Here is a 63,831-nt window from a genome sequence, read left to right as displayed (position 1 = left end):
CTGGGGAGGTTAATCTTTTGGCACAGGCTCTGTTTTTTTTTACTGGGTAAAAATGATGCAGCACTGAGAATGATTGACAGTGACAGATGGGGATCCAGATGTTTTGGGCCTCTCCAATTGGCTCACAGCGCTCCTTGTTATTTATTTATTTTTTCGAAACAAGGCTTTAGTGTTTTTCGTTACGGTAATGTGGGTCCCAGCAGTCTGTGTATATAGTGTGACAGTCAGGCCTGGCTATTCATGACTGTTTGTTTGTTGATTGCAAGAGAACCAAACAGTTGAATAAGGTGGACACAGCCAGACTTACTAATGCTGTGTTCATCATCACAGACATCCATTCTGCATTTACCATTATATTGTGCTCCCAATATGGCATCAGTGGTGTCAAACCCCATATCATGAAATGACTGGACAATTTACAAAATTGCTTTATGGAACACTACAATTCTGTACTTTGATATGGCGTGTTACAATATGATATTTTTTTACATGTATAATAAGTATTTGTTTAATGTTTTAAATGTTTATCTATGTGAGTTGTTTACAGAAGTCCAGAGAGGACATATGAAGAAAAACAAAAGCACTTGTGTCGAGATCACAACTTATTTATTTCATGATCCCAACATAAAAAAAGTTGTTTTTTTGAGATCATGCTTTCATTTGTGTTTGGAGCTCATTATCAGTTCATAAGTTAGAATGTTAGCAAGCTAATTGTCCGTTACCTTGATCTAAGAGCTCTTGGGGAATCTAAGCCCTTGTAGGGCATTTAAGCCCTGAACATGCCTGACAGGCAACACTGTCTCCCAGGCTGTATGCCACCCCCAAGACCACAGCCAATCGCATGCAAGCAACACCGCAGCTACAGTGCCTTCAGAAAGTATTCATACCCCACCCATCGACACACAATACCCCATAATGACAAAGTGTAAACATGTTTTTAGAAATGTTTGCAAATTGATTGAAAATGAAATACAGAAATGTCATTTACATAACAAAGGGGTTGAATACTCAAGACTCAAGACATTTCTGCTTTTCATATTTTATTAATTTGTAAACATTTCCTAAAACACAATTCCACTTTGACATTATGGGTTATTGTGTGTAGGCCAGTGACAAAACAAATCTAATAATATTTACATAGTGGGTGAGCTTATCAGATTCAATTTCAGCCTCGGAGCTTGATCAGATTCAATAGCAGTCTCAGAAGCTGATAAAAATCAGGATTCTACCTTGTAGGCTGTTTCATAGGTAAAGCTCCTTGCAGGCAGATTAGCAGTCAGTGCATTATGTATATGATCAAGACTGGTGCGCTCTATTCCTGGCAGGCTCACCTGATTCAATAGTAGCCACAGGGGCTGTTAAATCAGGATGCTGCCTAGTAGGCTTCCTGCAAGGAGCTTTACCTATGAAGCAGCATCCTGACATCAGCCTCTGAGGCTGCTATTGAATCTGATCAGCCTGCCAGAAATGGAGCTCAACCCCCGGATCAGATATGCATCTGCCTATAAAGCACTTTGACAGCTAATCTGCCTGCAAGGAGCCTTACCTATAACACAGCCTCCAAGCCAGCATCCTGACTTATCAGCCTTTGAGGCTGAAATTGAATCTGATCAGCCTGTCAGGAATGGAGCTCACCCACTGTAAATTTAAATATTATCCACAAAGCATGAAGTGTCCCTTTTAATTATAGACATATCACTTATGCAAGTTAACAACCAGCATAGATAACAAGCTAGCTTGCTAGCTATCTATCTAACAAGACTACGTATCTAACTAGCTGGCTCACAAGACAAAATTAGCTGTGTTGTTCCTTACATGCGTTTGGCTGTGGTCTTGGGGGCGGCACGCAGTCTGGGAGACGGGGATGCCTGTCAGGCATCGTTCACGGCTTAAATGCCCCGCATTGTGTTACATGTTTTTTTTATGTATGTAAATTGTAAAATATTTTGTCTGTAACTTATTTGTTGTTGTGTGTCGGACCCCAGTAAGACTAGCTGTCGCCATTGGCGTTGGCTAATGGGGATCCTAATAAATTGTAAAAAAAAAAGGTTATCTACGCAGCCACACGGCTCCTTGATGAAGTGGTTATCATGCATCTAAACAAATTAATGGCTAATGCATAGTACTTTTGATTATCTTGTGATCTCGACTAAACAACTTTTGTTATGTCGTGATCATGAGTTAGTAAATTGTAATCTTGACATAATGAGGGAACCATTTATTTGTATTCATATGTCCTCTCTGGACTTCCGTAGTTGTGTCTGTTGAGTTAGAATCAGAAATGCCAGACAAAGCCCTTTACATGGCTGGGAGAAATGTGGCATTATATCTCCATCTATTGGCCAAAGTGTAATGTTATTGTGTAATGTGTAATTTACTATAATAACCTACTTGCTGATGCCTGGGCGATCCTCGATGAGAATCTCATAATTTCCCAGCTATCAAACAGACAAGCATCTCTCCCTTCCCACCATCCCTGATAATGATCACAGTCAACAGTTTAGAAAAGAAAACGAGGCAAGGAAATAGTTCAAGTCAGCTCAACAGTCAAGGTTTATTTATAACATTGTTTGAATAGGTTTTAGCTAGTTTAATAAGTTGCTTGTTTCACAGTGGTCACACGTCATTTCAATATATATCATAGAACGTATACAGCAGTTAGTGTTCAACAGTTTTTTCAGTTTGAGGAATACAAATGACAGATCCTTAATCATTGTTCCACCATCTTTTCAGTCTCTCATCAACATCTTGCATGTAACCAAAACCATCATTTGCACCAGACCTAGGTCAAATACATGCTCTATGTCCAATACTGTATTTGAAGTGCACTCAATTAACTTGGTGTTTGCACTTTTGGGACTATTTCATTGGTTCCATTGTAGGCAAGCCAAATCAAGTGCAGCTAATCTAGTTGAAAGTATTTATCTATTTGACCTAGTAGGTCTGCAGGGAACACCTACTGTATGAGGTGATTCAAAAATAACTTTTGATTGGCTCCAGGCCCTGTCTAGACTGACTGCTGCGTGGCTTGGCTGATTCTAGTGGGTCACATGAGAATGTAGCTTAAGCCCTTCAGCAATGTTCAGTCAGTCTTTAAGTGAGCAAGGAGTAGAAGTTATTTTCACATAGGTCATGGGAATAAGGCACAACGCAACACGAATCACACACCAAAATAAACTACACTTTTAATAGAAATGTGGTTTGTTCAAGTAGATTCTTGGTCAAATCAAATTGTATTGGTAACATACATGGTTAGCAGATGTTATTGCGAGTGTTGCGAAATGCTTGTGCTTCTAGTTCCGACAGTGCAGTAATATCTAACAGTAATCTAACAATTCCACAACAACTACCTAATACACATACATCTAAGTAAAGGAATGATAATATATACATATACAGTGGGGCAAAAAAGTATTTAGTCAGCCACCAATTGTGCAAGTTCTCCCACTTAAAAAGATGAGAGGCCTGTAATTTTCATCATAGGTACACTTCAACTATGACAGACAAAATGAGAAAAAAAATCAGAAAATCACATTGTAGGATTTTTAATGAATTTATTTGCAAATTATGGTGGAAAATAAGTATTTGGTCACCTACAAACAGACCTGTAACTTCTTCTTTAAGAGGCTCCTCTGTCCTCCACTCGTTACCTGTATTAATGGTATCTGTTTGAACTTGTTATCAGTAGAAAAGACACCTGAAAATATCCTGATCAAAATACATATACTATAAATCACAAGTCTGTATGTAGGCAGCAGCCTCTTTGTGTTACTGATGGCTGATTAACAGTCTGATGGCCTTGAGATAAACAGCTTCTATCAGTCTCTCAGTCCCAGCTTTGATGCACCTGATGGTAGCAGGGTGAACAGGCAATGGCTCGGGTGATTGTTGTCCTTGATGATCTTTTTGGCCTTCCTATGACATTGGGTGCTGTAGGTGTCCTGGAGGGCAGGTAGTTTTCCTACGGTGATGTGTTGTGCCGACCGCACCACCCTCTGGAGAGCCTTGCGGTTGTGGGTGGTGCAATAGCCGTACCAGCAGGTGATACAGCCCGACCCGATGCTCTCAATTGTGCATCTGTAAAAGTTTGTGAGGGTTTTAGGTGACAAGCCAAATTTCTTCAGCCTTCCTGAGGTTGCGCTGTTGCGCCTTCTTCACCACACTGTCTGTGTGGGTGGACCATTTCAGTTTGTCCGTGACGTGTACGCCAAGGAACTTAAAACTTTTAAGGACTGCTGTCCCGTCGATGTGGTTAGGGGGAGCTCTCTCTGCTGTTTCCTGAAGTCCACGATCTTCTCCTTTGTTTTGTTGACGTTGACTGAGAGGTTGTTTTCCTGGTCAGATTGGGTTCCAAGGGCTATTTTCTTAGAAACAGACCTTGAGTCTTTGTGGACGCTACAAAGCACACACTTGAAGTAATGATGGCCATCTAAAGCCATCTAAAGCTCATTTCCTGCATTTCTACGAGGGCTGTCCCCGACAAAAAAAAAATTCTTATTCAACCAAGAGTAGTCTTTTCTTTAGACCAATCAATTGGTCAAAATGTTCAAATGTGTATTTTTCCATTTATAGACCCAACCTATGTGTTTTAATTAAGTGCCATTAAGCTCCTGAAGTTGCCGGTAATAGGCTACACCAGCAATCGGCAACCGTTTCAATTTGGAGTGCCAATTTATCTGACCATTTCTACCAATCTGTGTTATGATTTTCATATGCACAGTTTAATTTAGTTTATAATAGTCTTTGTATCTCAAAATCATTGTCTGTGGTTAATCTACTTTCCAAATCTAAATGAAAATGATACAAATCAAAAAGTAACTTTTATTGCCATTGCCAGCTATGTAAAAAATGGCTATGTAAAGCCAACACATAAAAGCAGCCTGCAGGTAGAAAATATCCTGATCAAAATACATATACTATAAATCACATTGGCTACACATGGCCTGTCTGCAATGAACTTGAAACATTGTATGAACTATCAACTGGGTCAAACTTGACACATTGTATAAAATATTATTGTCCCGAGCTCCAGTGAGCCGTCTCTGCTCAGGACAGAGACAGCTCTAGGCTATTTGTACAAGAGATAAGAAACAATCACATATTTCAGGACGTTTCCACTGGATCCCCAGAGCGTTACATTTTTCCCTTTCATACCGAGTGGCTATAAGGGAGAGAAAGGGAGAGAGCTGGAAATATTGTTCAAATAATTTTGAGGATTCTAAAAACAGACTAGGTTTACTTGCTATTTGAGTTAAAGAAGAATTAAGTTGAGAAGCTCCACAGCTCATTCATTCATCAGTGATGGTGAGTTAAGAAAATCAGAAATACTGTCAGATATCCCCAACTGGGCATTTTTAAGCCTAAATTTGCACACAAGCCGGGTGAACTAGTGCTACTTCTATATTTGTAAACAGGTGTGAGTCCTGACTCAACATATAAGGCACCCAGACCTTATGAAAGTTGCACAGTATAGCCTTAATCTGGAAAATAAATCAAATCCGCCATCCATTGTGACATTGTGGGAGGATAACCAACCTTCCAATTCATGGCAATGCATTTCTTAGCCACTATAAATGCTAGGTTACACAGTTTCTTCTGAGAACAGTCTCCAGTATCAACATTTCCAAGCAAACAAAACCAGGGAGAAGGGAGAAGCTGCAGACATGCTGAGATAAAAGAACATACTCTTTGCCAGAATTCAGCCAGCCTTCACAAGACCATAACATGCAAATATGTCCCCTTTTGTGTATTACACCTCCAGCAGAGGAATGACATTTCTGAGTGCATGATATTCAGTTCCACAGCTATATTGTATGTTTGTTCTCTGGATGGTTAAACTTCAGTAATTTATGTCTGAGATTATATGACCATGAGCGGGCATTCTAACATATCTGCATCCATTCATCATCATCAATAGAGTCTTCCTCACATTTTTGCTTGACATGTTTTGTGTCATCGGGAAAAAACCATATCAACCCTTTGACACAGAATGGACTTCCCTGGTTGCTTGACCCTGCTGGGACCCCTGTCACCATCTGATCCTGCTCAGATGAGGCATGACAAATAATTATCTCCATGTAGATGTACATTTATACATGATATTATCCAAGAATAGAATCAATGGTTCAATAATTGAAAGTGCACAGATGGCGCTTTTTTTTTGCTTAGGAGGAATGACAGTGTCCTTTTTGAGTCCAACTCGCTCTATCAGTAGACTGTAGGTTGCATGGTACTGGTACTTGGAGCCGAGTTGTTACCTGTGAATGAAGCTCTGTACGGGGCAGGGATTGGGGACCTGGAGCATTGTATACAGAAAAGCCTGTCCTTCCCACATTGGTAACAGGTGGCTCTGTTCGGACACGGGGACCTGAATGTCACTCTGCCCTGGCTGGATCCCCTCCTTCCCCTCTCAGAAGCTGTTGGGGCTGGGGATGGCTATCTTGTAGGATACAGGGAGTTGTGTAAGGCTTTTCAGTTCCACCCACATCTATTTCACCCCATCCAGCATGGACTCATCTTGTTTTGGTGACATACGTGGGTCCTTGATTGTTGTTGGTAGCTCATCTGAGTCAAACCAGGACTATATGCGCCGAGCCCAGAGTTTTGCGTTACTGTCATGGCCAATGGTAGCCTTGAAGTAGGGCTCATGTACCACCACTACCTGCTGTGCTTGAGCCAGGGTTCCAGGGTCACGGTTCATCACCTCATATGCTACCCTTTGATTTTTAAGTCCCTGATTTTTAAGTCCCTTAATAAGGAAAGCATTGGTGGCAAGCTGTCCTGAAGTACCAAGCCAACACCAGTATATGCAAGAGAAACTAGGCAGTTGACATCCTAGACAAACTCAGCAGGTAGCCTAGTGGTTAGAGCATTGAGCCAGTAACCGAAAGGTTGCTGGATCAAATGCTCGAGTTGACAAGGTACAAAATCTGTTGTTCTGCCCCTGAGCAAGGTAGTTAACCAACTGTTCCCCAGGCGCCGAAGACGTGGATGTCGATTTAGGCAGGCATACTGGTCAATTCGTGGAATTATCCAGCAACTTCGCACAGCCATTGAAGAGGAGTGGCAGGGTGGCCTAGTGGTTAGAGCGTTGGACTAGTAACCGAAAGGTTGCAAGTTCAAATCCCCGAGCTGACAAGGTACAAATCTGTACTGCCCAAATCTGCCCCTGCCCCTTGAAAATAAGAGTTTGTTCTTAACTGACTTGCCTAGTAAAATAAAGGTTAAAAATAAAGAAGAAAAAAAAAGTGAGACAACATTCCACAATGTTATGATATGAAACAAACAGACAATAATAATATCAGTCCGAAAGATCAAATTCTCAGTTTATGCAATACAAACTTCATAAAAAGGTTTTAAAAACAGGTTATATTTCACTCAATGCATAATTAATATAAACCACCAATATATTTCTTAGTCAAACAGAACCTTGAGGAACACCGAAATTTACAGTTGATTTGTCAGTTGATTTCCACAGAGACAAACTGATATCTTTCCGACAGATAAGATCGAAACCTGGCTAGAACTTGTCAGTTTAGACCAATTTGGGTTTCCAATCTCTCCAAAAGAATGGTGATCGATGGTATCAAAAGCAGCACTAAGGTCTAGGAACACGAGGACAGATGCAGAGCATTGGTCTGACGCCATTAAAAAGGTAATTTACCACCTTCACGAGTACAGTCTCAGTGCTATGATGGGGTCTAAAACCAGATTGAAGCATTTCGTATACATTGTTTGTCTTCAGGAAGGCAGTGAGTTGCTGAGCAACAGTTTTTTAAATTAAATTAGAGAGGAATGGTTTAGTTTAGTTGGAATAGGGTCCAGTATACAGCTTGAAGGTTGAGACGCCAAGACTATTTTCATCAAGGTGTCAAGAGATATAGTATTAAAAAACTTGAGTGTCTCCCTTGATCCTTGGTCCTGGCAGTGTTATGCAGACTCAGGACAACTGAGCTTTGGAGAAATACGCAGATTTAAAGAGGAGTCCGTAATTTGTTTTCTAATAATCATGATCTTTTCATCAAAGAAGTTCATGAATTTATCATTGCTGAAGTGAAAGCCATCCTCTCTTGGGGAATGCTGCTTTTTAGTTAGCTTTGCGACAGTATCAAAAATACATTTTGGATTGTTCTTATTCTCCTCAATTAAGTTAGAAAAATAGAATGATCGAGCAGCAGTGAGGTCTCTTCGATACTGCACTGTACTGTCTTTCAAAGATAGTCGGAAGACTTCCAGTTTGGTGTAGCGCCATTTCCATTCCAATTTTCTGGAAGCTTGCTTCAGGGCTCAGGTATTTTCTGTATACCAGGGAGCTAGTTTCTTATGACAAATGTTTTTTGTTTTTAGGGGTGTGACTGCATCTAGGGTATTACGCAAGGTTAAATTTAGTTCCTCGGGTAGGTAGTTAACTGATTTTTGTACTCTTACATCCATGGGTAGGTGCAGGGAGTCTGGAAGGGCATCTAGGAATATTTGTGTTGTCCGAGAATTTATAGCAAGACTTTTGATGATCCTTGGTTGGGGTCTGAGCAGATTATTTGTTGCGATTGCAAACGTAATTAAATGATGGTCCGATAGTCCAGGATTATGAGGAAAAACATTAGGATCTTCAATATTTATTCCAGAGTATGACTGTGGCAGTGAGTAGGTCCAGAGACATGTTGGACAAAACCCACTGAGTCGATGATGGCTCCAAATGCCTTTTAGAGTGGGTCTGTGGACTTTTCCATGTGAATATTAAAGTCACCAAAAATTAGAATATTATCTGCCATGACTACAAGATCCGATAGGAATTCAGGGAACTCAGAGAGGAAGGCTGTACACCTCCCAGGAGGCCTGTAAACAGTAGCTATAAAAAGTGACAATTGTAGGCTGCATAGATGTTATGACTTGAAGCTCTAAAGACGAAAACATTGTTTTTTTGTTTTTTTTGTAAATTGAAATTTGCTTTCAGAAATGTTAGCAACACCTCTGCCTTCGCGGGATGCGTGGGGGATATGGTCACTAGTGTAACCAGGAGCTGAGGCCTCATTTAACAAAGTAAATTCATCAGGCTTAAGCCATGTTTCAGTCAGGCCAATCACATCAAGATTATGAACAGTAATTAGTTCATTGACTATAACTGCCTTGGAAGTGAGGGATCTAACATTAAGTTGCCCAATCTCTTTCAATAATGACAGGAATGGAGGAGGTCTTTATCCTAGTGAGATTGCTAAGGCAAACACCACCATGTTTAGTTTTGCCCAACCGAGATCGAGGCACAGACACAGTCTCAATGGGGATAGCTGAGCTGACGACACTGACTATGCTAGTGGCAGACTCCACTAAGCTGGCAGGGTGGCTAACAGCCTGCTGCCTGGCCTGCACCCTATCTCATTGTGGAGCTAGTTTGAGGCCTGTCTATGTTAAGCACCCCCGAGATGTTTTATCTATAATTTCTCTTCATTATTTTTCGTCATATGACAAAGATTAAAACGGATTTGCCAGTAGATTGTCGACTCATGATGATGACTGCTAGCTAAGACTTTGAAAGTAAAAAAAGGGAAAGGGGATACCTAGTGTGGCGGAAGAATCAGAATCAGTTCGAAAACATAGATTATTAAGATGTCTTATCTGTATAATATGCATATATGATATGCTTGTTATTGGAATGTATCCCTTTGGACTCTGGTGTTGGCAGTTGCACTTCCTCCCTCAGCTGGGGCTCAGTCACCTGGGGCTCAGTCACCTGGGGCCCAGAGAGGGGAGAAGTCAGGCGTGTCTTCCACATGTCTATGGTGCTATGCAGAATATCAGAAAGAGAAGAGGACAGGAGGGAACATTTGTCTTCATATGTGAATGTGTCTTTACCTATTCTCAACCATGTGAAGGGATGGCGTGATTGATGGGGAAGCATGTACTTGTCTCCACAATGTCTGTGAGCCAGTCACTCCCTCCTTGGGGGAGATAAGGTCTGAGAAAAGATATGGGGTAGTGTCTGGAACCATTGTATGTCATCTCTGATGTCGCACCTATCCTGTGGGAGTGTATGACCTAGAGGCTCACTCCCCTCAGTGAGCTTGTCCAGTTGTGTGGTCAGGAAGTGGTTTTACTTGAGAGGGGAGTATCTGGAGTTGACAATTGATTTATGCCATAGAATGAATTGGTGTTTCTATGCTATGAAGTACCAGGAAAGAGATCATAGCCTCATCTTAGCTGCCAGACTAAACAATAAAAACAGTCTTCATAGCAAATGCTATCTGGCGGTATACTCCTTTCTCATATATCAAGTTTCATCTTGTGACCCATTCCATACAGCTGTTATTTGTGAAGAAGACTAAAAGGGCGTATCTTTTCTATAAAATACATTTTGTATTCTTGGCATGTCAGAGCTACTCGCCACAACACTTGGAAGTGTTGAGCCGACCAGCCTCATCATCATAGAAGCAATTGCTCTATGCTTTTCTTCTTAACACGTTTTGAATAAAGTAATATCCTGATTGGTGATTGACCTTGTCTCTCCTTGTTGTTGATTAGAATTTCCACCACACCAGTCAGTTGTACAACTGAATGCCTTCAATTGAAATGTGTCTTCCTCATTTAACCCAACCCTTCTGAATCAGAGGGGTGCGGGGGGCTGCCTTAATCGTCATCCTAGTCTTCGGCGCCCGGGTAACAGTGGGTTAACTGCCTTGCTCAGGGGCAGAACGACAGCTTTTTTACCTTGTCAGCTTGGGGATTTGATCCAGCAACCTTTCGGTTACTGGCTCAATGCTCTAACCACTGGATGTTGACATGATCAGTCCAATCAAAGCTACTGTACATATAACGTGATTTGACGTCATTTTATCTGTGGCCAATGACTTTGAGCCTTCTTGGAAGGACACTTGTAATATAACTCTATGGTAGGACCCAAACGGCTGAAATTTTGGATGTCTACCCTTACTAAGGACATAAACTTCACGATGACGTACTGTCCCCATGAGTGACACAACACTGAGTCAATCACGGCGCAATGCTCCTATTTTTTGCTGGCTTGCCCCACCACCACAGAAAGCATCGAGCTAGGCTGAAACACCTGCATTTTGGAGCTGGCTTACTCAAGAAAACCGAAAAGAGTATGTGTATTATCTCAATTATATATATTATTTTTTACATCGTTTTCAAACTGATATGTGACATGTATTAATGCCAAAATAACATGCAAAGCAGGCAAGACCAAAAAAAATATATATATCTATATTATTTTGGTTTGCAAAAAATGTGGGGCTTAGCCCCACCTGCCCTGAACGACAGGTCGTCACTGCATACAAGCAATGGCAATGATCGCAAGTCTGTCATAAAGTGGCTAATAGGCTAGCGCACGTTTGTCAAACACAAGGCCCGCGGGCTGAATAGGACACACAAGGGAGTATAAATAAGTGAACAGTTGAGTCATCTACTTTATGAAATTACAGCCTGATGAGATCACATTGGTGAATTCAACAACAATTGCACTGCTTCGTGTGTCCCAGTGGAGGGAACGTGTAGACACATGCCACTGTCCTAGCCAGGCTACTGAAATGTTGCAGTCTAGCTTTGGTTTTTGAAGCTTGACATTTAATAACCCATAAAACAAAACGCCATGCAAATGAGAAACATGTAGGCCTATTACAGCAATATTTGAGCATCAGCCTTGATACTCAACAACAATACATTTTTACAGCACCATGCAACTGTACTGTTGATCCATGCAGTGCACACAAATGTTACAACAACCTATAGCTAGGTTTTTGTTATTTGGAGTTATTCAATATTTTTTAATTAGCAGCAAGAGGTCGGCAAATATTATTTAGCTTATTTTGTTTAAATATGTTAAAAGGCTACAGTTGAAGTCGGAAGTTTACATACACCTTAGCCAAATACATTCAAACTCCGTTTTTCACAATTCCTGACATTTAATCATATTAGAAATTCCCTGTCTTAGGTCAGTTAGGTTCACCACTTTATTTTAAGAATGTGAAATGCCAGAATAATAGTAGAGAGAATGATTTATTTGAGCTTTTATTTATTTCATCACATTCCCAGTGGGTCAGAAGTTTACATACACTCAATTAGAATTTGGTAGCATTGCCTTTAAATTGTTGAACTTGGGTCAAACGTTTCAGGTAGCCTTTCACAAGCTTCCCACAATAAGTTGGGTGAATTTTGGCCCATTTCTCCTGACAGAGCTGGTGTAACTGAGTCAGGTTTGTAGGTCTCCTTGCTCGCACACACTCTTTTAGTTCTACCCATAAATTTTCTATTGGATTGAGGTCAAGGCTTTGTGATGGCCACTCCAATACCTTGACTTTGTTGTCCTTAAGCCATTTTGCCACAACTTTGGAAGCATGCTTGGGGTCATTGTCTATTTGGAAGACCCATTTGCGACCAAGCTTTAACTTCCTGACTGATGTCTTGAGATGTTGCTTCAATATATCCACATAATTTTCCATCCTCATGATGCCATCTATTTTGTGAAGTGCACCAGTCCCTCCTGAAGCAAAGCAGCCCCACAACATGATGCTGTCACCCCCTTGCTTCATAGTTGGGATGGTGTTCTTCAGCTTGCAAGCCTCCCCCTTTTTCCTCCAAACATAACGATGGCCATTATGGCCAAACAGTTCTATTTTTGTTTCATCAGACCAGAGGACATTTCTCCAAAAAGTACAATCTTTGTCCCCATGTGCAGTTGCTAACCATAGACTAGTAGTAGCTGGTCCCCTTCCTCAGTGGTATGACGGCTGTGTGGTCCCATGGTGTTTATACGTGCATACTATTGTTTGTACAGATGAACGTGGTACCTTCAGGCATTTGGAAATTTCTCCCAAGGATGAACCAAACTTTCTGAGGTCTTGGCTGATTTCTTTTGATTTTCCCATGATGTCAAGCAAAGAGGCACTGAGTTTGAAGGTAGGCCTTGAAATACATCCACAGCAACACCTCCAATTGACTCAAATTATGTCAATTAACCTATCAGAAGCTTCTATAGCCATGACATAATTTTCCGGATTTTTCCAAGATGTTTAAAGGCAGAGTCAACTTTGTATGTAAACTTCTGACCCACTGGAATTGTGATACAGTGAATTATAAATTAAATAATCTGTCTGTAAACAATTGTAGGCAAAATGACTTGTGTCATGCACTAAGTAGATGCCCTAACCGACTTGCCAAAACTATGGTTTGTTAACAAGAAATGTGTGGTGGTTGAAAAACGAAAAACGTCTCCAACCTAAGTGTATGTAAACTTCCGACTTCATCTGCATATACAACCTCCTGTGTACATAAGTGGACATTATAAAGGGACATATTTTTCTTATAAAACAATGGCCAGTTTAGGTCATAGTTTCATTTGTTTTTATAACAAATAGGCTAAGTCTGGCCCATGAATTCATTGTGTTTTTTCAATATGACCTGTGCTCTGATTGAGTTTGGCACCCCTGGGCTAGAGTATCTATTTATGTAGCTAGCTATTTATTTAGCAAGCTAAAATCACAGAGCCGTTAGCTAGATAGCTGATAGAAGGATGTCATTGTAGCAGTGGGTGAGTGCTCCATCTGTTTTCGGTGGCTCCATCTCGAGGTGCAGGTGTCGTTTGGTTTACTGCCAATATGTGAATCATTTTGCTAGCTACTTATGCTGAACTTGAATGACTGTTATCCACAGTTAGTTGTCAGTCAAATGTATTTGGTATCGATCAAATGGGTGGGCGGGCAGGCAGGCTAGTTCCCATTCAGTTGTCAAAACGTGTGTTGGAACAAGCATGCATTGGAACCGGCTACTATTCACCATCGTTTATCAGTTACTATATGTCATTCCCAAACATTCTATGAATTTATCAAAATGTGAAAATTAACATATCTAAGTGCTCGCTTGTCAGAATTTATTTTTTTAAAGTGTAATATTCTTCCTGGGGAGCATATGAACAGATTTTAATACGTTTTCATGTTGCTTAAAGGCTGTCAGTTCCATTTTAAATGAACACTATGGCATTCAGTTACAACACAGTGTGCTTTTTCCGGCATGCTGGTAAGTAGCTTGCTAGTAAAAAGACACAACCCAGATGAAGAGGTTAGTTACCAGCAGAGGTGGGACCAAGTCATTGTTTTACAAGTCACAAGTCTCAAGTCTAGGCACTCAAGTCCCAAGTCCTAAACTCTTGAGTTTTGAGTCCTAAACAGGTCATAATGTGCTCTTCACCAAATGTAATACCATTTCGTATTTTTAACAAGAGTAATAGTTAGTATATTATTTACATTGATTTAAAAATATATATATTTATTACTTTCCAAATACACATAATTCCATGGAAATACATTGGAAGCCATGAGAAAGACCCCCCATAGCGATCGAGGATCGCAATCGGGCGAGGGAGGCTTGTACACCATCACCCAACGCACACACACCCCCTCTCTGTGTGTGGTTAGAGTAGGCTAGCGTATGTTAATGGTTTCAGGAACTGCAGTAACATCATGCAGGATTTAGGCTACCAACTGCCTAGCCATTTGTTGCTCAATCTTGGGTGCAATGATCACGTTCCCGCACTGACTGACTGTGTGGAGGTTCATTGATTTAACGTTACGTTAGCCTACATGCTACACAAGCAAAGTTATATATAGCTGTCGGCTATATTAGCCACGACTTATCGTTCTTTGTGCAGCTTCAAATGTCGAACAAAGTTGGAAGTTGTTGCTCCTCCGTCTGTAATTTTCTTCCCACATGTTTTGCAAGTTGCAATCCATTTTTTTGTTGACTATTTATATTTGAAAATAATAATTTGGGGTATCATCTTTCCAAAGGGTCCGACTGAATTCACCCACCGACATTCCTCTGCACTGCCACACGCAACTTTTTCTCAGCTGCCACAATTTGATTGACTGCTGCCCGATTCAAACTGTAATCTGAACTTCTTAAAGAGAGTTGATGCGCTGTACACTTTTTTTTTAATAGCATCATTTTTAACGTTTGGGCTTGGGGAGGTTATCGAGTCAAAAGTCTAGTTAAGTCCAAGTTAAGTCACGGGTCATTGGTGTCAAAGTCGACTTGCAAGTGATCATATTTGTGACTGGAGACTGACTCGCTTTCATGTTCTGCTTGACGCTATCTTTTAAGCAAAGCTGTATGATGTGCACACGCGCTGACGGTTTTAAGGCGTATTTACATATTGTAATGACCTGACTAGATCATAAATGAACAATTGTCCAGACAGAGGCTTGAGTTTGCGAATTGACGGTTTATTAAACCAACTTTACACAGGCTACTGTTTGGGCCGTAGCACACGCCAAAAAGATGACAGATAACCCACAAGCCAATCATGACCTTCTCTTGGGAAGCCCAGACGTAAGAGAGAGAGAACAAGGCTGAACCTGGTCTTAACTTCCAATGCTCCACCCCCCTGCCCAACCCCCCTCCACGCCACTCCGCCAACCACCAGGATGCCCGGCATCAGAACATTCCAGGCATTCCCGTGATTGGCAGATAGCAGGTTGATTGACATGTCGGACCCCGCGAACACCGGGTACTGGTCAGTACAACACAACCACCTCCTAGCCTAACACATAACACACAGCTGTCTGTGCGGGTCGCTACAATATTTAAATTTGTTAAGATTACAGGACACTACCATTGGTGTATAACATGTCTGGCTTTACGTGATGTTGCATAAAGCCGGATACCGCCTGCCTCCTGAATCCATGCGTTTGACATGGGGGGAGGGGACCAGTAACTCTATGATCAACTTTGTCAATGTACCAGATAGTCATTTTTCGTACTTGGGTCAACCTACTATGAACTTGTTTGATCTGAATATTTGATGAAAAACATGATTTTCACGATTCGGGACCTTTAAATAAAAGTATAAAATGAAGCACTTCCGACACCAGTGTGGTGTTGGCTCCTTGGAGTTGACCAGCTCGCCTCTTCAGTACGTTAGCTTCACAGTTAACGTCACCACAGTTATCTTAGCCAGCTACTGTACCGTACCTGATAAGTCCCGTCTTGTTTCTGTCAGCTCCTCGTTGGTTGATGTTGGCGTGGGAAGAAGGAAACCACGACATTCTCTCTTTCTGCTGTTTATTGACAGTTTGTTAACCACACAAAGACGGACTAGCTCCAGCACGATAACTATGTGTTCCATGCCGGGGCCATCTGTCAAGTCAATCTGACACTCAAACAATATAAGAAGAGAGCTTTCATCCGATTGGCCAGTAAGCATCAATCATAAATGTAACAAGATAGGTGGGCTTTCCACTCATAACAATACATTGTAATCTGTATTCATCCAATGCAGACTATGGGGAACACCCATAAATGTTGATGTTGCAGGTGGTACCCTAAGGCCCTGTCACCTTCATAAATGCAGAGTCAACTGCAGCGAAGTGATGCCTTTGTCTGTACACTGCATCTACTGTATAATGGGTCAGAGCATGCCTCGTTTTACAGTGGCGCTCCAATGGATTCAGCCTTTTTTTCTGAGATGCTGCCATGGTAACGGGCAGCTTCTGGTCTTGGGCTGCAGCCACCAAAACCCTGCAGTTCTGACAAATAACCATTGGGGGCAGCAGTCTGGGGCGTTCAAAAAAGTCCAAGATGTTTGACTCTATGATCAGAAGATCTGAGATATGGAGGGGAGAACAAAGGCCAGTTGTCTCCACGGCAACACACAAAAGGGAGCGCCGCAGCATGGGGGGAATTCAACACGTTTCTGTCGGCCTGGTGATCACCGTGGTTACAAATTACAAAAATGCCTCTGTGAATAGCGCTTGGCCCAGCTCTCAGCATGGCTCTCTTTGAACTCAGTACAGGGAGACATGGCTGATATATGTACTATGACCTGCTGCCTGGCATCTGGGGCACAGCTGTTGTCTCTAATGTAGAGCCTGGGAAATCAGGACTTCCCTACAATGGCCCTAGGGGTCCAAAGATTACTGACAAGTTGGCATTAGTATTTCAAATGGTCAGTACAAATGTAGAAAGGCTTGAGGTTCATACAGTGGTAATACAGCATGGAGGGCAGGGTTGGTTGGGATGGGGGGGGTGCAGAGGAAGAGGAGACTAGGACCCCTGAGAAGGAGACGCAGGGAGACGCTCGGAGATCCAGACGGTGACTTCCTTGAGCACTGACGCTGCAGTCTCTGGGAGTTCATGGTGCAGGGCATGGTATGCTCCGTCATATACCTGAAAGAGAGAGAACACACACGATAAGCTCCATCTGTTACCTCTCTGTGTTTCCTATTTCTCACCCTCTCTGTTCCCCCTCTCTTTAGTGTGACAAGTTATGATGATGTATGGACTTGGAACAGCCAGTTAAACAAATAGAGAATGAAAAGAAAAAGAGAAGTTCAAGAGCAGATAAGATGGTGTCCATTCTAAATATACTGGCTTGTCTATATTAGTTTGTATGACTCAGTGTCTGAGCTATTCAGGTCTGTCGACATTTCTGTTTCGGCCTGTGCAGTGCTAGTCAGAGACATACACTACCGTTCAAAAGTTTGGGGTCACTTAGAAATGTTTTTGTTTTTGAAAGAAAAGCACATATTTTGTCCATTAAAATAACATCAAATTGATCAGAAATACCGTGTAGATATTGTTAATGTTGTAAATGACTATTGTAGCTGGAAACGGCTGATTTAAAAAAAATGGAATATCTACATAGGCGTACAGAGGCCCATTATCAGCAACTATCACTCCTGTGTTCCAACACCTGTGTTAGCTAATCCAAGTTATCATTTTAAAAGGCTAATTGTTCATCGAACCCACAAATGCTGATGCTCCAGATACTCATCTAGTCTAAAGAAGGCCAATTCTATTGCTTCTTTAAGCAGTACAACAGTTTTCAGCTGTGATAACATAATTGCAAAAGGGTTTTCTAATGATCAATTAGCCTTTTAAAATGATAAACAGGGATTAGCTAACACAACGTGCCATTGGAACACAGAAGTGATGTTTGCTGATAATGGGCCTCTCAAAAACAAGGACATTTCTAAGAGACCCCAAACTTTTGAACAGTAGTGTATATTTAACCATACCTTATATTTATCTAAATATATTTGATCTAAATATATGGCTCTGGTGCTAGTCCCACCTTGATCTTCTTGTCCGTGCTCGGGGCCTTGTCAAACATCATCTGGGACCCTCCGATGTCACACAGCTTGTCGACGTCGCCATGGAGAAGCAGGAAGGGCCAGGTGATGTCGGGGATCACTCTCTCGATCCGCTCCGACGCGGCTATCATCTGCATGGCAAATGACACACGTACCCCACCGTGATAGGTCAACTCGTCAGTGTCATATGCTTCAACCTGCAGGGTAAAGGAAGTGACTGTTGAGTGACCATTTCCCTTAGATCTTCACTGATAGTAACCCATAGGGCGCTTGGCTTTCTCAATATTGACCCATGATGTGCATACTACTGTATAGGATATGGTCTGATATATCAGATATGGTGGTGGGTCGCTGCTAAATTGTTGCCGCCACACCAAAATAAAAACTTCCAACCTTTTTCTAAATACATTTTCGGGACAGAAAAACGCTTTCAGTGTAAACTTAAACGACTAAAACTAGACAGAATGTACCTTCATTAGTCACGCCCCTGGACATTTTCCACGTTTTGTTGTGTTCCAGCCTGAATTTAAAATAGATTCAATTGAGATTGTGTCACTGGCCCACACACAACACCCCGTAATGTGAAAGTGGAATTGTGTTTTTCAAATATTTCTTACAAATGAAAAGCTGAAATGTCTTAAATCAATAGGTATTCAACCCCTTTGTTATGGCAAAACTAAATAAGTTCAGGAGTAAAAAAAAAATGCATAAGTCTCATAAGTGGAATGGAATTACTCAGTGTGCAATAATAGTGTATAACATGATTTTTGAATGACTACATCATCCCTGTAACCCACACAACCAAATTATCTGTAAGGTCCCTCAGTGGAGCAGTGAATTTCAAACACAGATTCCACCACAAAGACCGGCGAGGTTTGCCAATGCCTTGCAAAGAAGGACACTTATTGGTAGATCGGTAAAAATACAGAAAACAGATATTGAAAATCCCTTTGAGCATGGTGAAGTCACTAATTAAACTTTGGATGGTGTATCAATACAACCAGTCACTACAAAGATTCAGGACACCTTCCTAACTCAGTTGCCGGAGAGGAAGGAAACAGCTCAGTGATTTCACCATAAGGCCAATGGTGACTTTAAAACGGTTACAGAGTCTAATGGCTGTGACAGTAGAAAACTGAGGACGGATCAACAACATTGTAGTTACCCCACAATACTAACCTAAAAGACAAGAGTGAAAAGGAAGCATGTACAGAATACAAATATTCCAAAATATCCATCCAGTTTGCAATAAAGTAAAGTAAAACTGCAAAATCCAACAGCACATCACTGAGTACCACTCTTCATATTTTTAAGGATGGTGGTGGCTGCATCATGTTCAGCTTGTCGTCGCCAAGGATTAGGGAGATTTTTTTTGATTACAAATAAACTGAATAGATCTAAGCACAGGCAAAATCCTAGAGGAAAACTGAATTCCGTTTGCTTTCCAACAGCCCAAGGTGATAATAACATGTATTGAATCAGGGGTGTTAATACTTATGTAAATGAGATTTCTGTATTTCATTTTACTAACATTTGCTAAAATCCATTTGGAATTCAGGCTTTAACACAACAAAATGTAGAATAAGTCAAGGGGTATGAATAGTTTCTGAAAGCACTGATTGTAGAAAATACAATTGATCTATATATTTTTGAATAATATAACCTTTGACACCTAGAAATCACAAATGAAAGCTAGACTGTCAGGGAGAATCGAAAAGTCCCAAAACGATGAATTTCGGAGTATTTTTGGCATGGTTGGATTACTGACAGGGCACGCAGGGCACCGACTGGGATCCCCATTGGTTTTGTATTAATGTTTGAGCATAAGAACACAGAAATAGCCATGGCAAAATGCGTGGAAGTGCAGCAAATTAGTTTTCACCTTGCAACATTTTATCTCAGCTCCATGGAAACAGTTCCAGAATTGCAGGAAAATAGCTGAGGGAAAAATCATAATTTTTTTCTCTCTGTCGCCAATTCCCGACCGGTTCAAAACAGAGAGCTGGACGATCTGGATCTCAGTCAAGCCTCTATTGTGGAGCTGAGGATGCACACACACATTCCATAGACCAGACTTACCTGTGTTTGGTCCCGTGAAATCCATTTAGACTTAATCAAGCCCAGAGTGAGACTGGGCACAATGTGATTTGCGACTTTAGCCAGGAACACCTGTAGAACAAAGAGGAACAACCACAGAGATTACAAAGGCATGTATGGGGAGCTAATACAGCTCAGGTCAGTGGTCGTTAAAGGGATTAATGGAGCGGTTAACATTGGTGACAGGCTAAATGTGAGGGGATTGGGTGCAGGTGAAACCCCAGAAATAGAATTCCTAGAACGGGCATCCCCGTTAAAGAATAGGTGGGTAATGAGTGGATAGGAAGAACAGTCTATTTCTATGGGCAAAACCCACCTTGAAGGGCGTGGCAGACTCTGGGTTCATCCTAACCATAGGAGCGATCAGAGCCACGCCGGCAAAGTCGCTCGGTCGTGCACACGCCGTCAGAATTGAGATGGCTCCACCCTGAAGAAAAAGGAAGAGAAACGATGACGTCTTTTGTGATTTAAAGGAAAACTCCACCCAAAAACTATCATTTGGTATTTGTTTCATTAATCCATTGCTGATATCCCAAAATGTTTTGCATGTCAGCAATTAAGTTTTCAAGATCTATAACTTTCAAAATACAGAAATACAATTCAAAAGGCACTCGCACATCTGAGCTATCTTTGTCTTTACCAGCGTCGACCCTTACACTATCTTTGTTGCAGGTGTATGGTAACAATTGAATAACATGAAAGAAAAGAGAAACCCGTGCACGGCTCATACCGGCTATACACTGTGTATACCAAACATTATGAACACCTTCCTAAAACTGAGTTTCACCCCCCCTTAAAAGTCCTTCTTTAACCCATCTCCTCCCCTTCATCTACACTGATCGACGTGGATTTAACAAGTGACATCAATAAGGGATCGTAGCTTTTAACTGGATTCACCTGGTCTATGTCATAGAAAGAGTTTTGTATACTCAATGCATTTCTGTATTTTGAAAGTAATATATCTTGAGAACTTGAGTGCTGACATGCAAAACATGTTGGGACTATATCAACAAAACAATGGACCAACAAAACAAATATCAAAAGATTAGTTTTTGGATGGAGTTTTCCTTTAAATCAAATACGCAAGGGTAAACTAATTAGGAGTTACGCAACGGCTTCCTAGAATCAATCAATTTGGCACGGATAATTGTGGAGGGCTTTTGGGAGGCAAATTTGTTTGAACAGTGTTTGTCTGCCCTCTCTTTGTCAGATGTTTGAATATTCATGAGAGTGGGGGCCTCTATCGAGTGAGCCTCTAAAGAGATGGGCTGTTGAGAAAAACATTTCCCACCAGCGAATGAAAATGAAAGTCAAATGCACTGAACATCGCAAACTCGGCTAAATCTATATAGCGATAACCATACAATTTAATTGAATAAATATGTCTCTATGTAGGTGATCTCTATGTATATCTATACTCACTAATCGAGAGACTACAAACAAGTTGTTGATTGAGTAATGCTTATTCTGTTTTGTCAAATCCCATTCAGGGTTAGTTTCAGCCTGATTCAACTGTCTGTTCAAACAATGAGTGAACTGCAGTGAATTTAGGGAATCTTCCCTGCTAGTTCTGAGCTGTTATTGGAGGGTTTGATAGTGATATCGGCACCAAACGGGCCATGTTGGGTCACGGCCTTCCCATACCAAGAAAGGCTTTCTGGGGTAACGGCTCCTGACTGAAGGAGCCAAGAATGAATGGAGAGAGAGAGAGAGAGAGAGAGAGAGAAGCCTTTGGAGGGTTGGGCAGGAAGGCTGAGCGAGGGGAACAGAGGTGCTCTTTAAGGAATTGATTATACCAAGAGAGGCCTCCACCAGAAACACACACACACAAGCTCATCCCCTCTTGCACTGAGGGAAAGAATACTTGCATTGTGTTGCGTCCCCTCACACTATGAAGACTCTGATTGTGGTTATGTAAGGCGCTAACATACTGACATTACATAAAGGCCTAGCACTGAAGAAGTGGGACATGGAAGAGGGCCAGACATACAGAGCCAGGGGAGGAGAGGTGGAAAGAGGATGGAATGGGTCAGGAAATACAGAAAGAGAGGAGGAGAAGGAGGGACGGAGGGAGGATTTGGCCAGTAAAGGAGCAAGGGTCTATATTCACTAATCAGAACCGCAGTGAACGGTCAGTAGAAGAGTGGACAGTGTGGGCAAGGTTTAGCCTCGATTAGTGGGTACACTGGTGCAGTGAGGTCAGTGAGGGTCACCAGTCAATTCTGTCACGCCCTGATCTGTTTCACCTGTTCCTTGTGATTGTCTCCACCCTCTCCAGGTGTCGCTTATTTTCCCCAGTGTATTTATCCCTGTGTTTCCTGTCTCTCTGTGCTAGTTCGTCTTGTATGTTTATGTCAAGTCAACCAACGTGTTTAATCCGTTCTCTTTTTGATCGTCTTCCCTGGTTTTGAACCCTGCCTGACTCTGGACTACTTTCCCACCTGCCTGATCATCCTGCCTGCCCTGACCTTGATTCTGCCTGCCCTCCAGTACCTTTTGAACTATGAACTGGTTTTGACCCTTTTGCCTGTCCACGACCATTCTCTTGCCTTACCCTATTGGATTATTAAATATTGTAAAACCCCAACCATCTACCTCCTGTGTCTGCAGCTGGGTCTCGCCTGGTGTCATGATACATTCATCAGCTGCCAGTGCAAGTATTGCAGTAAAGGATTATTTGGGACCACATGTATCTGGACTAGCCTGTTTCTGGATTAAGGTTCTCCTCTGTCATCTGAAACATGCCATTTGTGTTGACTGAGACCACATGCTTCCGGGCTTTAATGTCGATAATAGTGGTGGTGGAATTTGCCCCTGACACAGGAAATGCCCAATTTGACACTGCTCATACATTACAGTCTAATGGGTTCTAAGCATGGCTTGTTCATAGACAGTTGAAGTCGGAAGTTTACATACACTTTAGCCAAATACATCTAAACTCAGTTTTTCACAATTAAGAATGTGAAATGTCAGAATAATAGTAGAGTGATTAATTTAAGCTTTTATTTCTTTCATCACATTCCCTGTGGGTCAGAAGTTTACATACACTCAATTAGTATTTGGTAGCATTGCCTACATTGTTTAACTTGGGTCAAACGTTTTGGGTATTCCTCCTGACAGAGCTGGTGTAACTGAGTCAGGTTTGTAGGCCTCCTTGCTCGCACATGCTTTTTCAGATCTGCCCACACATTTTCTATAGGATTGAGGTCAGGGCTTTGTGATGGCCACTCCAATACCTTGACTTTGTTGTCCTTAAGCCATTTTGCCACAACTTTGGAAGTATGTTTGGGGTCATTGTCCATTTGGAAGACCCATTTGTGACCAAGCTTTAACTTCCTGACTGATGTCTTGAGATGTTGCTTCAATATATCCACATAATTTTACTCTCTCATGATGCCATCTATTTTGTGAAGTGCACCAGTCCCTCCTGCAGCAAAGCACCCCCACAACATGATGCTGCCACACCTGTGCTTCACGATTGGGATGATGTTCTTCGGCTTGCAAGCCTCCCCTTTTTCCTCCAAACATAATGATGGTCATTATGGCCAAACAGTTCTATTTTTGTTTCATCAGACCAGAGGACATTTCTCTAAAAAGTACAATCTTTGTCCACATCTGCAGTTGCAAACCGTAGTCTGGCTTTTTTATGGCTGTTTTGGAGCAATGGCTTCTTCCTTGCTGAGCGGCCTTCTGGTTATATCGATATAGGACTCGTTTTACTGTGGATATAGATACTTTTGTACCTGTTTCCTCCAGCATCTTCACAAGGTCCTTTGCTGTTGTTCTGGGATTGATTTGCACTTTTCGCACCAAAGCACGTTCATCTCTAGGAGACAGAACGCGTCTCCTTCCTGAGCGGTATGACGGCTGTGTGGTCCCATGGTGTTTATACTTGCATACTATTGTTTGTACAGATGAACATGGTACCTACAAGCATTTGGAAATTGCTCCCAAGAATGAACCAGACTTGTGGAGGTCAACAATTTTTGTTCTGAGGTCTTGGCTGATTTCTTTTGATTTCCCCATGATGTCAAGCAAAGAGGCACTGAGTTTGAAGGGAGGCCTTGAAATACATCCAAAGGTACACCTCCAATTGACTCAAATTACGTCAATTAGCCTATCAGAAGCTTATAAAGCCATGACATCATTTTCTGCCATTTTCCAAGCTGTTTAAGGGCACAGTCAACTTAGTGTATGTTAACTTCTGACCCACTGGAATTGTGATACAGTGAATTATAAGTTAAATAATATGTCTGTCAACAATTGTTGGAAAAATGACTTGTGTCATGCACAAAGTAGGTGTCCTAACCGACTTGCCAAAACTACAGTTTGTTAACAAGAAATTTGTGGAGTGGTTGAAAAATGTGTTTTAATGACTCCAACCTAAGTGTATGTAAACTTCTGACTTCAACTGTACATTAATGGCTGGTTTGCTGGACACAGATTGAGCCTAGTCTTGGACTTTAAATGGAGCTTCCCCATTGAGAACCTTTAGTCTTAGACTATGCTTAATCTGTGACGGGGAAACTGGCCAACATGCCTGTAAAATGCAAGGCCGTACCTCACTCCACAGGTTTTTCCATTACAATAACTTCCCAATAAAACGTCCTGTTTAAACATTTACTAAAATTGCCTTTATTCCGCTCCTATTAGAGCAAAGTTATCTAATTTGAACTGCATGTCAAACCTAAAGGAAGGCTGTCTAATTGTGCACAGCTGGTGGTGCATGAGAGAATCTAAAGGACGTTATCACAACGAGGATCTCGACGTATAGGCTATAGGTGGTTTCCATTGTTCAGGCGCTGTACAGCAGAGATCAGTCATAGAACAGCAAGAACAAGCAAACAGAGGCAGAGCAGCAGGGAAGGGAAATGAGGCCTGTAATGCTAAATACATCAAAACCCTTTTAAGGCCTGACTTGGCCCTGTTGGTATTTACATAGCTAGACTTTCAAAGGCCACCGTTTCCCATGAGCATAGACGCTGTGACAAGCTGTGATGTCAGAGCATCTGTGGTCATCTGAGTCACACCGAGTGTGTTGAACGAAGTCCTTGTATAATGTTTGTGTAATGGATATAGCCTCGAACTAACCCTGGCCCTATGACTTCTGAGAACTGTGTTGAGAGGTAAACACCATAGCTGCTGGCAATGATACAGCCTCAGTGTTTGGACAAGGAATAAACTAGAGACGGTACGGTACCATGGAGACATTTTACATTTGGGTAATTTAGCAGACGCTCTTATCCAGAGCGACTTACAGTTGGTACATTCATCTTACTACAGTGCGGTAGGACAACCACATACCACAGGCATAGTAAGGGCATTTTCCCTCAGTACAGTAGCTATCAGCAAAGTCAGAGCTAGTAAGAATAACAAACGTCTGAGTCAGTAAGGTGGCAAAGAAAAATCAAGTGCGAGTGTTAGTTCATGAATGTGACCCCAGAATTTTGACAAGGAAGATACGAGATACCTTCATTGTTTTTTTCACTTTTGTATATTATCTACCTCACTTGCTTTGGCAATGTTAACACGTTTCCCATGCCAATAAAGCCCCTTGAACTGAATGGAACTGAATGGAATACTAGAGAGGGTACCGTACCACAGAGTGGCCCCAGTCTTTGGTCAGCGAGCAGACTACAGAATGTACCGTACCATAGAGTGTCCGATGATGAAGATAGGCAGGCCGGGGTGTCGGGCCTTCATCAGATCAATGTGCTGGAGGGAGTCTCTGACAAACACCTGGAAGTCCTTAATATTCATCCGGTCTCCTTCACTCTGGCCATGGCCAACTGATTGAGGGAAAAGAGATAGATATAGAGGGAGAGAATGAAAGATTTAGAGGAAGATGTATGTATGTATGTATGTATGTATGTATGTATGTATGTATGTATGTATGTATGTATGTATGTATGTATGTATGTATGTATGTATGTATGTATGTATGTATGTATATGAGAGAGAGAGAGGGGGAGATTTAGAGGGGGGAGAGAGAGAGATTTAGAGGGAGAGAGAGATGAGGACAAGGCACCATTGTAATTGACAGAGACCATAGAGGAATACATTTCCCACTCTACCCTTCATTACTCTCTGTACAGACGAGCCAGATGAGACGGAGAGGGAGAGCCATTCTCCATCTCCGTACGTGCCAATCCATCCTATGTTATCCTGCCAGCTGTCCCTCCCTCCTCCCATTAACTTCCAACACCTTGCTCTGAACATGCCGCTGAAGCTATGTGAAAGGTGCGTTGCCATGGCACCACGGCACCAGCTACAGTTTCAACATTCAGAACATGTGCCGTTCACCCTCTCTCCCTTTCCATCCTTTCACCCCCCCCACCCCCTCTCTCTCTCACTTGTTTCTCTCCCCATAATATCTTCCACTGATAATGGTGCAATGGAAGCCCATTGGTGTCTGTGAAGTGTGTGTGTGAGTGTGTGCATGCTCATATGTGTCAAAAATCCCACTCTCACCTAGAGATTTCAATATTTCTGTGATTACTTTGAAACGCGATGGGAAACATTGAGTTTAAAAAATAATTGTTGTAGACAAAATAAAGAAAAATCTCTTAACACAACATTTATTAACATTCATTCTCGTTACTGTATAATAACTTTGGGGGGGGGGATTCCATGTTAGTAAGTCAAGTTTTACTTTGATACAATATGAATCATTAATGAAGATGACATTCCCAGAGGTCTCTGAATGCTGTACACTGACATTCTAGGATCTGTCATTCATTAGATCACAGGGAACACAGAGTTCCAACTCTCATTTGGCGTTGACTCTTAGAGCTGTTGCTCAACTCAACTGGGACCTGCTCTACTTCACTATGAGACTGGGTGACACTCACTCAGTCACCATTCCTATTCTAAACTCAAACTTACAAACTGTTCTAGCGATAACAAACATATTACGCCGTGACATCACATTTGTCTATGCTAAGATTTCCACTGGTATTTTACTAGCAGTAAATGATGTGGCTGCAATGGGTAGTAGAACTTCTCCAGAATTTTTGGTGGCAATTCCTGTACCGTAAAATTAAGTGCTACCTCTGTGACTCTACTAAGAAGCTCTGCATGACAGTGATGTAGTCAAGTCTCTAAAGCCTCGAGTTGCCAAGTTGCTTTCCAACCATTTTTAAAAAAAGTCACATTTCATTACAGTTGCACATTTGTAATGCTGAAAGGATAATACAGCTATCTAACATTTGATGTTGCAGCTAGTATGTTGAATTACGCAAAAGAGAGAGATTTTCTGACAACCAACTGGTCGAGTCCAACCGGGCGAGTCCAAGTGGTCGAGTCCAATCGCTACTTGAGTCTGAGTCAAGTCCGAGTCCTGGACTCAAGTACTACAACACCGCTGCAGCGTGCTTTGGCTCACCGTGATCGTGCGCAAAGACGAGCAGGGACTGCTCCTTCAGGGTCTGGCCGATCTCATCGTACGGCCCAGAATGCTCTCCTGCCCCATGTGCCACGAACACCAGAGCCCTGCAGGACACGAGGAAGAAGAGTGAAGTCAGTCACATTTCATGCACACCTCTTGCACGATATTCAAATTAGTTGACGAGGGCACTCCGATTATTTTTGATTTGTCGCTAATTGAGTTGGCGAGCCCTCGAGCGGAAGGACGTCGTTGGGACTTGAGTCCACTCATCCAGTGACTAGATAGGGATCATATCAACAACGCTGTGAGAACATCCTCTTGATCGCCCATCGAGGGGTTTCGTCATAATAAAACATTCCACATCTTGTCTTTCAGTGAAAGCAGTTATCTGAACCGCACCGCACCCTTGTTTGCCCACAGAGCAGCAGAGTTAACTGGAACCAGACAGAGGTTGGAATCTACAATAACAGACACATAGTCATGGGAAAGAGTGGCGAACCAACTCCGCTTGCCAGTAAGGCTTTGGTTCCTGCTTATAACCAGTCTACAAAACGGAGTGAATCTCTCAGTCAGATGCAATTAGCCTGAACGTGTTCAGAGAAGGAGAGTGAATGGAAGAGATTGAGAGAGATGGAACAGAGGGAGGGAGAGAAAGAGAGGAGCTGTTCATCAAGCTAGATTAGTGGTTTCTCTGTTCCAGTTTCTCTCTCTCTCTCTCTCTTTCATTCTTTCATTCTTATTTCAGAGCCTCCGGCTAGCTAGAGATTGCCATGCACTTGTTGGCTGAGGAGCCGCTCATAGTGCGCCTTTTGTGTGAACATAATGTTCCCAACACACATGGGACAGTAGGGCTTCTATAGAGCTTATCTCAGTGGATTGTGGCGAGTATATTCAGTGTCTTGGGAATGGGAGTGGGGAGTTGAAATGTTCTCTCCCCCTTTCACTTTCTCCCTCTCTCTTTCTCTCCCGCTCCCTCCATCTATCTCGCCCTCTTCCTTTCTCTCTCCAAGGAATTTGAAACCCACTTGTCTCACAGAATGTGGCTTCGACCCAAATGCTGCCTCCAGCCCGAAATAACATAACGTTTTTGACACAGCATTCAACAAGCCATCTTCGTGAGACGCAGACTGAACTCTGACTAGTCACCCTGTATGGCGTAACAGTCTGTACGTGTGTGGTCGAGGGAGGGAGCGAGGGAGCGAGCGGTAGAGGTAGAGGTTGTGAATTGGCCAGGGCCTGAACACTGACGGCTTAATCACGTTAAGAGTCTGAGCCGCTCAACACTTAAGGGTCAAAACCCTCATTTAACTGACTACAGCAGGACTGGGGACTGAGGACAGCACAGGTGAATACTGCTACAACCAGAAGTGCCAAATGAGCATGTCTCGGTACAGATGTCATTTCCACTTTGATCACGGAAAATGTAGAGTAATAGACAGTGAGAAAGCCAGAGAGAAGGGAAGTGAGGGAAAAAAGCATTAAGACAAACATTCAAGCCTGCCTTGTTTGGTAGGGAATTGTTGTAATCCTGACTCCAAACATCAATAGTGTAATGACCCACTCAGGCTGTACATGTATATTTCACACATGCACTGTGTGTGAGGGATAATCTACGAGGGGCCATGTGTACTCAGGTAAATAGTGCACGACATGGAAGGAGTGGAACTGACCTTCGACAGAGTTATTATATTCCAGAGAACGCATAGAGCCCTGAGTTGTTTATCCCTTTTATACCATGGCTAGAAATTGACATACTGTATTTACCGCTAGATTGTATTCATTTTCCAGTAGAAATGTGCCAACATCCACTGAAGTAGCTATCAGGTTTACTAGCTAGCTAGATAGCCACATTAGTTGCCTTGGTAACCAAAGAAACAGACTTGCTAGCATAGCTAACCAAACCATCATCCTTGCTTGCTATTATGGAAATGGCATTCGACAATGCCAATAATGTTTTCAATTCGACTTTTGCTTTCAAAAGCAGCTCAAATATAGAACACGTAAGAATGAATTTCATATTCATGGGTCTATACCGTGCAATTACACTGTGCGTTATTTAAGCAATAAGGCCAGAGGGGGTGTGGTATATGGCCAATATACCACGGCTAAGGGCTGTTTTTAAGTACAACGCAACACGACTCGAACCACCCAGTTTATAAGTGTGTATTAATACGCATGTGTGAATTGGAAATGTGTTTTTTCCCTGTGTCTCCCTGAGACTCCCTCGGAGAGTGGGGTCACAGCCAGTGTCTGCCATTATCAATGATGACCCTGGAGCAATTAGGTTTAAGTGCCTTGCTCAAGGACAGATATTTCACCTTGTCTGCTCTAGATTTTGAACAAGCAACCTTTAGGTTACTGGCCCAACGCTCTAACTCCGTGTGTGTGTGTGTGGGGGGGGGTCTGAGGTTTAGTGAGGCCTAGACAGAGACAGGGGGGATTGGTAATTCTTCAAATTTCCAAGACATTTTTTGAAAGTTTAAGCTTATTTACTGCATTTCTATACAATTAAAAAATTATAAAATTCCCGGAAACTTTCCAGCCCGGAAATGGCGGCTGAACTCCTCAAACTGGTCCAACGCCGCATCTCCCTCTCTCCACACGGCGTTGGCCCACTCCAGGTCCTTCCCGGTGAGGCATGAGACGAGGGCGACCACCCTCTCACGGCCCGATGGAGCCGGGTGGACGGTGGCTAGGTAGAGGTCTAATTGTAACAGGAACCCCCGGCAGTTTGCAGCCCTCCCGTCGTACTCCTGCGGTAAGGAGAGACGAATCCCACTGGGTTCAGGCGGGAAAGGGGCGCTCAGGGAAGACCCTGGTTGTGTTGGTGGAGGCGTTGGAAAAACTCCCTTTCTCTCCCAGCGGTCCATTGTCTGGACAACGCGGTCCATGGTGGTGCCAAGATGGTGTAGTATTGCTGCATGCTCCTGGACGTGCTCCTCCACCCATATGGCCGGGGTACCTTCTCCTACTGACTCCATAGTTTCGGGTCAGTGATTCTGTAAGGGTGTTTAACTGGCGGCAGAGAAGTCAGACACAGGAGAGAAATAGCTGTGTTTCCAACGTACACATACACTTACAATAAATAATCCCTGACAAGGACATGAGGGGAAACATAGGGTTAAATACACAACATGTAATTTGAAATACTAAAGCTGATCTACCCATAAAATAATAATAATTAAATGACTGAATATCGCTATCTGCCAACCTTTACGCTACCCAGTTGGTAATTCGGACATGATTACTACAAGTTTAGATAGCTGGCTGGACTAACTAGACTAATTTACCAATCTAAAAGATATTAACTGAAATGGGCTAATTGAGTGTGTGTCGATAAGTGACATAAAACAAGAGGAAAACTGCGGATGCACAACCAAGTTTTGAAATTGCACCTTGTATATTCTACTACTCTAACTCTCAACAGTAAGTTGAGACCCCAACTGAGTAAAAATATATATTTACACTACTGGTCAAAGGTTTTAGAACACCTACTCATTCAAAGGTTTTTCTTTATTTTTACCATTTTCTACACTGTAGAACAGTAGTGAAGACATCAAAACTATGAAATAAAAAATATAAAATCATGTCGTAACTAAAAAAGTGGCAAACAAATCAAAATATATTCTAAATGTTTGATTCTTCAAATTGCCACCCATTTCCTTGATGACAGCGTTGTACACTCCTGGCATTCTCTCATCCAGCATCACCTGGAATGCTTTTCCAACAGTCTTGAAGGAGTTCCCACATATTCTGAGCCCTTGTTGGCTGCTTTTCCTTCACTCTGCGGTCCGACTCATCCCAAATAATCTCAATTGGTTTGAGGTCAGGGGATTGTGAAGGCCAGGTCATCTGATGCAGCACTCCACCACTCCAATTCTTGGTAAAATAGCGCTGACACAGCCTGGAGGTGTGTTGGGTCATTGCCCTGTTGGAAAACAAATGGTAGTCCCACTAAGCCCAAACCAGATGGGAATGTGTATCGCTTCGGAATGCTGTGGGCCTTGAATTCTAAATAAATCACAGACCGTGTCACCAGCAAAGCACCCCCACACCATAACACCTCCTCCTCCATGCTTTACGCTGGGAAATACACATGTGGAGATCATCCATTCACCCACACCGCGTCTCAAAAAGACACGGTGGTTGGGACCAAAAATCTCCAATTTGGTCTCTTCTTCTTACTGGTGTACTTTATTGGAGGTTTCTTTGTAGGAATTCGACCATGAAGGCCTGATTCACACAGTCTCCTCTGAACTGTTGATGTTGAGACGTGTCCCTTACTTGAACTCTGTGAAGCATTTATTTGGGCTGCAATCTGAGGTGCAGTTAACTCTAATGAATTTTTTAATATATATATTTATATTCACTTTTTTGGTTACTACACGATTCCATGTGTTATCTGATAGTTGGGATGTCTTCACTATTATTTTATAATTTAGAAAATACAAAAAATAAAGAAAAACCCTTGAATGAGTAAGCATTCTAAAACTTTTGACCGGTAGTGTATATGTTTAAAAAAAACATTTTACAGAGGTCCGGACCTCGGTGTCCTCATACAGTGAATTCAGAAACTCTACACACCCCTTCCACATGTTGTTATGTTACAGCCTGATTTTAAGATCAATTCATTTGAGATTTTTTGTTACTGGCCTGCACACAATACCCCATAACGTCAAAGTGGAATCATGCTTTCAAAATGTTTACAAATTAATTAAAAAGGAAAAGCTGAAACGTCTTGAGTTAATAAGTTAATAAGTTAATAAGTATTCAAGCCCTTTGTTATGCATAAATTCAGGAGTAGAAATGTGTTTTACAAGTCACCTAACAAGTTGCATAGACTCTATGTGTGCAATAATAGTGTTTAATGTGATTTGTTTCATGACTACCTCATCTCTGTACCCCACACATACAATTATCTGTAAGGTCCCTCAGTCGAGCAGTGAATTTCAACCACAAAGACCAGGGAGGTTTTCCAATGCTTCACAAAGAAAATCTAGTTTAAAATCTATGGCAAGACTTGAAAATGTTTGTCTAGCAATAATCAACAACAATTTGACAGAGTTTTCAAAAATGTTGAAAAGAATAATGGTCAAATGTTGCACAATCCAGGTGTGGAAAAATCTTAGATACAGTGCCTTGCGAAAGTATTCGGACACCTTGAACTTTGCTGCACTGAAAGTAAAGGGGCTGAATAATTTTGCACGCCCAATTTTTCAGTTTTTGATTTGTTAAAAAAGTTTGAAATATCCAATAAATGTCGTTCCACTTCATGATTGTGTCCCACTTTTTGTTGATTCTTCACAAAAAAATACAGTTTTATATCTTTATGTTTGAAGCCTGAAATGTGTCAAAAGGTCGCAAAGTTCAAGGGGGCCGAATACTTTCGCAAGGCACTGTATGTACCCAGAAAGACTCAAAGCTTTAAACTCTGCGAAAGATTTTACTACAAAGTATTGACTTAGGGCTGTGAATACTTATGTAAATGAGATATTTCGGTATTTTGTTTTCAAAAAATGTACAAACATCTTTTCACTTTGTTATCATACGCCATTGTGTATAGATGGGTGAGAAAAAAACATATATTTAAAACATTTTTAAATCAGGCTTTTCCAAGAAAATGTGGAATATGTCAAAGGGTATGAATACTTTCTGAAGGCACTGTATATAGCTACGGCCCTGTGTATACAAAGACAGCCAGATCTCACTGGTTCACAGCCCCCAGATTATTTATTGAAAGATCTGTCAATCATTGTAAAGGTGCCCTCCCCTCTCCCGGCACCTTTCACCTACTTCTTTTCCACCAGCAGCCCCTCACTCTCTAGCCTCTAAATGCCCAGTAAGCGATGTCATCAATGGACATGTATGGCAGAAGTTGCATGAATTTGATGTTGTAAACAGGCATTTATTTTATTTCAATCTTTAAAACCTGAGGCTGAATCTCACAGAATCTCTCGTCATAAAGGGGAGAATCCATAGGATAGCTTGTAGATATCTATACCAAATGTGCATTTTTTTATAGATGATGCCACCACACGAACAGAATGCCCTAAAAATATGTTATTATCTGCTTTTCCCAGCTCCATATGAGATGCCCAAACTAGCCTTCAGTCTAAACTATAGCTCATTGCTAATCAAACTACTATGAAAGTGCACTACTATAAACTGACCCACACTACTGTTAATAGAAGTATTTCAATTAGCGGTACTCTAGGGACAGATGGTGGTAATAATAACAATAACAATAAAATATGGGACTTATATAGCACCTAGACCACGGTGAGGATGGGGGGTACCGGTACAGAGTCAATGTATGGGGGCACAGGGTAGTCGAGGTAATTGAGGTAATATGTAAATGTAGGTAGAGTTAAAGTGACTATAAACAGGGAGTAGCAGCAGTGTAAAAGGGGGGGGGACAATGCAAATAATCTGGGTAGCAATTTAATTAGATGTTCAGGAGTCTTATGAAGCTGTTAAGAAGCCTTTTGGACCTACACTTGGAGGTCCGATACCGCTTGCCGTGCGATAGCAGAGAGAACAGTCGATGACTGGGTGGCTGGAGTCTTTGACCATTTTTAGGGCCTTCCTCTGACACCGCCTGGTATAGAGGTCCTGGATGGCAGGAAGCTTGGCCCCAGTGATGGTGCAGCTGTAGAACTTTTTGAGGATCTGAGGACATATGCCAAATCTTTTCAATCTCCTGTGGGGAATAGGTTTGGTGTGTTTGGACTAGGATAGTTCGTTGGTGATATGGACAGCAAGGAACTTGAAGCTCTCAACCTGCTCCACTACAGCCCCGTCGAGAAGAATGGGAGAATGGGGGCGTGCTCGGTCCTCCTTTTCCTGTAGTCCACAATCATCTCCTTTGTCTTGATCACATTGAGGGAGAGGTTGTTATCCTGCCACCACACAGCTAGGTCTCTGACCTCTTCCCTATAGGCTGCCTCATTGTTGTCGGTGATCAGGTTGTGTTGTGTTGTCGGCAAACTTAATCATGGTGTTGGAGTCGTGGCTGGCCATGCAGTCATGAGTGAACAGGGAGTACGGGAGGGGACTGAGCATGCACCCCTGAGGGGCCCCCGTGTTGAGGATCAGCGTGGCAGATGTGTTGTTACCCACCCTTACCACCTGGGGGTGGTCCATCAGGGAGTCCAGGATCCAGTTGCAGAGGGAGGTGTTTAGTCCCAGGGTCATTAGCTGAGTAATGAGCTTTGAGGGCACTATGGTGTTGAACACTGAGATGTAGTCAATGAATAACATTTTTTTCCAGGAGAGAAAGAGCAGTGTGGAGTGCGATAGAGATTGCATCATCTGTGAATCTGTTGGGTGGTATGCAAATTGTTGTGTGTCTAGGGTTTCTGGGATAATGGTGTTGATGTGAGCCATGACCAGCCTTTCAAAGCACTTAATGGCTACAGACGTAAGTGCTACGGGTCGGTAGTCATTTAGGTAGGTTACCTTGGGCACAGGGACTATGGTGGTCTGCTTGAAACACGTTGGCATTACAGACTCAGTCAGGGACAGATTGAAAATGTCAGTGAAGACACCTGCCAGTTGGTTAGCGCATGCTCGGAGTACACATCCTGGTAATCATTCTTGCCCTGCGGCCTTGTGAATGTTGGCCTGTTTAAAGGTCTTACTCACAGCGGCTACGGAGAGCGTGATCACACAGTCATCCAGAACAGCTGATGCTCTCATGCATGCTTCAGTGCTGCTTGCCTCGAAGTGAGCATAAAAGTAATTTAGCTCGTTTGGTAAGCTTGTGTCACTGGGCAGCTCGCGGCTGTGCTTCCTTTTGTAGTCTGTAATAGTTTGCAAGTCCTGCCACATCCAGCCGGTGTAGTACAATTAGTCCTGCATTGGCGCTTTGCCTGTTTGATGGTTCGTCCGAGGGCAGAGCGTTTTTTTTTTTATAAGCGTCCGGGTTAGAGTCCCGCTCCTTAAAAGCGGCAGCTCTACCCTTTCGCTCAGTGTGAATATAGCCTGTGGCTTCTGGTTAGGGTATGTACGTACAGTCACTGTGGGGACGACGTTATCGATGCACTTATTGATGAAGCCAGTGACTGATGTGGTGTACTCCTCAATGCCACTGGAAGAATCCCGGAACACATTCCAGTCTGTGCAAAACAGTCCTGTAGCTTAGCAACTGCATCAGCTGACCACTTCTTTATTGACCTGGTGCTTCCTGCTTTAGCTTTTGCTTGTAAGCAGGAATCAGGAGGATAGAATTATGATAAGATTTGACAAATGGAGGGTGAGGGAGAGCTTTGTATGCGTCTCTGTGTGTGGAGTAAGGTGGTCTAGATTTTATTTTTCCTCTGCTTGCACATTTAACATGCTGGTAGAAATGAGGTAAAATGGATTTAAGTTTCCCTGCATTAACTTCTCTGGCCACTAGGAACGCCTCTGCCTCTGGATGAGCATTTTCCTGTTTGCTTATTGCATTATACATCTCATTGAGTGCGGTCTTAGTGCCAACATCGGGTTGTGGTGGTAAATAGACAGCTACGAAAAATATAGATATAAACTCTCTTGGTAAATAGTATGGTCTACATCTTATCATGAGATACTCTACCTCAGGTGAGCAAAACCTTGAGACTTCCTTAATATTAGATTTTGTGCACCAGCTGTTGTTTACAAGTATACACATACCACCACCCCTTGTCTTACCCCGCCAGCTGTATGTTATTCGTGTTATCGTTCAGCCACAACTCGGGGATACATAATATATTACAGTTTTCAATGTCCCGTTTGTAGGATATTCGTGATCATAGCTCGTCTATTGTACATTGGCTAGTAGGAATGATGTTGGAGGCAGATTATCCACTCGCCATCGAATCCTTACAAGGCACCCCAACCTATGTCCCAGATATCTCTGTCTCTTTCTCATGCGAATCATGGGGATTTGGGCCTTGTCGAGTGTCTGAAGTAAATCCCTCATGTCCGACTAGTTAAAGAAAAAGTCTTCGTCCAGTATGAGGTGAGTAATCGCTGTCCTGATATCTGGAAGCTCTTTTCGGTCATAAGAGACGGTGTACAAAATAAATGACAAACAACTTGAAAAAACACACACAATAGCACAATTGGTTAGGAGACCGTAAAACGGCAGCCATCTCCTCCGGCGCCATTCTTATCAAGAGAATGGCGCAGTGACATGTTGCAGACTAGCCTATGTGACAGGAGCTGTGTGTGTGATGCGAGACAGATTCTCAATACGCCCACAAACAAGGAACATGATCACAATCACTAGTGGTAGTTTAGAAAACTAAAAAGTCTCGTGGTTAAGAGCCTTGTGTCAGAAACTGAAAGGTTGCTGGTTCGAATCCCTGAGCTGATTAGGTGAAAAATCTGTTGATGTGCCCTTCTTCACTCTGCTAAATTACTCAAATGTAAAATGAAACCAGAGCGAGGGTGAGAGTGTTACACTGCAGGCTCCATGGTTTGGTGTGACACTATAGTCCAGATGTTGTGTGGGCCTCTCTGTTTCCAGGGCCAACTCTCTGATGTAGTGGAGTCTGTTCCACTTTAGATGGCATGAGGGAGCAGGGGGCAAGCACAGGACTGTATAACTCCCTGAATGGAGAACATTAGGTTCTATTTTAGTTGAATCTATCACAGTCTCTAGCAGAGCATACATGTCCAGTTTCTTACACCTCACATGACATTTCATTTCACCTTGGGGTGGCCTCTGGCTCCCAGTAGCGGCAGAATAAGTGCTGTCCGTCGGCGTTGACGAAGTGCTTCAGGTCGGCGTAGGGGACACCTTGCGGAGTCCGCCGCGGATCTTCTGGTTCGGGCATGTAGACGCCTAGGACCCAGTCTGCAGCATAAACAGGGAGAAACAGATAGTAGGTTGATGCTGTACAGATATGACAGACCAGCGAAAAGTGACCGAGACATGCAAGTGACCAAGACATTCATTGTTTGCTATTTTTCACTATTTCTCCGGCTGGCACTCAGCAGAAAGCGACTCAGCGGCTCCAAAGGAATGTTTTCAATTCGATACAGCGACATAAGTCATGGAACCATAAACCTATGTTGAAATCTCCTCTCCCCAGGTGACTGTGGTCACATTCACCCTCCACTACAACATTCAACCTCCACTACAACATTCACCCATTCACCCTCCACTACACGTTTTATGGCAATGGCGAGTGCAAATAGGTTGCCATCTAGGCTATGTTACAGTAACAACAGGCTACAGTGCAGTCAAGGTGAGTGAGTTTTTATTTCACCTTTATTTTAACAGGGAAAACATATTGAGACCTAGGTGTTCTTGTACGATATGTTAGATTAAAGAAGAAAGACAGACACAATTGTCAAGTTCAATAATTGTACAACCTCTACATACTGGGTCCAGGGAACAGCCCAGCTAGTCGATTATCTATCAAACTGGACTCTAGGTCTCTTTTACAAAGGTGTATATACAACAAAAATGTAAGCCTACCCATTATACCCAAACGTGTACACATTAAAATACAAAAATACAGTCATGAGAATCACAAATACACCACCACAAATCAACCAGAAAAACCATTACATTCCGACACAAATAAGACCCCAATCAATACTTTAAATTACTGAACGGCACCAGAATATCAAGTTGAACATTTATTTTGAATTTAGTTCCAGCAATATGGTGCATTAAAACTAAAAGCAGATTTACCTAGCTCGGTGGGAGACCCGAGCAACCTCAATAGTTAACCAATCCTGTGAACGGTTAATCAACTCGGGTGTCTACACTTGAAAAGCATAGTTAGATAAGACAGACGTTTATGAAGAATGTAGGCTTGAATGAATGTCGTGGAAAAGGGTCGGCCAGTAAAAATAGACCGCACTATTTCCTAAGGTCTAGTTTCAGCTATTGCCTAATAATAACCTACGTCAAGTTTATGTAGGCTTGTGATTTTATCCAATGTGTGCCTTGGAATAGCCTATGAGTCAATTATCTATTGATGGCAGTGCCACGGATATAAATATTGGTAGATAGGGCCTAGATAGATTAAAGTCTCAAGGGACATGATGTGACAGTGTCGACTCACACGACCAGCTTTGGCGCTGTCATAAGAGGCGTAAAATAGCCTACAAAAAAACTCAACCTCCCTCCCCCATTGTAGCTGTAACAAATATTTAACCAGAAATGACAGAAAACCTTTGTTATTTTTGACAGGCTGAATGTGATATTTACATTGGGCCATATGGGTCCCCCGTCCACCTCAACCTCTGAATATTGTTTCAACCCAACCATGTTGCTACTTATAGCAATGTAACGAAACGTGACATTTTTGTGATGTAATTGGCATACCCGTCACATTTGTCACATTGTTATAAGGAGCAATATTGTATCTGTTGAAACAGTATTCAGAGGCTGAGAATGGAAGCAATGCATGCAGGACTTTTTATTTATTTTTATGATGATAAATGTCCAAAAAAAGTTGACCAACCTTATGTCCTGAAAGGTCTGTAAAGTTGCGCTTCCTCACAAACGGCTCTGCCTTCTCCGCGCTCTCTGCTGAGGTTGCGTGGCCGCTCGTAGGCTGAAGAATGTAGAGAGAGAGGCGTGCGCGAGGAAACATCAATACACACTGACTGAAACCCGTTTCCCAGTGGCGGAGGCACCTTCTAGTACCAGACCTCCTCTCTATCCGCTCTGTCCTTCTGCTGAGCCCCAAATGGGGTCTCCCCGCCCCCTCTCTCTTGCTCTCTCATTTCAATTTCTCTCTCTCGCTCTCTGTCTATATATATATATCTTTGTTTTGTTACATCTGTCATTCCGCATGTGTTCTGCATGTCCAGAGCAGAGCTGGTATTAGCTAGAGGTTATGGGGAAACCGATAATGGGTGAATCAAAATCAAATCAAATTTATTTATATAGCCCTTCATACATCAGCTGATATGTCAAAGTGCTGTACAGAAACCCAGCCTAAAACAGCAAGCAATGCAGGTGTAGAAGCACGGTGGCTAGGAAAAACTCCCTAGAAAGGCCAAAACCTAGGAAGAAACCAGGCTATGAGGGGTGGCCAGTCCTATGCTGGCTGTGCCGGGTGGAGATTATAACAGAACATGGCCAACACATTCAGATGTTCTTGAATTACCAGCAAATAGATTATGTTTTGCCAGAGGCCAAGAATAAACAGAATGAACATTTGTTGTTAAATGTTCTTTCAAATACTGGATTTGTCCCGTTTCAATTACAGATTGTTACGGTTGTGCAGCTCTGGAACATTAGATAGTCAGCCTTTTTTCTATGGAAATGGAATGTTCTCTCTCTTTCCCATACACATACACACAAGCTTTGCACACACACACACACACACACACACACACACACACACACACACACACACACACACACACACACACACACACACACACACACACACACACACACACACACACACACACACACACACACACACACACACACACACACACACACACACACACACACACACACACACACACACACACAGGGAGAGAGAGATTCCCACATAGAGAGAGAGAGAAAGTGAAAGAGCAAGTCCTGTTAAGCGCCATACCTATTGATCGCTTGAACACCTCAATGTGGTTGTACAGGTTTTTCTCAGCAGTCCCGATACTTCCACCAAGGCATGTCTTTCCAAAATATACTGAGAAACTTGCGAGACCTGCATTTTGCATTGACACAATTTTTTGTCTCGGTCACCATTATTAGTGAAACGTACGTTACATAGTAAGAAAACATTAGAGTACATAATGGAGAAAAGTAAAGTAATTATGATGCCCCGGAATGGTGTACATGGGTTTGGATGTGGATATTGTAGGCTAATACATGGGTAAGGATACAGAAACAGTCTTTTGTAACACTTTCTTGTGACACTGTTCCTTTAAGAGATACAGACAGCGTGCATATGGTGTTGACACTCAGAACGCTGCCTTCGGGTGGTTGAGCATGAGAAAACAACTTCCCTACACATCATGCTTCAGCATCCTGATCACAAGCTTTTAGCTACAGTACCAGTCCAAACGTTTGGACACATCTACTCATTCAAGGTTTTTTTTCTTCTTTTTATTTGGTTCTACATTGTAGAATAATAGTGAAGACATCAAAACGATGAAATAACACATAGTGAATCATGTAGTAAACAAAAAAGGGTTAAACAAATCAAAATATATTTTATATTTGAGATTCTTCTAAGTAGCCACCCTTTGCCATGATGACAGCTTTGCACACTTTTGGCATTCTCTCAACCAGCTTCATGAGGTAGTCACCTGGAATGTATTTCAATTAACAGGTATGCCTTGTTAGATGTACATGTGTGTCATTTCTTTCCTTCTTAATGCGTTTGAGCCAATCAGTTGTGTTGTGTCAAGGTAGGGGTTGTATACAGAAGATCCCTATTTGGTAAAAGACCAAGTCCATATTATGGCAAGAACAGCCTAAATAAGCAAAGAGAAATGACAGTCCATCATTACTTTAAGACATGGTCAGTCAATAAGGAACATTTCAAGAAGTTGAAGAAGTTACTTCAAGTGCAATCACAAAAACCATCAAGCGCTATGATGAAACTGGCTCTCAAGAGGACTGCCACAGGAAAGGAAGACCCAGAGTTAACTCTGCTGCAGAGGAAAAGTTTACTAGAGTTAACTTCACTTCAGATTGCAGCCCAAATAAATGTTTCACAGAGTTCAAATAACAGACACATCTCAACATCAACTGTTCAGAGGAGACTGTGTGAATCAGGCCTTCATGGACAAATTGATGCAAAGAAACAACTACTAAAGGACACCAATAAGAAGATGAGACTTGCTTGGGCCAAGAAACACGAGCATCGGACATTAGACCGGTGGAAATCTGTCCTTTGGTCTGGTAAGTCCAAATTTGAGATTTTTGGTTCCAACTGCCGTGTCTTTGTGAGACACAGAGTAGGTGAATGGATGATCTCCCCATATGTGGTTCCCACTGTGAAGCATGGAGGAGGTGTAATGGTGTGGGGGTGCTTTGCTGGTGACAATATTGGTGATTTATTTAGAATTCAAGGCACACTTTAACCAGCATGGCTACCACAGCATTCTGCAGCGATACGCCATCCCATCTGGTTTGCGCTTAGTTGGACTATCATTTGTTTTTCAACAGGACAATGACCCAAAACACACCTCCAGACTGTGTAAGTGATGGAGTGCTGCATCAGATGACCTGGCCTCCACAATCACCCAACCTCAACCCAATTGAGATGGTTTGGGATGAGTTGGACCACAGAGTGAAGGAAAATCAGCTAACAAGTGCTCAGCATATGTGGGAACTCCATTAAGACTGTTGGAAAAGCATTCCAGGTGAGGCTGGTTGAGAGAATGCCAAGAGTGTGCAAAGCTGTCATCAAGGCAAAGGGTGGCTACTTTGAAGAATCTAAAATCTAAAATATATTTTGATTTGTTTTAATCCTTTTTTGGTTACTACATGATTCCATATGTGTTATTTCATAGCTTTTATGTCTTCACTGTTATTCTACAATGTAGAAATTCATAAAAAATAAAGAAAAGTCTTTGAATTAGTAGGTGTGTTCAAACTTTGACTGGTACTGTACTACAGTAAATTAAAACTACATGACACAGCACATGCAGATAATATTGAACATTCAGTCATTATTTTGATTGACACTTATGGGCTGTTTTTTGTTTGACTACATTTCAAATTCAGTTGACCTTAACAAGGGCCTCAGGACCATTTTGAGAAATAAAAATATTACTTGTTCAACAAAATCTCTTAAAATACATTTTATAAATATTTATTAACAATTTCAACAATAAATATACAATCCTTTATTTAGCACAGAATAAGTAAATATCGTTCAATATAAAAGTTTACCCAAAGGTGTATCTATTTGGTTGTTGGAAGGTCATCGAAGTATATTATTTTGTTTCAATGTACATCGATCTAGGTGTCTCAAGGTTTGTGTGTCTCTTTGTGATAGTAAGAAAGAAACAATTTCAGTGTCCAAAAATATGAATACACAAGTATGAATGTCAAGCATTCTGAACTTGCTAATAAGTACGTCTCACAGGCGGCTGGTGGCCCCTTAATTGGGGAGGACGGGCTCATAGTAATGTCTGGAAATTATTGAATGGAATCGATACATTAAACTAAAATTTCCTTGTGTTTTATACTATACCCTTTTCTTAATCAAGGCTGGTTTAGCAACATCTCATGGGTACTTTTTTTAATATCCTGGCCATTAGCCTAATAGCCTATGAATTAAGCAGTTTAAATGATCTACTAAGAATGCTTTGAAATATTTTTGAGATTTTTTTGCCCTCATGCATTTTCATTATTCACATACCTGCATATGTTACTTAATTTCACTTTTCGAGTATTGCTGTGGTTTTAAAAAACAGATTGCTTGTTTTCCTATTAATATCAAGCCCTCCATAGGCTACCCTTACCATAGGTCTAGACTACTAAGGCTGGTTCAACAGCAATGCATCTTGTCTTTTTTTATCCTAGCCTTGCAAAGTAGCCGATCTATAAAAGGTGTTTAAATGAGTGCATTGAATTGAAAGTATATTGCACATCCTGAAACATACACACATATGTCTCCCTGCATACTTCATTTTCTCTTTTTCAAGTATCCATCCCCATCTTCAAATAACCCCTCTCCTCAGGTTACCAAAGACGAGCTCCTCCAAACTTATTTCAATTATTCTGTCCTATAATGCAGTATCAACGGTAGGCCTAGGTAATATTTTGCTTATTGAGAACGTGCCTCACACATACGATACAATTTACTGGAGCCTGACATGTTTTAAGTGCGATGCGTATAGACATGTAGGCTAGGCTCGTTGAAGCCAATTATAACAATGTTGACTGCCAACACTCCAAAAGGTTATTGAGCAAACACTGGATGTAAGGAACTTGTCTGTCGGCCCTGCATTAAAGACCACAATTTGTTTAAAGAAAATTGTGATAAATAAAAAAGTATCCTAGTTTAATTTAAGGACCAAAAAAATGACAGGTGTGCCACACACCCCTGAACATACAGTGCCTTGCAAAAGTATTCGGCCCCCTTGAACTTTGCGACCTTTTGCCACATTTCAGGCTTCAAACATAAAGATATAAAACTGTATTTTTTTGTGAAGAATCAACAACAAGTGGGACACAATCATGAAGTGGAACGACATTTATTGGATATTTCAAACTTTTTTAACAAATCAAAAACTGAAAAATTGGGCGTGCAAAATTATTCAGCCCCTTTACTTTCAGTGCAACAAACTCTCTCCAGAAGTTCAGTGAGGATCTCTGAATGATCCAATGTTGACCTAAATGACTAATGATGATAAATACAATCCACCTGTGTGTAATCAAGTCTCCGTATAAATGCACCTGCACTGTGATAGTCTCAGAGGTCCATTTAAAAGCGCAGAGAGCATCATGAAGAACAAGGAACACACCAGGCAGGTCCGAGATACTGTTGTGAAGAAGTTTAAAGCCGGATTTGGATACAAAAAGATTTCCCAAGCTTTAAACATCCCAAGGAGCACTGTGCTAGCGATAATATTGAAATGGAAGGAGTATCAGACCACTGCAAATCTACCAAGACCTGGCCGTCCCTCTAAACTTTCAGCTCATACAAGGAGAAGACTGATCAGAGATGCAGCCAAGAGGCCCATGATCACTCTGGATGAACTGCAGAGATCTACAGCTGAGGTGGGAGACTCTGTCCATAGGACAACAATCAGTCGTATATTGCACAAATCTGGCCTTTATGGAAGAGTGGCAAGAAGAAAACCATTTCTTAAAGATATCCATAAAAAGTGTCATTTAAAGTTTGCCACAAGCCACCTGGGAGACACACCAAACATGTGGAAGAAGGTGCTCTGCTCAGATGAAACCAAAATTGAACTTTTTGGCAACAATGCAAAACGTTATGTTTGGCGTAAAAGCAACACAGCTCATCACCCTGAACACACATGGTGGTGGCAGCATCATGGTTTGGGCCTGCTTTTCTTCAGCAGGGACAGGGAAGATGGTTAAAATTGATGGGAAGATGGATGGAGCCAAATACAGGACCATTCTGGAAGAAAACCTGATGGAGTCTGCAAAAGACCTGAGACTGGGACGGAGATTTGTCTCCCAACAAGACAATGATCCAAAACATAAAGCAAAATCTACAATGGAATGGTTAAAAAATAAACATATCCAGGTGTTAGAATGGCCAAGTCAAAGTCCAGACCTGAATCCAATCGAGAATCTGTGGAAAGAACTGAAAACTGCTGTTCACAAATGCTCTATCCAACCTCACTGAGCTCGAGCTGTTTTGCAAGGAGGAATGGGAAAAAATGTCAGTCTCTCGATGTGCAAAACTGATAGAGACGTACCCCAAGCGACTTACAGCTGTAATCGCAGCAAAAGGTGGCGCTACAAAGTATTAACTTAAGGGGGCTGAATAATTTTGCACGCCCAATTTTTCAGTTTTTGATTTGTTAAAAAGGTGTCACGAGTCCGACCGAGGGTGGTTCCCTTTCCCGGGCGGGTGGCGCTCGGCGGTCGTCGTCACCGGCCTATTAGCTGCCACTGATTGTCTTTCCTCCCCCTCCTTGTATGTTTAGTGGTAGCACCTGTTTATGTTTAATTAGTTTGTCTTTATTAGACAGCCGGCCCGCCTGGTTGTTGTGCGGGATTATTTCAGTGTAACCTTCGGCTCTGTTGTACAGGTACGTGTTAGTACTTGGTCGTGTATTTTTCGTTGCACATTTTGATTCCCTGTGTTTGGGAACGTAACTATTGTGAGCACCCTGTGGTGCGTTGGTGCTATTAAAGACGCACAGCATTGAACTCTCTGTCTCCTGCATTTGACTCCACACCCACGACACCCAGAGCATTACAGAATCCCGCACCACCAAATTGAATGGAGTCAGCAGGAGCAGCAGCCAACCCTCTCCCATCGATGGAGGAACGGGTTCTCCACCACACCACCGTTCTCCATCAGATCGGATCCGCGATGGATCAAGTGATGGAGAGAATGGACCGATGGGAGAGGAGTGGTCTCCTCTCTCCACCTTCGGCACCCACTGTTCCGGACTCCCCATCTCCCGACTCCAACACCCTCCGTCTGACGCTACCGAGGGCTTATGATGGAGCGGCGATGGGTTGCCAGGGGTTTCTGCTTCAGCTGGAGCTATACCTGGCCACCATCAGACCCACTCCCTCAGGAGCAGAGAGGGTGAGTGTCCTCATCTCCTGCCTCACGGGTCGTGCTCTGGAGTGGGCGAACGCAGTCTGGAATGGCCCAGACTCAGCGCAGGAGCACTACCCAGAGTTTTCCCGCCGCTTCCGTGCCGTGTTTGATCACCCTCTAGACGGCCGAGCGGTGGGAGAATGACTATTTCATCTCAGGCAGGAGAGGAGGAGCGCCCAGGATTACGCGCTGGAGTTCCGGACCTTGGCAGCAGGATCCGGGTGGAACGACAGGGCCCTTATCGACCACTACCGGTGTAGTCTCCGAGAGGACGTCCGCCGGGAGTTAGCGTGTCGGGACACCACTCTGTCACTGGATCAGCTGATTGACATGTCCATTCGACTGGATAATCTGCTGGCTGCTCGCGGGCGTTCAGAGAGGGTCCTGTGCGTTCCACCACCCAGCCCCTCCGCTCCCATTCCGATGGAGTTGGGAGGGGCTGCGCGAGGGTACCGGAGGAGGAGGCTCCCTCTGCACCAGCTGTGGTCGGAGAGGACACACGTCTGATCGGTGCTGGGGGGGTCCGTCTGGGAGTAGAGTTGGCAGGCGGAACGCTTCTCGGTCACCCTAGGTGAGTCACCATCAAACTCACCCAGAACCCCTTGTTGGCCACATGTTTGTCTTAACTTTTTTTTCCTTCACTTTTTTCCCTCTTCCCAGCATAGGGCGCTAGTCGATTCAGGCGCAGCTGGGAACTTTATGGATCGCGGACTCGCCCTTAAGTTAGGGGTTCCGCTGGTCCCGATAGATTCTCCCTTCCCCGTGCACTCCCTAGATAGCCGGCCATTAGGGTCAGGGATGGTCAGGGAGACCACGGTCCCGCTGGACATGGTGACGCAGGGGAATCATAGGGAGCGTATCAGTTTCTTTATTATTGATTCGCCTGCGTTTCCAGTGGTGCTGGGGACTCCCTGGCTGGCCCGGCACAATCCTAAAATTTCGTGGAGACGGGGTTCTCCAGGGGTGGTCAGAGGAGTGTTCGGGAATGTGTTTGGGAGTTTCCATCGGTGCCACGTCGGTGGAGAGTCCAGACCAGGGTTCCACGGTGTGCATTCCCCCGAGTATGCCGATTTGGCAATTGCTTTCAGTAAAGTGAAAGCGACTAAATTACCACCTTATCGACCGGGAAGGGATTGTAGGATAGATCTCCAGGTAGACGCTGCGCTTCCCAAGAGTCACGTGTACCCGCTGTCCCAGGAGGAGACGTTGGCAATGAGACATATGTCACGGAGTCGCTGGGACAGGGGTACATTCGGCCCTCCATTTCACCCATCTCCTCGAGTTTCTTTTTTGTGAGGAAAAAGGAGGGAGGCTTGCGTCCGTGTATCGATTATAGAGGTCTAAACGCCATCACAGTGGGGTATAGTTACCCGCTACCTCTCATCGCTACGGCGGTGGAATCGTTACACGGAGCGCAGTTCTTCACAAAACTGGATCTCAGGAGCGCGTATAGTCTGGTGCGTATTCGGAAGGGAGACGAGTGGAAAAACGCATTTAGTACCACATCAGGCCACTATGAGTACCTCGTCATGCCGTATGGGTTAAAGAATGCTCCAGCCGTTTTTCAATCCTTTGTAGACGAGATTCTCAGGGACCTGTGCGGGCAGGGAGTGGTTGTTTATATCGATGACATTCTCATCTACTCGGCCACTCACACCGCACATGTGTCTCTGGTGCGCAAGGTGCTTGGTAGACTGCTGGAGCATGACCTATACGTCAAGGCTGAGAAATGCGTGTTCTCTAAACGAGCCGTCTCTTTTCTGGGATATCGCATTTCCACCTCGGGGGTAGTGATGGAGGGCGACCGCATTAGGGCCGTGCGTAATTGGCCGACTCCGACCACGGTAAAGGAGGTGCAGCGGTTTTTGGGTTTTGCCAACTACTACCGGAGGTTTATCCGGGGTTTTGGCCAGATAGCGGCTCTCATCACCTCACTGCTGAAGGGGGGCCCGGTGCGGTTGCAGTGGTCAGCAGAGGCGGACGGAGCATTCAACAAGTTGAAGGCGCTGTTCACTGATGTGCCCGTGTTGGCGCATCCAGACCCCTCTCTAGCATTCATAGTGGAGGTGGACGTGTCCGAGGCTGGGGTGGGTGCCGTGCTATCACAGCGCTCGGGTACGCCACCAAAACTCCGCCCCTGCGCTTTCTTCTCAAGGAAGCTCAGCCCAGCGGAGCGTAACTATGATGTGGGGGACCGGGAGTTGCTAGCGGTGGTTAGAGCTCTGAAGGTGTGGAGACACTGGCTTGAGGGGGCTTAGCACCCCTTTCTCATCTGGACCGACCACCAGAATCTGGAGTACATTCGGGCAGCTAGGAGACTTAACCCACGTCAGGCAAGGTGGGCCATATTCTTCACCCGGTTCCGGTTTACTTTGTCTTATAGACCGGGCTCCCAGAACGTGAAGGATGACGCACTGTCCCGCCTCTACGACACGGAGGAGGGGTCCACCGAACCTACTCCCATCCTTCCCGCCTCAAAGCTGGTAGCACCAGTGGTATGGGAGGTGGACTCGGACATCGAGCGGGCATTACGGGCTGAACCCGCGCCTCCTCAGTGTCCAGCGGGGCGAAGGTACGTGCCGCTTGGTGTTCGGGACAAACTGATTCGGTGGGCTCACGTCCTACCCTCCTCGGGTCACCCTAGTGACGAGGACAGTGGGGAGCCTTCAGGGGAGGTATTGGTGGTCTACGTTGGCTAAGGACGTTAAGGGTTATGTCTCCTCCTGTTCAGTGTGCGCTCAGAGTAAGGCTCCTAGGCACCTTCCTAGAGGGAAGTTACAACCCCTCCCCGTTCCACAGCGGCCATGGTCACATCTGTCCATAGATTTCCTGACCGATCTTCCGCCGTCTCAGGGGAACACCACGGTTCTAGTGATTGTGGACCGGTTCTCTAAGTCCTGCCGTCTCCTCCCGTTGCCCGGTATCCCTACAGCCCTACAGACTGCGGAGGCGTTATTCACCCATGTCTTTCGGCACTACGGGGTGCCGGAGGACATCGTTTCTGATCGGGGCCCCCAATTCACGTCTCGGGTATGGAGAGCGTTCATGGAACGCTTGGGGGTCTCTGTCAGCCTGACCTCCGGTTATCACCCCGAGAGTAATGGGCAGGTGGAGAGAGTGAACCAGGAGGTGGGTAGGTTTCTGCGGTCGTATTGCCAGGATCGGCCAGGGAGTGGGCACGATACATTCCCTGGGCTGAAATGGCTCAGAACTCACTACGCTACTCCTCTACTAACGTGTCCCCTTTTCAGTGTGTGTTGGGGTACCAGCCGGTCCTGGCACCATGGCATCCAAGCCAGACCGAGGCTCCTGCGGTGGAGGAATGGGTACAGCGCTCCAAGGAGACCTGGAGGGCCGTCCAGGAATCTCTACGACAAGCGAGTGGACGGTAGAAGAGGAGTGCTGACCGCCACCGCAGTGAGGCCCCGTGTTTGTACCGGGGACAGGGTCTGGCTCTCGACCCGAAACCTACCTCTCCGCTTCCCCTGCCGGAAGCTGGGTCAGTGTGTAGGGCCCTTTAAAGTCCTGAGGAGAATAATCGAGGTGGTACAGGTACGTGTTAGTACTTGGTCGTGTATTTTTCGTTGCACATTTTGATTCCCTGTGTTTGGGAACGTAACTATTGTGAGCACCCTGTGGTGCGTTGGTGCTATTAAAGACGCACAGCATTGAACTCTCTGTCTCCTGCATTTGACTCCACACCCACGACACCCGGAGCATTACAAAAGGTTTGAAATATCCAATAAATGTCGTTCCACTTAATGATTGTGTCCCACTTGTTGTTGATTCTTCACAAAAAAATACAGTTTTATATCATTATGTTTGAAGCCTGAAATGTGGCAAAAGGTCGCAAAGTTCAAGGGGGCCGAATACTTTTGCAAGGCACTGTATATCGCTACCTTACCATTGTGTTAGATTTGATCAAATAGAGCCACTGGACAGTTTCAGGTAAGGGTTTTCAGCATTTATCAGTATAACCTGACCGATCACTCGTAAAACAACTACCATAAACATGTAGGATCATCCTGTGGAGCTGCAAAAGAGCCATGCATGCAACTGAACACTAAAACAGAGCTGCCAGCAACCAAAACCTAAACCCAACAAAACACAATGTTTGTAAGAGAACCATGTCTATACACTGAGTGTACAAAACATTCCTAATATTGAGTATACAACCCATTTTCCCCAAGCCTCAATTGGTCAGGGAATGGACTCTACAAGGAGTCGAAAGGGTTCCACAGGGATGCTGGCCCATGTTGACTCCAATGCTTCCCACAGTTATTTCAAGCCGGCCAGATGTTCTTCGGGTGGTGGACCATTCTTGATACAGATGGTAATTATTGAGCGTGAAAAGCTATGCAGAGTTGCAGTTCTTGACACACTCAAACCGGTGCGCCTGGCAACTACTACTGTACCCCATTCAAAGACACGTATATTGTGTCTTGCCCTTTCATTCTCTGAAGGGCACACACACAATCCATGTCTCAATTGTCTCAAGGCTTAAAAATCCTTATTTAACCTTTAACCAGGTGTTTCTAATGTTTTGTACACTCAGTGTATGTGCACAATCTAAACAGGTTATAAACTGTAAAAGAATGTGAGTAATTGTGAGTGTGTGGGCTTGTAGTGCATGCATGTACTTCAAATCAAATATCAAATCAAATTTGATTAGTCACATGCACCGAATAGAACAGGTGAACCTTACAGTGAAATGCTTGCTTACGAGCCCCTAACCAACAATGCAGTTTACAAAATACAGATAAGAATAAGAAATAAAAGTAACAAGTAATTAAAGAGCAGCAGTAAAATAACAATAGCAAGAGTATATACAGGGGGGGTACCGGTACAGAGTCAATGTGCGGGGGCACCGGTTAGTTGAGGTAATATTTACATGTAGGTAGAGTTATTAAAGTGACTATGCATAGATGATAACAACAGAGAGTAGCAGCGGTGTAAAAGAGGGGGAGCGGTGGGCAATGCAAATAGTCTGTGTAGCCACTTGATTAGGTGTTCAGGAGTCATAAGGATTGGGGGTAGCTGTTTAGAAGCCTCTCGGACCTAAACTTGGCGCTCCGGGTACCGCTTGCCGTGCAGTAGCAGAGAGAACAGTTGATGACTTGGGTGGCTGGAGTCTTTGACAATTTGTAGGGCCTTCCTCTGACACCAACTGGTATAGAGGTCCCTGGATGGCAGGAAGCTTGGCCCCAGTGATGTACTGGACCGTTCGCACTACCCTCTGTCACCACCCACTACCTGCCTTGCGGTCGAAGGACGAGCAGTTGCCATACCAGGCAGTGATGCAACCAGTTGGTGATGCTCTCGATGGTGCAGCTGTAGATCCTTTTGAGGACCCATGCCAAATCTTTTCAGTCTCCTGAGGGGGAATAGGCTTTGTTGTGCCCTCTTCACGACTGTCTTGGTGTTTTTGGACTAATTCTACTTTGTTGGTGATGTGGACACCAAGGAACTTGAAGCTCTCAACCTGCTCCACTGCAGCCCTGTCGATGAGAATGGGGGCATCAGTGTGTGTGCATCGGTGTGCGTGCACGTGTCTTGCTCGTGTGTGTTTCACCTCGTCATCACTGTCCATCTGGGCCCTGTCTGTCTGACAGTAAAGCACAGCATTTGTGGATTGAGGAGAAGAGACACACTTTGGTGACTTTCTCACTGACGAATCCTCATCTTTCCAGTTTCTCAATAACACCAGCTAGAGAGCGAGTGCGAGAGGGAGAGAGGGAGCGGGACAGATGTAGGGGGATAGCGGAAGGAAGAGGGGAAGCGTGAGAGAAGGGATTCAACATTCATAATTATGGTTAATCAACATTCCTAGATAAACATTGGCCCCTTTAGTGATTTTGCCTGTATAATCAGTCATGATAAGCAATTTCCCTAATTACATAAGATAATCAAAGTAAATAGCTGTAAAAACGTTATGGGAAACACACACAAACAATGCTATTTTCCACATCCACGGAATGCATTGCTGTTATGGTGCTGCATGTTCGGCATGAAGGTTTTTGATAATAGTAAATTGAAAATGTAAACCTCACTCTGACATCCACCACCTCCACACCGATATCGGCGTAGTCCCTTTGGCTCTGAAACAGCACCAGAGAGAGGTCAAATGTCGGGGTCAGAGCGAGGGAGACTGCTCCATCAAACAAACAAAAAATGGAATTATGTGTCTCGTTTTGAGAACATTGCATTTTTGCAGTCATAGCAGTAAAGCGTCATTGAATTTAACTGAGCGAATGTATTAGAGAAAAGAGAGAGATAGAGGTAATCTTACTCAACCTGTTCTGCCTGCTTACTGCTATGACAACAGGCAGACAGCACCTCACATTGCATCACAAGCATTTCACTACACCCGCAATAACATTTTCCAAACATGTGACAAATAACATTAGATTTGACATGATTTGATCATTCACCACATCCTTCTCTGAACTGTCTGGCTCCCCCTTCTGGACAGGAGAACACATGGCAGGATCATTCATAAGACACTCATCACATTACCTGCATATTAATCCAATACTATCCTAACCGTAGACCCTATTAGTGGATTACACTGGAGCTACACAAACAGACTGGTATTCTCCCTATCTTTTCAGTGTCACTCCTCCTCCGGTTCCTGTGCGTTCTTCTTTTTCCTTTTTTGTTGTCGTTTGATTTCCTAGCCTCTTTCATTTCCTTCCTCAATCTCTCGGCCTCCGCTTTCTACTTTCGGGAGATGAGCTTAGTGATGTCAATCCCACGCTGCAGACACAATAGCAAGGGAGTGGGACATTCTAATGGATGACATCTTAACAATGCCTCTCAACCTCTCGATGCGCACACAGCAAAATGTAAGAATAACAGGTCAGGCGTTTCGCCAGTTTGTCAAAGTAAGCTGGTGTAGTACATATGAATTCCTTGTGTCATCCATAGTAATTCCTTGTGTAGCGCATAGTAATTGCGGTGTTGTTCTGACTTCTTGGCTCGTATTGAGTAGTGTCATCGTTGTGTCACCTTCGACCTGTGACCTCACCTTGTCCGAGGCTGGCAGAGGAGCGGAAGATAACTACCCCGGGGATCTCCTTCACCTGAGAAGGAATGGTACCTTATAGCAATGCTCTTGGGCGCATTTGGCAATTCGCTCTGGCTGTCTCCTCCTCTGATTTCAGAGCACTCCTCCTCTGATTTCAGAGCACTCCTCCTCCGATTTCAGAGCACTCCTCCTCCGATTTCAGAGCACTCCTCCTCCGATTTCAGAGCACTCCTCCTCCGATTTCAGAGCACTCCTCCTCCGCATTTCAGAGCACTCCTCCTCCGATTTCAGAGCACTCCTCCTCCGATTTCAGAGCACTCCTCCTCCGATTTCAGAGCACTCCTCCTCCGATTTCAGAGCACTCCTCCTCCGATTTCAGAGCACTCCTCCTCCGATTTCAGAGCACTCCTCCTCCGATTTCAGAGCACTCCTCCTCCGATTTCAGAGCTCTCTCGTCTGAGTGTGCCAGAGTGCAGAATAACAGATTAATTTACGAACGCTCAACACCCGTTGAATATGGCCGGTGTCAGTAAACGTCGGCAAAAAAAGCGTGTTTAAATTGTTGCCAGCAGCACAGTTAGTCACCAACGCTCTGGATAACATGAAAACAGCCTAACCAGCTCTGCTAGGGCAAGTAAAATGGTCAGAGTTGGGTGTTCTCTCATTTGTGTCTGGAAATAGCTAGCCAACGTTAGCCAGTTAGCTTGGGTGCTTTTTTATTTATCTTATTTAACCTTTAACCTGATTGACTGCATTGTGTGGTCAGAATGCTGGGATCAACCCTACTCCTCAGCCAGAACGTCCAGTGTGCACTCTTAACCCTCCGAGAGCGAAACACTGAATTTACGAATGGACAATCTGACAACTGTCTGAATATACAAGCACACTCCAAAGTGAATTTACAAACGCACCCTTTGTTATAACAGACTTGATAAAGCGGACTGGTCTCATAGACTGTACGTAACATAGTAAACTTAAGTCTGGGACACTCAAATTAGTATGATATGTTACGTTTGGTATGGTTTCATAAGATAGAACGTTACTTAAGGCAAAAACGAAAGGAGGGTGGTTCGTCGGGGTGGATGGGTGGCCATATAATGCAAACGTCTAGCAACCCCAAGGTGTTTGAATCTCATTGAGGACAACTTTAGCATTTTAGCTAATTAATAAACAACTTTGCAACAACTTAGGCATGTTGGCTAACCCTTCCCAGCTAGCACAGTGGATCTGGGCCAATTCCAGCTGAGAGTCGGGGCACTCGGCTGAGAGTCAGACTCGGCCGACGTCATGTGGCCCGAGTCTGGGCCGCCTTCAGCTGTATTACTTGTGGCTCGGATGTGGGGATTGAGCTCAGACTGCTTCCGGTATGAGTTATCTGGCCCAAATGTATTACTTGGGGCTCGGGCCGATTGGGGCTCCTCTCTGGCAGATGATTACACAGGCTGCTTTATATAATTAACATTTCATTATTTGTTTCGGTGATCAAAAAAATACAATTAACATTTAAATGAAATTATTTAAGAGTCCTGTGTAGTATTTTGATACTTTGTGCAAGGCAGTTAATAAGCATTAAAGACGTTTGTAAATGGAGCCTCCCGAGTGGCGTAGCGGTCTAAGACAGTACATCGCAATACAAACTGAGTTGCTACAGATGCTGGTTCAGGACCCGTGCCAGCCGCGAAGAAAGGGAAACCCATGAGGCAACGCACAAATGGCCCAGCATCTTCCGAGTTAGTGGAGGGTTTGGCCGGCCGGGGCGTCCTTGTCCCATACGAAACGTAACATATCACACTAAATGGAGTGTCTCAGATTTACATACAGAATAATACGAAATGCTCTGAGGCCAAGTTGGTTAAAGATGTGATGATATAATTCATCACACAGAGTTGCTGTGTCATTACACATCAGATGCTGATTTTGGGTCCATTTAGCATTTTCCCCACTAATGGTACGATTGGGGGAGGGGAAGCTGATCCTAGATATGTACCTAGGTGATACTTCACTCCGGAGTTAAAGTTCACTTAACAACTGATATACTGCCGAAAATGTAAGTGAAACACCTTCACAGACATAGCCCTGGTACCTACAAGTTAAAGATTTCCCATTGATTGAGTGGCAGTATGATTAGAGAGTAACTGAATATGTATTGTATATTTACGTATTTATCTTGTCTCCATGGACGCATTACAGATTATAGTCCTCCACTGGTCTGTAAATGTCAGTCTCAGGGACCTGCCCTAGAAGAGGAGTACTTTGGCCTGAAACTGACAAATAGACAGACATAGGGATTTAACATGTAATTTATCACAGTAAGAGGAGCAGATGAGACGTTGAGTCCCTTTTAAATCTGTTAAACTAACTATAAAGAGTGAATGATTTAATGATGAGTGTGGGGGGGGGTGTATTGAAATGAGTAGTGTTGGAGGTTCATGTTTAGGTGGAGTCTGTCAGGGATAAAGTAGAGTTAATGTGGGCTGTGGTTTATAGTGGTTGGGAATACGTGTGTGGCATGTGAGTGATTGTGTGCTCACAGCTGGGTCCTGAAGATGACAATGAGCATCGAGAAGGCAATAGAGGATGCCAGGCATAGGCCAGGTTTGAAGAGCACGGTCAGGATCAGAGTGGCCATCCACACCAGCGAGGCAAGAGGGGGAAGGGGCCAGACAGAGGAAAACAAACACCAGTTAACACACATCTTCCTCCCTCACCACACGCTCTCACTCTAACCCTGAGACTTCTGTTTCTACTATGCGCTCTTAGAAAAAAGGTTCCAGGTAGAACCCTTTTTGGAAAGGGTTCTATATGGAACCCCAAAAAGTTCTAACTTGAACCAAGAAGGGTTCTTCAATGGATTCTCATATAGGGACATCCGAAGTACCCTTTTAGTTTTTTTTCTAAGAGTGTGGGATCCTATCATCTCTGTGAGGAAAAAACAATATATGAACTTGAAATCAAATCTAAGACCCCTCTCTTCTCTTTCTCCACTCTCCTCCGTCATCTCACCCCTATCCCGCTCTACCATTCCTCTCCCTACCTCTTTCTCTCTCTTGCTCTCTTTATTTCTCTTGTCCTCTCTCTCTCTCACCATATCCATGAACTGTTTCATCATGCCACGCAGGTTCACATAGATGATGGCTGCCAACACTTCCTGGTGGACAGAAAGATAGCCAGCAATCACAATCACACACAGAACCACCTCAGTGACCAACAGGCAATAGAATGGTACCTTTGGCAGCTCCTCAAAGACAGCCCCAATCTACTGCATGATGCTAGAATCACCATGGCTGAAAGAGCACTAGCCACCTGGGAGAAGAGGGAGAGAGATTAGAAAGAGATTTTATTTTATTTATTAGGATTCCCATTAGACAACGCCAAATGCGACAGCGAGTCTTACTGGGGGCCGACACATAACGAAGAAGACATTAGGCAATTTACATACATTTAAAAACATGAACATGGGGAAGAGGTATTGCTTTATTTGTTTTTGTTTTAAACCAGGTTTGTTGTTCACTTGCGCTATATTAGATGGAAGGGAGTTACATGCACTCATGGCTCTGTATAATACTGTATGTTCCCTTGAATTTGTTCTGGACCCGGGGACTGTGAATAGTATTCATTTTACCCCTCTGATTACAATGAAGAACAAGACGTGTGTCACGCCTACTCCCTCTCCGGGACTCGACGACACCGTCTACTAACCACCGGTCCTGGCAAGCCACATTACGCATACCTGGCAACCATCATTACGCACATCTGCTCCCCATTGTTATGCACCCCTGGACTTCATCATTACCTTGATTACTTCCTCTTTATTTAGCCCTCAGTAGCCTCAGTCTTCAGGCAGTATTGGTTTTGTTTTTCATGCTTTGTACGCTTCTCCTGTTTTGTTACTAAACTCACCAACTGCACTTGCTTCCTGACTCCCTGCATCTATGTTACAACGTACGGCTCTGTTCTGGGCCAGCTGCAGCTTAACTAGGTATTTATTTGCAGCACAATATGACTGGACAATAATCAAGATAAGACAAAAATATAGCCTGTCGGACTTGCTTTGTGGAGTGTGATGTCAAAAAAAGAAGAGCGTCTCTTTATTACGGACAGTCCTTTCCCCATCTTTACAACCATTGAATCTATATGTTTTGACCATGACAGTTTGCAATCTAAGGTAACACCATGTCTCCTCAACAGCCACACCATTCATTACCAGATTCAGCTGACGGAATTATTTGCCCCAAATACAATGCCCTTAGTTTTAGAGATGTTTAGGACCAGTTTATGACTGGCCACCCATTCCAAAACAGACTGCAAATCTTTGTTAAGGGTTTCAGTGACTTCATTAGATGTGGTTGCTGATGCGTATATGGTTGGTTCATCAGCACACATGGACACACATGCTTCTTTTAATGCCAGTGGCAGGTCGTTAGTAAAAATAAAAAGGAGTAGAGGGCCTAGAAAGCTTCCCTGCGGTACACCACACAACCATTAAAGAAAACCATCTGTTATATTAGATAGATAGCTCTTGATCCACGATATGGCTGAAAAGCCATAACACATACACTACCGTATAAAGTTTGTGGTCACTTAGAAATGTCCTCGTTTTTTAAAGAGAAGCACAGTTTTTGTCCATTTAAAATAACATCAAATTGATCAGAAATACAGTGTAGACATTGTTAATGTTGTAAATGACTATTATAGCTGGAAATGGCAGATTTGTAATGGAATATCTACATAGGCGTTCAGAGGCCCATTATCAGCAACCAATCACTCATGCGTTCCAATGGCACGTTGTGTTCGCTAATCCAAGGTTATCATTTTTAAAAGGCTAATCTATCATTAGAAAACCCTTTTGCAATTTATGTTAGCACAGCTGAAAACTGTTGTTCAGATTAAAGAAGCAATAAAACTGGCCTTCTTTAGACTAGTTGAGTATCTGTAGCGTCATCATTTGTGGGTTCGATTACAGGCTCAAAATGGCCAGAAACAAAGCCCTTTCCTCTCAAACCCATCAGTCTATTCTTGTTCTGAGAAATGAAGGCTATCCCATGCGAGAAATTGCCACGAACCTGAAGATCTCGTACAACGATGTGTACTACTCCCTTCACAGAACAGCGCAAACTGGCTCTAACTAGAATAGAAAGAGGAGTGGGAGGCCCCGGTACACATCTGAGCAAGAGGACAAGTACATGAGTGTCTAGTTTGAGAAACAGACGCCTCACAAGTCCACAACTGGCAGCTTCATTAAATAGTACCCGCAAAACACCAGTCTCAACGTCAACAGTGAAGAGGTGACTCCGGGATGCTGACCTTCTAGGCACCTCCCCATAAGCATTTCTGTCTCTTCTATAGATGTTATCCTTGTATTGCTACTACTGTATCATCAAATGAATGATCTAAGTGAGTCTCAGAAATGGCTAATATATGAACGTTATCTGATGTTAGCAAGTTACTGATTTCATGAACCTTATTTCTAAGGCAACAACTTAATATGGGCTATTTTCTGTCTTTTCCTGGGTAGCTTATTAGAGATAGACATCATTTGGAAAAGAGCAAGCAGAGCAAGATAAAAAAAATATATACATTCAGCAGTCCATTAATCAGTTGGTGTAAGTGTGTGTGCTGCCCATAGACTTGGCTCTCTCATCCCTTGCAGGCGTTTGGGAGAGAGGGTGTGGTGTATGTGGTTGTGTATCTATGTGGTTATGTATCTCTATGTGTGTACAGTATAATACTCTTCTCCTCACCAAGAGGGGATATCTCCCACCACTTCCACTTCATATTCCCCCTCAAGGTTGAACGGCCAGGAGAACACCGTGGCGATAATGATCTGACAGACAGACAGACAGGGTTCAGTGGGTGGGTTCAGTCTGTCTGTCTGTGACTGAACACACATTAGAAATGGACAAAATTATGTTTGGGCTGTATTTCTTTGTTTTATGGAAAAAGGTTTAGTCCTACTCCACTTCCTCATCCATTGTTTGTGCACACACCAATTTTCTCTCCCTGCCATTCATTTGGTCTAATTTTCAGGGTGGGAACTACAGTAATCTATTGTCCTCTTTTGGGTGTAGGAGGAGTGGGATTGTGACTCACTGCCAGCAGCTCTACAGGGAATGGGTACTGACACTTTCCCCCCCCCAGCTAGGTGTTGAGTTCCTTGACGATGATGAGGCCAACGATTGACACCAGGCTCACCACCAGGGTACCTATGTTGGTTTCTGGTTCTAGATAGCGCTCCTCTATCACTGTCGAGAGAGAGATGGTGATGGGAGGGGGGGGGTGTATTTCCTTCCCCCATAGAGGACACAACATCAGTGTGTCTCAACCTTGGGACAATAAGGTTCTATCTGCAAAAAAAGAGCATAGTTCTGAGTATTTTCAGCATTCCATTTTTCACATCCCAGATATTAGAATCGTTTTGTAATGAGTTCTTCTTTCATGACCACGGGGGTGCAATTGACAGTAGAACCTTATGGCTCTTATGGCCACAGAATGTTACAATGACTTCAATTTCAATATAAAAGTACAGACATTTAATGATTATAATAAAGAGAATACCCTTCCTTCTTTTGAATCACATCATCGAATGTATTAATTCACATTCATCCCACGTTTGTCAAATCGATAATTCCCTAAAATGACAAATACAGTATATCCTACGCATGACTAGCTTAGCTCTGGATGAGAAACTGCTATATTTTTTCTGGTCTCTGACACACAAAGTCAGTAAACTACTTGCTAGTTGTCAATACAATGTGGTAAATTTGTCATTTTCGTGAAAATACCCTTCCATGGAGGTTTTCGTATTGATATAGAACAAGACAAATGAAGCAATGCCTCTCCGAAGGGCCTTAAACATGCTCTAAGGCTCCTGTATTCATTTGTTTGAACCATAAAGAGCTCACATTATGGCCATTCTTCTGGAAAAGTGGTTTAAAAACAGGACCAGAAACCTATGATATGACTAATCAAGGGCTTGGACCTATAAGGTTCTACGTACAAAATGTATAGCTTTGAGATACTGTGTATTTTTCAAGTCTCAGAACAGTTAAGTGATGTCTTCCTCTTTCATGACTCAATAAGGATATCACCTTACAATTGCTTTTGATTGACAACCCAGCATTGTGTGAATGGATTGCAGATAGAGACCTTTTAAACTTGGTGCTATAAAGTTCTATCTCTCTGCGCAGGCGAAACTTTCAGATTTGTCATTTTCTTCATCGTAAAGGTACTTTTTCAAGCATCTGCCATATGACACATATAAAGGACCACCTAAAGATCAACTAACTTCGGACCAAAATGTCAGATAGATCCCAAGGTCACAATGTGTGTCTTCCTATGTGGGTCTGTTGTACAAAGATCAGGGAGAAAGGCCCGCAGTAGCGTTGCAAACGGATACCAAATGTGTACTTGAGCTGAGAGACGATGAAGTGGATGGCTCCTCCGATGGTGTACCCTCTGACCACGGGCTAAGACAGGTAGGTCACCACATAGCCAAACTGAACCAGCCCCAGGAGCATCTACACACACAAGCCTAACCAGCTCCACACACAAACACACGGGAGAAGCTGTCATACAGTCGCTGCTAATATAAGAGGTACTGTACTGTAGTTCAGAGATGAGTTGTGATGAGTAACCTTGCCCGAGACCTAAAGACTTGGCTGACAGAGTTAATGCCGAGGCTTTAGCTCCGCAGGCAAACACAGTCTTGTGGCAGTCAGTTGACGATAGGTTACAATTACCCGGAAGAGGACGAAGAGGCTGTGAATGTCACGGCAGCTGCCACTTTCACCCGCTCCGCGACTCGAGCAAAAACATCCACCATACTCTCATTGGTGGCGTTGTCCCACATTGTCCCACATCATGAAGTTAGAATCTGGAGCCAAGCCATCTGTCACGCCGGCTATCATCACTCATCACTGCATATGTACCTAAGAGAGAGAGGCTACATGTAGGGTTTTGTCATTTATGAAGTAGTTAGTTTGAAATGAATGGTCTACAAAAAAGGTTTTCTAGAACCTAAAAGCGCTATGATGAAACTGGCTCTCATGAGGACCGCCACAGGAAAGGAAGACCCAAAGTTACCTCTGCTGCAGAGGATAAGTTCATTAGAGTTACCAGCCTCAGAAATTGCAGCCCAAATAAATGCTTCACAGAGTGCAAGTAACAGACACATCTCAACATCAACTGTTCAGAGGAGACTGCGTGAATCAGGCCTTCATGGTCAAATTGCTGCAAAGACAGACTACTAAAGGACACCAAGAAACACGAGCAATGGACATTAGGCCGGTGGAAATCTGTCCTTTGGTCTGATGAGTCCAAATGTGAGATTTCTGGTTCCAACCGCCGTGTCTTTGTGAGACGCAGAGTAGCTGAACAGATTATCTCTACATGTGTAGTTCCCACCGTGAAGCATGGAGGAGGAGGTGTGGAAGGTGCTTTGCTGATGACACTGTCAGTGATTTATTTAGAATTCAAGGCACACTTAACCAGCATGGATGCCACAGCATTCTGCAGCGATACGCCATCCCATCTGGTTTGTGCTTAGTGGGACTATCATTTGTTTTTCAACAGAACAATGACCCAAAACACACCTCTAGGCTGTGTCAGGGCTATTTGACCAAGAAGGAGAGTGATGGAGTGCTGCATCGGATGACCTGGCCTCCACAATCACCCTACCTCAACCCAATTGAGATGGTTTGGGATGAGTTGGACGCAGTGAAGGAAAAGGTGCTCAGCATATGTGGGAACTCCTTCAAGACTGTTGTAAAAGCATTCCAGGTGAAGCTGGTTGAGGGAATGCCAAAAGTGTTCCAAGCTGTCATCAAAACAGAGGGTGGCTACTTTTAAGAATCCAAAATCTAAAAAATATTTTGGTTTGTTTAACACTTTTTTTGGTTACTACATGATTCCATATGTGTTATTTCATAGTTTTGATGTCTTTACTATATTCTTCAATGTAGACAATAGTAAAAATAAAGAATAACCCTTGAATGAGTAGTTGTTTCCAAACTTTTGACTGGTACTGTTGGTTATTTTCTGTTGTATTCAAGGTTAACGTTACCTTACCTCATTGACTCTCTGAGCTTTTCTGAGACAGGGATCTTGTCCACTTTTTTCCCTTTATCCAGCTCCCCTCTGTGTGTGCGATAGCCCACACGCCTTCTCTCCTTCATAGTTGGGCCTGTGTGACCCACTAGAGTCCCGTCTGTGTAGGGGTCACCTCTGATTCTTCCTTCAGCCTTGTCTGATGTCAACTCTCTCCCTGTGCTCTGATGTGTTGTGACCGTATGACGTCAATGTCTTATGTCTCAATAGAAACTGGCTTCAGGTTGATCCTCGATGATCAGCAGCAATATCCCACTTGATGTAGCTTCAACTTGTGGAAAGATGTTCCTCTCCTTCAAGGTCAATCTACTGCAGGTCAGTGCATCAGTTTTCAGGATGTCCAAATATGGTAATCCAAATACTTGATGAATTTGTGTCCAAAGTGTCTGAGTCTTGGTATGAGTTAGAGAGGGGTCCTTCTTCCGTTATTAATCCAGTTGAGATCCTCTGTTCCTAGAAAGCCCTCTGTTTTCCCCCTTAACTTCCTCTGTCACTGAGTATTCCCTTTTGTCCAAGTATCTTCTGACAGCAGAACTTGAACGAAGACAAAACACAGATTACTCTCCTCCTCCCCACCGCAAGAGTCTAAGTCCCAATCAATCACTTTATCCCAGCCGAGATGGACAGACAGGTGTGCTGTTGACGCTACAAGTCAGTGAGACAGTAGTTCTTCAGAAAGAGGTGTCTGAGGAGTCTTATCTGGGCCTGGTTAGAGAGAGGACATTATTCAGTTAAGTCAGGGATATTACGCTTGTTTTTGCTTACCCTGTGTGGATGGTGTATGACCTGGTTGTGTGGACAAACAGATATGGCCGCAATAATGATACTAAGGGACCATGAGGGAAAAATAATGAACCTGTTCTGTTGGAGTTTGTTGGTCATTCTAATGTTTTGAACCGAACTTCCATTGAAACAGGTTTTTTTGATAGGGGTAAAAAAATATATATACAGTATATACCCCTGGATGACCTTTGAACTTTGACCTCCAGTTTGTTCACCCCTCTTGCAGAGCCCGTTATATAAACCATGTCTTCATTTATGGCCTCTGCTAGACTTATTACACAGTATAGGCATACAGTATAGGCAGTTATTATACAGTATAGGCAGTTCTTCTGTCCCTCCATTTGCAGTTAAGTTCAACTATGGGTTGTACTCTTGTACTCCTTTCCCTCCCTCTTCTGGTATGCAGTAGATATTTAACATTTATTCATATTTAATAGTAATTTAATTTCATCTGAAGCTTGATGATATATGTTGAAACGGTATTACTTTCCTTGGTATTCAAGGGTTCACATCGAGTTTAATAGAAGTGTTATCCACACAACTTAGCTTGGGAAAAGAATGATAGGTAGTCAAACAGGGGTGTTGCACCTGTCAATCATTAACATGAAATCCATCGCTATGGAAACTGCAAGAGCGGTCATGTTTTAGTGGAACTGCAGACCGAGTAAGCTTACAAAGATTTGACATGGTGAAACACAATGATGACACAGTATGGCTATAATGAAAAAGAATAAACCATTCTGTGCGCAACAAAGAATTGAACACAAGATGTCATATTGCTTCAATAAAGCTTTTATAGGAGACAACTTCTGTTTCCATGTCTTCTAAAGCACACAGCAAAATGAAAGACCTGACAGTATGGTCTCGTAGTTCAACAACATAACCGCAGTAGGCTATCAGCATGTGGATTGAAGTCATAACCTGTACAACCTTTCACTGACCGAGGTTGAGAAAAGCATCCAAATGTGCCCTCCTGAAATTCATTGTCACAAGAGAACAAGTCAGTTCGGTCCTTATTTATTTCTGTGTAGCACAAACCCACCCAGGCAATACCAGTAGTACAGTTGGCCTGCAATGGAAATTGAAATGATGATACAAACAACGAATGACAGTCAATTCTGT

The 63,831-nt window shown here is 43.3% G+C and overlaps 2 protein-coding genes and 1 long non-coding RNA gene across 6 annotated transcripts in view; all 3 read right to left on the bottom strand.

Annotated features, from left to right (window-relative positions):
• Nucleotides 1–15,209: 15,209 nt before the first annotated feature.
• Nucleotides 15,210–39,251, bottom strand: LOC135504582 (monoglyceride lipase-like). 2 transcript variants are annotated; one of them, XM_064923294.1, is made up of 8 exons: nucleotides 39,027–39,251; nucleotides 37,258–37,402; nucleotides 27,580–27,686; nucleotides 25,848–25,984; nucleotides 20,512–20,622; nucleotides 20,178–20,267; nucleotides 18,080–18,295; nucleotides 15,210–17,172 (listed from the first exon to the last, which is right to left on the bottom strand). In XM_064923294.1, the coding sequence occupies exons 2-8, from the start codon at nucleotides 37,380–37,382 to the stop codon at nucleotides 17,050–17,052; spliced, it is 909 nt and encodes a 302-aa protein (XP_064779366.1). In that variant the 5' UTR covers nucleotides 37,383–37,402; nucleotides 39,027–39,251; the 3' UTR covers nucleotides 15,210–17,049. The 2 variants fall into 2 exon arrangements, with proteins under 2 accessions (XP_064779366.1, XP_064779365.1); XM_064923293.1 differs by lacking the exon at nucleotides 39,027–39,251 and having other exon boundaries at nucleotides 37,258–37,423.
• A 10,092-nt stretch (nucleotides 39,252–49,343) lies between these two features.
• LOC135504581 (uncharacterized) lies at nucleotides 49,344–55,490 on the bottom strand. Its single transcript, XR_010450145.1, has 4 exons — nucleotides 55,353–55,490; nucleotides 54,980–55,085; nucleotides 51,845–51,892; nucleotides 49,344–51,501 (listed from the first exon to the last, which is right to left on the bottom strand). It is a non-coding gene; the product is annotated as an uncharacterized LOC135504581 (long non-coding RNA).
• Nucleotides 55,491–63,710: 8,220 nt separating this feature from the next.
• Nucleotides 63,711–63,831, bottom strand: part of LOC135504580 (solute carrier family 26 member 6-like) — a 9,376-nt gene continuing 9,255 nt past the window's right edge. For all 3 annotated transcript variants that reach the window (XM_064923290.1, XM_064923291.1, XM_064923292.1), the window contains one exon: nucleotides 63,711–63,831. This exon is cut by the window's right edge. The gene's annotated coding sequence lies outside the window, so the exon portion shown is untranslated.

Source organism: Oncorhynchus masou, chromosome 18 (genome assembly GCF_036934945.1).
Source record: "Oncorhynchus masou masou isolate Uvic2021 chromosome 18, UVic_Omas_1.1, whole genome shotgun sequence".
In the NCBI taxonomy this organism is placed as follows: domain Eukaryota; kingdom Metazoa; phylum Chordata; class Actinopteri; order Salmoniformes; family Salmonidae; genus Oncorhynchus; species Oncorhynchus masou.
Note: the sequence above shows the minus strand (reverse complement) of the source record. Positions and strands in the feature narration are given on the sequence as shown.

Bases quoted from the DNA above. Each gene is read 5' to 3' on its own strand.
- LOC135504582 (XM_064923294.1), bottom strand. From the start codon at position 37,382: ATGCCCGAACCAGAAGATCCGCGGCGGACTCCGCAAGGTGTCCCCTAC. The intron at 25,985-27,579 runs GTGAGCCAAAGC...TCCCTCAATCAG, and splicing joins CGTCTTTGCGCACGATCACG to TTGGCCATGGCCAGAGTGAA. The intron at 20,623-25,847 runs GTACGGTACATT...CTTTTTCTTCAG, and splicing joins TCATCATCGGACACTCTATG to GGTGGAGCCATCTCAATTCT.